This window comes from Tachypleus tridentatus, chromosome 3, assembly GCF_004210375.1.
Source record: "Tachypleus tridentatus isolate NWPU-2018 chromosome 3, ASM421037v1, whole genome shotgun sequence".
Lineage (NCBI taxonomy): Eukaryota > Metazoa > Arthropoda > Merostomata > Xiphosura > Limulidae > Tachypleus > Tachypleus tridentatus.
In genome coordinates this window covers 10,081,185-10,151,380 of record NC_134827.1, presented here as the reverse complement: position 1 = coordinate 10,151,380, position 70,196 = coordinate 10,081,185, and the positions used below count along the sequence as shown (strand labels likewise).

General features: G+C 32.5%; 1 protein-coding gene across 1 annotated transcript; it reads right to left on the bottom strand.

Annotated features, from left to right (window-relative positions):
* Positions 1-9,756: 9,756 nt before the first annotated feature.
* On the bottom strand, positions 9,757-30,909 carry LOC143246329 (RYamide receptor-like). The gene is made up of 5 exons (XM_076492868.1): positions 30,351-30,909; positions 20,387-20,579; positions 16,055-16,210; positions 15,179-15,400; positions 9,757-12,365 (listed from the first exon to the last, which is right to left on the bottom strand). Exons 1-5 carry the CDS (start codon positions 30,728-30,730, stop codon positions 12,030-12,032), a joined length of 1,287 nt encoding a protein of 428 aa, XP_076348983.1. The 5' UTR covers positions 30,731-30,909; the 3' UTR covers positions 9,757-12,029.
* Between the last annotated feature and the right edge of the window lie 39,287 nt (positions 30,910-70,196).

The window sequence follows — 70,196 nt, the reverse complement described above, 5'->3', positions numbered from 1 at the left end:
TTAGCGAATTAATTTCGAGTTGACATCAGTACTGTTCACTTAACGCGTACCTGTTTAGCTCTATATTCTTGGCTGATCTCATTTGAGTTTTTCACAGCCAAAATACAATATTGTCAAAATACTAGATCCTGAAGTTAATTCACTGAAGTTAAATGGTTCTTTTTCCTGATTCTTTTGTTTGAAATAATGTTGATTTATTAATAATAATGAAAAAGGTTTTATTAATATTGGCCTGACCTGGCATTTGTTTATTAAATTTGTTTTGGTAAATGCTGAATATATTGTGTTTTTAGTTGTTGAATTGCGATTGTAGCGACGTGTTCAATGACAACCGTTACAAACTCATGCAAAATCTCAAATATTGTATAACAAACGAAAATGTTTCCTGACAAAACTTTGTCGTTTTACTATAAATACAAATATTAGTTGGTGGTATTGCTATCTGCAACCTGTTAAGGTAGTATATATTTTTTTTACTTTTACATTTGTTTTTTAGTTTAAATTTGTTAGAATAAAATACGATATTTCTAATCATTGTAATTATCCTTACCTAACTCTGAAAAATGAAATCAAATTTTGTATTAGAAAGGAAGCCTGTAAAAGAAACTTCACATACAAATATATATACATAAATTTAAAACAGGAAGAAATAAAAGTATAACTCAACCAATGAAGTTATGTGCTTTTATTTAAAACCCTTTTATTCGCAGAATATATAAGTTTCTTAACGTTCTAAATGGAAAGTTGATAATACAGAGAGTGTTATGAGAGTTATCTTTCCAAACTAATTCTACTACCGTAACTAAAGCGAAGTCAACCTTCTTTGTTGAAGATCTTTCCCATGTAACAAATCGTATTTATTTCTTACGCGTTCTGTATTTTTTACCTTATGTGATGTGAATAATTTAATTAATGTTGTTACAAGTGAATACATTTACATGGGCTGTGTATTACTATTTCAGATTAGTTTCTTTATTAATTACTGTTTTTTCACATTCATCTTCCCTGTGTTTACTAAGGAAACAAAGAACATATAAAACAGTTTAAATGTGGCATAATATATTTATTATTTTGAACCTACTAATAAATGTGATCACTGATCTGAAAATGGTCGTAAAAGATAAGATATAATTTTAAACGTGAGGTACTTAACTGGGGTCAACGAAAAGGTTTAACGATGCAGTAGAGGATACCAACCAATTAATGAGAACTAAAGAAAGCAAGAAATACTGGTAGAGAGGCGGAGGCGTTGGAATAAAGCTACAAAAATATATATTCATCTATTAGATGACACGCACATACTGGATAAAGCTGAATATGTACGCCGTAAATGCAAAAAGAGTTTATGAATTTCTTACGTCCTTTTATAAATACTCCTTCCCAGGAAATTTAGAGCTAAATTTGAAGAATTATGAATTATGGAGTAAAAATCAAATTTCGATACCCTCAGTAAGCAGAGCGTATACTGTTTATTGTGTACTTTCATTTAAAACAAATAAATAAATATTTTCTAGATAATTTCAAACTATGAAGAAAATGCATTGATGAAAAGGCATTTATACCTATGCAAATACGATGAACTAATACAACCCTGTAAAAAAAGCAGACACAACTTATCTAACTCATATAAAAACAAAAAAGGTGTGTCACGTCACATTTGATCTCTCGAAATAGGAGGAGTGATAAAGATCAAAAATCGTTTAACCAGATATGATAATTCAATTACTGTTTCCTCATTACGATTTCAATGACGGGTTTAAGGGGGCCTTAAAACCTTATAAGTGTAGTGAATATTGGTATAATAAGCCTGAAGTAAAGAAGTAGTGTTGGATCACCTAGTCTAGAGTGAAGTGCATAAAATTTATCCTAAAGATAAAAATATCGATTCACTTTTAAACTTAAATATAAATATATATATATATATAAACGAATGGCACAAAGGAGTTACTGAATCACTCTTAAGCGCGTATTATACACATGAAGTGTGTTTCTTCTCATGTGTATCAATCTTTAGCGGACTGGAAGCTCAATAGTTGTCTTGTGCTCCTTAAGCTAGAATACAAACGACCACATAACTAGATTTTTGTTGCTTTCCAACCGATTTCTAAAAATAGTTGTTTTTGGTTTATTCAATATCTAATGCAGAGTTTTATAATTTTAAACATTATTAACTGATATTGTGTTTTGTGTTTTTCTTATAGCAAAGCTACCTTGAGCTATCTGCTGTGTCCACCTAGAGGAGCCGAATCCCTGATTTTAGCGTTGTAATTCAGTAAACTTATCGGTGTCCCACTGGGTGACTAATTGATATTATGACATTCTAATTATAATAGTTAATATTAGAAATAGCAGTTACATTTGAATTCTCGATCTAATATATATTGGATAACTTAGTGAATCTTTAGGCCAATGATCTATGTTTACAGAGTCGTTATAAGGAAAATTTAAAGACTGAAATACTATTTGCACGTTTTCAGTTTAATAATAATTACTGCAATAATGCAAATACCACCAGTAATTAAAACATCTACTTATTTGCGTGATCTAATGTAAATCAATGCCAAATTTGGGGGCAGCATTTAGGACATTTCTGTGAAAAGGTTTTTGCAAAATGTTTGGATTCCCTAAGATATTGATTGAAAAGTTTTTAACTTTTGTGCCAACCTCGCAGCCAAGACGAAGAACTTTCTATTTTGAATATCTTTGATTTAAGGTAAACAGTTAGAATTGTTTATGATTATAAAATAGAATTTCCAAGAAATTACCTTGGTTCAGGTCAAACATTGAGGTAATATAAATAGTCGAATATGTTGTGAACGCAACATAGTTCAAGTTCAGTTTTTTTCATAGCGTACAATTGATTTAGGATAAGTAACCCAATAGGCCATTTCACCGTACACCAACTGACATTTCCAACAGAGGTTTTGACTTCAACGTATATCATTGCTGCACACTATTCGCTTCTTTTGTGCCATTGCTTTAAACAATAGGTAACTTGCTTCTGTCACCAGGCCTGTCCAATCACTGCCTTGAGAATTTAAATGATGGTTTAAAATCTATTGCTGTGCACGGCTCCTCCTTGCATGCTGTTCATAGTCTGCTTACGAAAGCATTGGTTTCTTAGTTCGTGTTTGAACAATATGATCACAAAGAAATCCACTAGGACTTCTTCGGGCGGTTTGATCAATATCTCTTCACATGAAATAACATGGATACTCGTTTTTGTATGTAATGGAAGCAATTTCTAAAAATTAGCTCGTAAGCAACTTTTTGACGGGAAAAATGAGTTTATGTGACAACGTGAAATAACAAAACTGAGTCATCGCATTTCAGACTTTTTTAGTGTTTTCTTATGTTTGTTGTCTCTAGCCTTTTGTTTGTATAGCAGCCGTAAACCCTCTTTCGAAACCAAACGGCTAGCTTACTGTTTAAATAGCTCCTCTGATTGAGGTCAAACTATCGTTAATTGAGTTTGTCTTGGATCTAAGTTTGGTCTATTTTATCCAAAGGCTAATCTGCACCTGCCTGTCCAAGTAAACAAGTCTTGTTTCAAAATTAGAACGTTACTTTATTATCAGATAACATTTATTTTCGTCAACTTCTAGTCTATTCAACTATTATTCTTCCTTTTTCGTGTTTCTGTAAGTGTTCAGACCACACGGTTAAAACGAACAAGCTGATAAATGTATTTAATGTCACTTGAAACGTAAGAATTTTAGCCATATATTATATTTAAAAAGCCCATGATTCTATTATATTAACTGTCATGTAGCTGCACTGAAAAGCTCGCACCCTTCACGATCTTAATGGCAGTATAATTTAGTTTTGTTTTTATAACAACAGTTCAATATCATCATATATTTTTTATTAAGGGAACAATTTTCCAATAGAGCTGTTTATTTAAAAGAGCGAAACACAATTAAAACGTCTGGGTAACAATTGAAGCAATCAATCATTCATCGTTTTTTTAATGTAATACGTTAGAGCTATATAAAATGTTAGATTCAGCGACAAAATAAAAAAAAACAATACTGTGAATTATCGCTATATACGAAGATGTTAACAAACAAACACACTAACAGCAGAAAATTAAATATTATTTGTTTATCAACTATTAAGCACACGCTGCACAATGGGTCTTTAGGGTTATGCTAATCTTGAGTATCGAAACCTGCTGTGTATTACTATAAGCCAATGAGAAATAAATTCAATATTTGGTTACATTTTCGATCTGAAGTCGGGACCCAAATCCAGCGGTTGATAACAAAGTTGGCTTTCACATTTGATTTTTTTTATTCTCGTAGATGACCAGAAAGGTAGAACTATGAAGATACATACAAAAGCAATCTTGCAAGTGAAGAATACTCGGCTTATGTAGCTACGGTTACAAATATGGTTCAAATTTGTCTCCCATGTAAAATAAAATAATGTGAATATTATAAGGAATTATTGTGACAATTATCATGTTATTACTGGTTAAGAACTGGATCAGTCGAGTATATTTTACATTCAAGGACGTTAGATACAAGTACTAATGACGATAAAAATATAACGATTGACGTTAAAAATAAAGGTATTTTTTAAATCAGTTTTTCACCACGTTTAAGAAAAATATTAGTGATTACGAATGGCATTGAATATATATATAGAGAGGGGTTTATATTTGTTATATAGCTTTAAATAAAACCTATTCCATTATTCAGTTTGAATAGCTCGACAAAGCTCTTGTGGCTATGGGTTTTATTGGCTGGCTGTCATCCGTTTGGTTTAAAACTAGGGTCGGTTATACCTGAACACTAGAGATCTCTGATCTGGCTCTTTACTTTATACGTTAAAAACTTGATAAGAATGAACTCATTGTTAAGAAAATAAAATTTTTGAAACTCAAAACTTTTATCACCTTATACGTCATGTAAACTGACTTTCAAGGTTAACATTTCCGTTTCAAATACTGTTTTCAGTAATTTGTTTCATGAGAAAAAATTCTGATCTAATGTCCAAATACATTCGCGTTTCATAGTATGATTGAAATAATAAACTCAAAGGTGCTACCACAATCTTAGCAATCCACAACATAATTTTTAATGATAATTATACTACAAATATAATACCATAAGTGTGCTGGATTTATTTTAAATTCTAATGTAGCACATCATAAATTTGTCATATTCTCTGCCTTGTATATCAGATCATCCCATAAGTAATGTCCAAAACTTTAATACAGAAAGTGCATCATCATTTCTATCTTTGTAGAAAGCTTTGATGACTAAAATATATAGTAGGACGTGTATAAAAATGTTCAGACAAGTAAAATAAACTAACCCAACTCCACTTTTTTAGATCATTAATCAAATAAACTCTTATGAAGATGGATGTGCCTGAGGAGAACATTAGGCATATAATGCTTTGTGAGTTTAAAAAATGCAATAGTGCAGCACAAACCACATGAAACATACATGTTGCGGAGTCTCCCGATGAAAGAAAATGTCGAAGGTGATTTCAGAAGATTAGATCAGGTGACTACAGCTTAAGTGATGCACCACGTTCAGGTCGTCGTGTTGAGTTTGATGATAACTTGGTGCTGGCTGCACCTGATAAAAATTGTGCTGTAACAGACAAAAAAACTAGCATAGAAGCTTAATTCAACCTGAATTAAGCGTGATGGAATATTGTTGGTGTGATCCAATTTGAGTTGCTGCCACTCAATGTAACGATTACCTCAGACTTCTCTTGTCGACAGTTAGAGTGCTTGAATGTTGCACTGAAAGAAAAGAGGCCTGCTTTGATCAATCGTAAAAGTGTTCTGTTACACCAGGATAATGTACGGCCCCATACAGCAAGGATCACATTTACAAAGATTGAAGAGCTAGATTGGGAAAACTTCCACATTCTATTTATTCTCCAGACATTGCCTCATCTGAGCATAATCTATTCCGAAGTTTGCAGAACTATCTTGATGGAAAAGAGCTTGGAACACATGATGATGTCAAAACTACCCTCTCTACATTCTTTTCCTCCAAACCCCAAGAAATTTATAGAAGTGACATTCAGAAGCTTGTGAATCATTGGCAGGAAGTAATTAATTATAATGGAACATATATTACTGATTAAATAACATTAAAAGCATTTGAAATCATTTCTCTTATTCTGAACCTAAAATCGGATACTACTTAAGAGATGACCTGATATTTATTGAACTTTATGAAAGCTCAAACGTTTAGAAAAGTTTTTTTTTAAAAAAGTAACCGAACTTGTCGTGGAGGCATCCTATAATTAAACCTAACTAGCCCTTTAAATAAACTGCAACTCAGGTGTTAAAATGGGAATTTGCTACTTGATAAGCGCGTTCGTAGCTCTTGATGTTGAGTTGGAATATTGTTAATTACTTATCTCCCTTAGTTTGTTGTACAATACGTGTTTCATTCACATTCTGATAGAGAGCTTTCTAGGGAGCGTGTATTTATCGAGGTAAAAGCTTTATCATATTTCCTAACGTGTTATATTATGTAATGAAAATAACAATATAATACAAAAAATATTAATTAAAAACGAGAGCCCAAAGTGGGATGAATGAACTTTTATGTGTTGTTGTTTGATATTTCGATTCCAATTTCTAATAATAAAAAACAAACAACAAAAGCAGTTATAACTACCTAGCAGATATATCTAACGTAGTTAAAGGTGAATTTTCAACAAATTTAATAATTGCCTTAGAAACTGTACTTTGGTTAGATATAATTCCTGTGTGGTTGCCATATTTTTAAACACTTTAGATTTTAAGTAAAAAATGAAACAAAATATACGGGTCCTCGAATTCAAGTTCCTCTCGATTGTTCGGCTGTTACCGTGACGTTTTACAACTATGACGTAATAGTTGCCATACACGCTTCGTTGCGCGCCGACCATTGTGTTCCTTTCAGTGCTGGTGTTTTATGTAAATCTATCGGTGCTTTTCTCAGATTACATACTTTGTGAGACTATTTTTGTCTTAATATTGCTACTTTATGTTTGTTTTATGATAACATGGTTTACTGCGTTGCTAATGGTTGTAAAAACGGTTCGACATCGGGCAAAAGCTTCTTTTCTTTTCCGTGCAAGAAAAAAGAACCGACAAGGTGGCTACAGTGGGTGCGGACGGTCAATAGGAAAAACTGGGTTCCTTCACACCATGCAAAGCTTTGTCAAGATCACTTTGAACGCTCATGTTTTGTGTCGGATCCCACTGTTTTGGATTTCGTGGGTTTCAAGCCAGGCAGGTTGAGACTGAAAACACCATCGGTAGTAGACAGGATCGTCCCCACCATCTTTCCTCGTTTAGAGCTGAGGACTGATCTCAGCCTACAGCGTACACATTTTACCCCTCTGAAGCCATCCCTTGCCATCACGAAAAGAACAAACTTAGTTGTATGTGTGCAGTATAAAGCGATAAACAATAACTAGTATAATATAATAATTTAAAAAGTATAAATTTTTGAAGAATGTAACTAGACATACACATTTCACATTCATGAGCATGTTTTGCATTTGTGGCACCTGAAAGTCAGTGAAACCTTAATTACCAAATCTAGACAGTGAACAAATCTATCCCAAATAAAGTATATTCCAAGTTTAAAAGATGGTAGATCATTCTGTAGATGTTTTTGTATGATTTTTAAATATGGAAAAGGTTGAAGAATTCCATTTTTCAAATTTAACATTTTAAGATAAATTAACTATTCAAACTGCTACATCTAGTTTGATTTTATAGACAGAAATATGACGTATAATTAAAATTCATTTTGTTACGAGTCATAAATATCCGGTACAATGATTGTGGAAGGGCCGAGTATTAGTTACCATAGTCGGCAAAGTATAAACAAATAAAACCCAGTCTGTGATACCAATAATTTATAAACACCAGACAGGTTTCGAGATGCTTAAAATTGCACGTGAAATAATACAGACCATATTTGTTGTCATGACTTAGGCTTACCATTCTTCCACTGGAGGTATGACCGACTCGCAACCGGCCTGGGCGCTATCAGTATCACTCACAGTTCCGCTACTCTCGCTCGTGGAACTGTCCTCATCACTAGAACTTGTCAGATCTGTGTCAAAAGTAACTGTTCTACGTTCGTTCAGAGTAGGCTCGAATTGATATGGCGCTACTCGACTCTGTTCAGAACACAAAGTCAAAACAAACTCCGCCTCTGTTTCTCCGTATGCACTGGTCATGTTTATTTAGATTCAACGCGCTGGCGTTGGCGGTTTGTTTGGCAACTATTACGTCACAGTACTTTTCCCAGCAGCAAACGTGAAAACTAAAACGTTCGGATTGCCGCTCGGAAAGGGCTCTTTCTGCACCATGTTCTAGGTTTTATTTATTAGCATATATATTTTTTATAAAAAATGTGAACCTGCAAATTAATCAGTATGAGTAGTTTCTTTTGACTGCAAAGTTTTCTTTTTTCTGTAAAATTCACCTTTTTAACTACACTTCGTATAGTCTGAGCATTTTCAACTCACTGATATATCTCAACCGGTAAACTAAACTTCGTGTATTCGGATCATTTTCAACTCAGTTTTACGTTTAACGTAGTTAACTGCACTTCGTATAGTCTGAACGTTTTCAACTTCATTTTTTTCATAGTTTTCACAAAGCAGCGTATTTTTAGAATATTTTACAAAACGAAATTATTAAATTTCTAATGTATAACCAATAGTTTACATAAAAAAATGCCAAGTAAAGACGTAATATTTATTGATTATTCTTATATTTGTTCGTTCATTTACTTAATAATAAGTCTGTTATTAACTTGATAATAGTTTTTTATTCACCTTATTTTTGTTTCTCATCATATGAATTATATGTTTTTAGAGATAAACGAGATTGAACAAGGTGGTTTATTAGGCTTGTGTCTGAATCTGGGATTTGAGTATGTGTTTGATAACTCGAGTCGCCCAAAACAATACAAGTAATTTAAAGAATATTAATAATTATCTCCGGTTGTCACTAGATGGTATTAGAAACAATTTTGTTTTGTTTACTTTCACGCTAGACGTCTCTAAATTGGCACTGTAAGGTTAGATAGATAGTTATTATCACCACCTGCTAGCTCTTAAGTTACTCTTTCACAACCAAATAGCGGAATAGCATATTTATATTTCTCAGTAGGGGAAAACATATGTACCGTGATGGGGATTTGAACACGCGATCCTCAGAAGAGGAATCGAGTGTTCCTAATCACCTGGCGTGTTAGTTTGTTTGTTTTGAATTTCGCGCAAAGCTATTCGAGGGCTATCTGTGTTAGCTGTCCCTAATTTAGCAGTGTAAGACTAGAGGGAAGGCAGCTAGTCATCACCACCCACCGCCAACTGTTGGGCTACTCTTTTACCAACGAATAATGGGATTGACCATCACTTTATAACGCCCCCACGGCTGAAAGGGCAGGCATGTTTGGTGCGACTGGGATTCGAATCCGCGACCTTCGGATTACGAGTCGAACGCCTTAACACGCTAGGCCATGCTGGGTTCCCTGGCGTGTTAGAAGTTTGATTTCATAAACTACAAAATGTTTGTATTAGCTCTTTAACACTATTTAAAGACTTTTTCCATCTATATATAGTGCGTAAATGTGGACATGTTTCGAGTACGATTTAGTATATAATATTAACACAATATAAAAAACGTTTAGATTTTGTGGTAAGAAAGATTTTTTTATGCTAAGGACGTTTCACGTCCAAGAAAAACAAAAAAATTAAAGTCGACACAAGAAGTTAATAGGCAAACAAAGTTTATTAATATAAGTTAATCAGTAACTCATATAACAGAGTTGAAATGTTGTTACAGATCCCGTATATTATATGACACTTTAATAACATTTGCACTGTTACGAAAGGTTTAATTATTGTCAGTTTTCTAAATTAATTGTCTCTTAGTCTTCGGTACTGAAATATCGGTTATACGTTCCTGGAAAATGAATTTCATGTTCAGATGCTTCTGTTATTTCTGTAGCCGTTTAAACTGCAATGTACTAGATAGTGTGTATGTTTGTAGGTGTGTGCTTTCATTTGCTGAAGATTCAAACACATGCAGTACAATACCCCAATTGTAACTCGTATATGATACCTCATTCCTTTCATTGGTAAGTGTTAACATTGAGAGGAAAAGATACCACACGCATATATATATATGACTTTACAGTTGTCTCGAGATAGTTATTTGCAGCAGCTACGATTTACGATACTTATACTTCAATGTCAGTATCATATTCCCAGTTAGAGGTCCTATAACAATTAAAGGCATCTCTAAACCAAGGTATTTCAATACCAAGACAGGTTCATTTAACCTTAGGAAACTTTGCAAGCAACACAAATCACAAATGCACCACATTAAATTCTGAAGGAAAAACTGATTTCATTATATACTCTGTCTAATTGCTACCGATATCTGAACTATAAAGTTTCATTGGTAGACGAACACAAGAAAAAGTTCTAAGCATCAGCGCATCTACTGAGCGCGTGATGTGACTCAATAAACGCGCAACAAACAAAAGATGAAGAATGTGAAATAAAATAATCTGAGAGAGGGGTAATTTATAGGTAATTTATAACCTATAAATTACAGGTTATAGAAATTCAGACACATTATAGGAAAAATATTAAGAAAACGGAAAAGTCTAAATGTCTGTTACTGTAAAGATATCTTAAACTATTACCTTGAAAAGAAGTTTGTAACTAAAGATAAATAACTATTTCTCTTTTGCCTTAAATTAACGCTTTCAAACTATCTCCATGTTACGTAAGCAAATAATTACGTACTGAAATGACGTTTACCATCATGGACTCCGCACATATAAAAAATTCTTAAGTAAATCAACGAATATTTTTTTTATTAAATTGAGAAAATCAATTCAACTGTTTTTATAAATTAGATAACATAGATTTTTAAAAAAATGATACCAGGAAAGTATGTTTATGTCTTGTTAAATACAAAACTACACAATGGGCTATTTGTGCTTTATCCATTGCAGGTATCAGAGCCCAATATTTAGCATTATGAATCCTCAAACTTATAATTATGGGGGAATGAGTGGCATATCAGAGAAAAAAATGAGATCATTCTAACACATCATCCATTTTAACTGTTAAATTACAACTCTAAGATAAGATTGTTTGTAAATCGTAGATTTACTAAAATATTTTACTACAGACATTTAATAAAATAGTAAGTCAATTTATCCATTGCTTTAGATTAAAAGAGATCCTTAAATATATTTTGAGTTGATAATACACATAAAGATTTAATAGTTGACTTTACAGTAGCAGTTAAAATCTGTCTTGTAACATATTCATTTTAAATTTTGATCACAGTTTTATACAAACTGCTTTAAAATAATTTTATTTAAAAAACGAACTTAACTTAAACAGTTTCTTAACATAACTATGTACTTTATTTTAACGCTATTTATTGGTTTTTTTTCCATATTTATTGTAAAGTTTGTACATCTCTTAATATTTCACAGGATTTTACTAAGTTGGAAATTCACATTTCATAAAGTTCAATATTTTAATGAAAAAAAAAATTTGGCCTCGTTTCAGACTTTACCCAAGTTGATTTTCCATGATAGAAATTAATGTGAGTAGTTAAATATTTGTGTGACTTAAGCAAACAGTTTTTTGTTTGTATTTGCTGTATTTTTCGTCATAAAGAGTAAAGAGACGGTTGTAAGTCAACAGCACCAACTGTCAGTCAACTTTTGGACTACTCTAATAGAATAGTTTACTCAGTGGGTAATTTCATAATATCAATGGCCCCAAACTTCGGAGACCTGCTTGCAATGACAGGGCACGAACCAGATATTTTTTAATTTACAGCCCGTAAAGTCAACCATACTAAGTTATATCTGTGTGAACAGGTCTTGGTGTTTGTTATTTCAGGTATGGGCTAATCAGTTACAAGAAGTGCTTAGAATGTTTTGTTTGAGCTTCTTTAGAGGTTTTTAGCTTGACATACTATAAAGTCTACACAATAATCATGGTCTTTGAAATCAGACACTCGAGAAAGATCTTGAATCTAAGTGTGGAGACGATAATTCCCTGTCTAAACCAGAAAACGTCCCTGATTTCTTGATAGGAAATAACAACATTCTGGATTTTAGGTTTGGGCTCGAAAACCTGTTAGATCCAAATCTGGCAGATGAGAGCTTGTTTCCTTTCAACGTTATTATTCTTTGTGCAGTTTGGTTACTCCCGCATGTGACCAGAAGGGTGGAACTCTGCAGGTACATACAAGATCGGTCTTGCAATTGAAGAGCACTCGTCTTCTGTGTCATTTTTTCCTTAGATCCACTGCAGTTACAGAAAAGCAGCTGCTTCAAATCTGTCTGTTTAAAATATAATAATGAAGTAGTATTAGGAATAATGCCAAGTCATTAATTGCAATAGCTGTAATAATTATCTTGTAATTTTTTGTTATAACACAGCTTCTTTGTTTGTGTGTTTTTGAATATCGCACAAAGCTACACAAAGGCTATCTGTGCTAGCCGTTCCTAATTTAGCAGTGTAAGACTAGAGGGAAGGCAGCTTGTCATCACCAACCATCGCCAACTCTTGGGCTACTCTTTTACCAACGAATAGTGGGATTGACTGTAAGTTATAACGCCCACACGGTCGAAAGGCAAGTATGTTTGATGTAACGTGGATTTGAACCCAGGACCCTCAGATTACGAATCGAGTGCCTTAGATACCTGGCTATGCCGGGCCTCAGAGGTTCTTAATTAAAATATATTTGATACGAATGTGAAAATAGACAGCTGAAATAGCTGATTTAAATTGTTCATTTAACTTATATTCTTTTAGTGAGTATGAGAAAATTAAATCGTCCTGAGATGTTTTTATTGTATTGAAATTTTACATGTTCTACAGAATTTCTGAAAATGATATTCATTTTTCTCTGTCATGTACATATTTTTTCACAAAACATCATATGCATTTTTACACAAATGAATCATTTTCAGTGAAATCGGGTCATATTTTGTTATGCTTAAAATGTTTACAACCACTAACTATAGATTTCTCTATATCAACCGCGACTTGACAGTCTTATCGATTGTTCTAGAACTCAAACATAACGAACATGATAATAAAAAAGCGTTCATTGGTTAAGAAAATCAAAATTTGATCTAAAGTAAGAACTTTTTCTTACCAACTTGAAAAAAAATCATTGCATGATAGAATGAATGTATGTGTTTTTCGTATAGGAAAACCTCATCGGGTTATCTGCTGTGTCCACCGACGGGAATCGAGCCCCTGATTTTAGCTTTGTAAATGCATAGACTTACCGTTATCTCACCGGTGGATTACATGATAGAGAAAAATCGAAATCTACGTAGCTGTATTATGGAAAAATGCGTTATTAAAACCAAAATAACTTTTACGAATTTTAAATTCAAAGAGGTGTAGGCCCGGCATACCCAAAGGTGTTAAGGCGTTTCACTGGTAATCCGAGGGTCGCGGGTTCGAATCCCATTCGCATCAAACGTGGTTGCCTTTTAAGAGTTATAATGTGACGGTCAATCCCACTATTCGTCGGTAAAATAGTAACCCTAGAGTTGGCGGTGGGTGCTGATGACTAGCTGCCTTCCCTATAGTCTTACACTGGTAAATTAGGGACGGCTAGCGCAGATAGCCCTCGAGTAGCTTTGAGCGATATTCAAAAACAATCAAAGACACGTGTTATTAATGGTTATGAACAACCAAATAAAGAGATTTAGATTTGTTACGTAGGTTTGAAAAAAAATTATTTTCTCAATTAAATGAATATCATGGAATTACTCATTAATGTTCGACTAATTTGAAAAATGTATTTCAGAACGGCTAGTATGGGTATTAACACTATTACTAATAAGAAAAGAACAATGTTAACACCCATACCAGCCGTTCTGAGATACATTTTTATTTCGAGTGGGTTTCTCCCCGTCAAGAAATTTGCAAAATGTTATTTTTTTATTTTTCATTGCCAAGAAAATCGAGATTACAAAACTAAGAGGATTTTAAGTCATCTCTGTATCACTATGTTACTGTATCTCTGTATTACTGTATCACTGTATCACTATATCTCTGTATTACTGTATCACTGTTTCTCTATAGTTTAATTTCTTCGTTAAGTTCTTTCACGCCCCCCCTTTCCGTAGCACAGCGGTATGTGCAGAACACAGATACCTAATTGTGTAGCTTTAGGCTTAGCTTCAAATAAACAAACAAAAGTTATTTTATAAACCAGCTTTTTACGTATAATGATTATTTTCATACACTTGATGCTTTTCCACTGAATTTAGATTAAGTAGTTTTCGTGGACCTCAAGTTTCTATCTAGACATAGGATTTCTAGCAACGTCAATTTCAATTATTTTTCTAAAGTTCACTTAATTAAATATTTTAAATTTTAAAATCTTAGATCACATTCTAGAAGGGAAGACAATAGTTGGACCGATTTATAGATCAAGTAGTAAATACTTAATAGTAATCATTACAAAAGTTTTATTGTAATATCTATTTTAGTGTAGAACATAAACTTATTGTTATATTATAGTAATAGAAGCCTGAGAAATGGTTAAAACTGGTAGATGAGAAATGGTTAAAACTGGTAGATGAGAAATACAATTTTGGCAGTATTTGCGATAGGCGTTGTAATAACTAGATAAATAAATTATTTAGCACAAAATTAATATAATGTAAGACTAAAAAATGTTAAAGATTCACAGAAACGTCTTTCTTACGTCTATAAATTTTACTGTCTTTAAAAATATGTAGACCTACTATTGCCAATATGAATCTCTTTTTGTAGTCTTGTTTTGTGCCATACATATAAAATTGTTTCAAGATAATAAATATAATTTTTCAAGCTTAATTATTATTATTTTTAACTAACTGGAGAAACCGCTTGAATGTTAGGACAAATGCCTATAATCCATGTATGTCACATTATTAAACATAAACAGTTAAAAATTACATTCATGTTAAAAACTATAAAAGTAAACAACATGTTTGATGAATTACATTAATATTGATGCTAGTAATTTTTGATGTAATTATTAACAATTCTAAAGCAACTAGAAAATAATTTATGTCTATTCATGTACTTTCTGCAATATCTTCGGAAATCGATTTTTTTTATTAAACAAAATATAGAAACTTACCCTGAAATTGTCACTCATGAAACAGTAGATGATTGGGTTTACAAAGCTGTTAGCCATAGATATCCAATGGCAAATAAAGAAGGAAGCAACGAAAGTGTTGTATTCTTTTTCATTGGTGAAAATCAGGAAATCAGAGTCAAAATACACCAGTAAGTTGAAGCTCTGAATTGGCAGCCAACAAATAGTAAAGAGAACTACCACGAGGACTAACATCTTTATTGTCTGAAATCGAGATATATGTATATTAGCTGTTAAATGTATGGTGCCTTGATTAAAAATGTGACTTATAAACATTTTTTTATTTGTTTAAAATGCAACCGTATTCTTCAATTTCAGGGTAGTTCTCATTACACGTCTCACAACTAGTTATTAACTATTAATTCAATAGTATAACATTTTTTGTACTTACACTTAACTATAGATAACGTGTTTGTATATTTATTCTTTAATATGAATAGTTTGATAAATCTTATAGTATGTGCTTGCAGATCAAATATTATTGTTCTACGCAAGAGACCAAAGAAGTGGATAAAATAACTCTGAACTACTGTAATTTAGCTAATAGTATTTTCATTCTGAAAATCATTATGAAAGATCACTTCAATATGGATATGCTTCTTTGCTTAGTACAATATACCTAAAAAAATGAATCCTCAAGCTATTTTAAATCTAGCTCTGTCTTTCTAAGGATACCGTGTATTTATTTATATCAAAAGTTTACATAATATGAACAACTCTCTCTATTATCTAATTTGCTTGGAACAACAAAATGGCAGGTTCCATACTCGAAACATTTTCATCTAGACTAACATGCTTTTATTTTTTGTTCTGCGACTTTTTGATTTCTAATTACAAAACAAAACCGTCTAACGAAACCTTGATTTTGGTTTGTAAGTGACGCATATCTCTAGTCACATCGGCGTTGCCCGGGGCGTTGTGCTTCCACAGTTTCCAGCTGATACAGGAGTATGTGAAGGACAACATCATCAAAGGGAGTAAAAAGGTCACAATGAACACAATCACGGTGTAGAGCTTGTAATAAAAAAAATAACATAAATTAAATATGAACTTCTTTTTGTTTAAAATATATAACCATTTGTTTTAACTCTATATCATCTCTCCCAATTAATGTGTTATTATCAACTTCCGATCAAAGCGAGCATCCTACATAGCTAGAAACTAAAAATTAGCTTGGTAATAAACATAGGTAACTTATATATCTTTCATTGTTATAACCTTTAAAAGGTATTATATTTTAATTATCACACTGTTAGCGATATTTTCGGCTGTTCTCCCAGTAATATTTCACAAGGTTCGGTCAGCTTAGGAGACGTAGGTTAATTAAATCTAAACCCACATAATAAAATACGGTGCAAAATAATTCATATAATGAAGATACATGATAAGAAATATGAACAACAATAAAAAGAAATATATTATGCGTATCAAACTTACTAACCAACGAAAGTAACGAAAGGATAGAAGACAGCTCCAATACTAAACAGAACGAAAGGATAGAACACAGCTCCAATACTAAACAGAGAAAAATAATTGTTTACTTGAAGCACCACCACTAATTTCCAGTTCTTGTGTTTCTGTGATAGAAAAACTAGATCGGACTATCTACTGTGTTCACCGAGGGAAAATCGACCCCCCTAATTTTAACATTGTAAATCCGAAGACTTACCATTATTTCACCAAGGGGACACATATCTGACTGCTTAAGGATTCAAAGTATCAGATGTTTCCAGTTACAGTAAAAATACAAGACACCACTCCGTATATAATAGGCATTCTGAACTTTAGCTATTATTCATCTTTCAAACAGGTATTAACATTTCTATTTGTTCCATTGAGAATATCAAAGGTGAAAGCTTTTCTTTCATTTTTTTAAACACATAAACTTATTTGATGACAGCATACTACAACCTTCTCTATAACAAGTTTACTAATATGCGCAGTTATAAAAACTGTTATCTTCTAGTGTTTCTAGTTTAAATCTATAAATCAGTCGTCGAAAAGCCAAGATACGTTTGTTTGTAGCTCAGCACAAAGCTACAAACATGATTATCTGTACTTTCCCCACCACGAGTATCGAAACCAACTCTTAGCATTGTAAGTACGTAAACATAAAACCACTAGGGTCAAGGTTGCAAAATATTTCTCATTTGCAAATTAGAAGTCACATAAAAATATTGCTAACTCTTATTAAAAACCTAACAAAACTCTGTGTTTAATAATTATTACCGCCTATTGCTCTAACTGTGAATAATAATTATTATTCAAGAAAAACTCCATAAATGTTCCCCGTTGGTACAGCGGTAAGTCTACGGATTTACAACGCTAAAATCAGGTGTTTGATTCCTCATGGTGGACTCAGTAGATAGCCCGATGTGGCTTTGATATAAGAAAATACAAACAAAACCACACAAAACTCCAGGGTTCGAGTTCTCATCACACCAAACGTACTCGCCCTTTCAGCCATACGGAAGTTATAATATTACGGTCAGCCCCACTATTTGTTGGCAAAAGAGTAGCTCAAGAGTTGACAGTGGGTGATGATAACTAGTTGCCTTCCCTCTAGTTTTACACTGCTAAATTAGGGACGGCTAGCGCAGATAGTTTTCGTGTTGCTTTGCACGTAATTCAAAACAAACAAACAAACACAGGCTCCATAAATGTATTGAAAAAGTATGTGCCATACTGGTACTCTCACACATGTATAAGTATACCATGGATTTAGTTATTTCACGGACTTATGATAAATATCATCTATTACAATTGTGTTCACCAGTAAATTCCGTTGACACCATAAAGGTTGAAACATCCTTGTTTCAATGATACATATTGCTTTTGTTAATAAGACATTAAACTTGCATAACCCTCATGTTTTTACAACTTGCATTGTTTATGGTAGAAAGAGCTAAGCAACGGCCTCCTAAACAATAATTTCAAATTTACTCAAACTTTAATGCTAATCGTATTGCTCCACGCGCCGTGAAGAGGCGAATATTAATATTAGTTATCAAAATAATGGTGTGTGCGACATGGAAACCTGTATTGCTTTATAAAAAAACACACTTTTAGGAAATAATGTAACATCTTTTCGTTGCTGGACGCCAACATAGAAAAGAAAACTTCTTTTACATAATAAGGCTGCCTGGAATTGGTATATCTGCATTGAAATTGTTTCTATAATGTTATATCCAGTATAAGCCAGACTAATGTTAATATTCCTAGTATTAATATTTTTATCTTATTCCTTATGTATTTAGCAATGAATATATATCCACGAATCAATAAAAGTTATTAGGTTCGAAATGTTCTTGGGAAATAAAATGTTTTTACTCAATCACATAATTTATATAACACTTAAATATTCATTCAAACTTTGTAACTTCAATAAATAAGTGTATTTACTGTCAATTATCACGGTCATTAAAATTGCATTTTATTATTTAATTAGTTTGAATGAATCATTGAAATTTTATAAATTACGTGAAATGATTTCTGCAAACAAACCACTTGAACGAAGGTTTTCGAACAGGTAAAAGTCATACACGCAAAGAACTTTACAATCAATATTACTGCTTTCCATTTAGATGGAGCCATAAACACGCAGCTCACGATATTTTATTTATCTTCTCTTTTAATTTAGTTGCAAATGTCTTCGCATGCACAGACCGTTTTATGTATTAAGTACGCTTTTGTTTCTATTATTTACATTTGTCGACTGTTTTGTTGTAGAAAGTCAGGCGTTTCGTTTTATTCGAGAAGATCAGTCAGTAAGTAACCGATATATTTTGAATTCATATTACTCAATCAGAAACCATTTTATTCGCTATTCAAAAGGCCGTGGTTAAGGCGCTGGACTCGTAATCTGAGGGTACCGGGTTCGAATCCCTTTCACATCAAACATACTCGCCCCTTTTAGCCGTGGGGGCGTTATATGTAAGGGTCGGTCTTGTTGGTAAAATAGTAGCCCGCGGAGTGGGTGGTGATGACTAGCTTCTTACCTTCTAGTCTTACACTGCTAGATTAGAGACGACTAGCGCAGATAATATTCGTGTAGCTTTGCGCGAAATTCAAAAATTAATAACCCAAAAAAACTCCTACCTGTCAGCTTTAAATTAAATACATATACTTTCATGCATGTATTTTATATGCATATATACTAAGCCAGTAACAAAGTTTAACATACACACAAATTATTTTTTTACAATGTTCATAGTTGATACGTGTCACATTTATTTCTATAACTTGAAATGTTTTAAATATTCAAATAAAAGTTTGATACGAAATCAGTGTCTACTTGCTGTATGTGCTAACTTACGTACGTACTGAATAGAAATTAACCAATGACAAATTATTCTCACATATATTTTACTGTGTGTGTGTATATGTATCAACTTTTCACACGTGTCAATCCGAGTAATTTTCGTTTCGAAACGAAACAACAGTTCTCTTTACATCGAGACAGTAAAAAAATGTACCAGTTGTTGTATCTTATGTTTCGTACTAAATACTATTACAAGAGTTAAGCCAATTTGGAAAATTGTATATTTTCAACTTTAGAATACACAGATAAATCCATACCACTGCTACTTCCATTAGCTAACCCTATTTTGATTTGATAAATTAGAAAGATGGTACTTAATCAAACATATCTCATCCAAAAGTGGGATAGACTTCACTTTCATAAGCTATCACACACACGGTCAGAAAATTAGGAAAGTAATTCCTTCTTTTTTAGTAGAAGGATGAGATCTTTGCAGTCTTGGATTCGTAATCCGACACGAACCACCAGCCCACAAGAGAACTCCAAAAGTTTAATTTTTTTATTAAATGCGACAACATAAAGGAATTTAGTTAGATCTTTGCTAAAATTTGTTATTACGTTGCTTCATAAGAGTCTCTCACTTTGTAATACTACGTCATGTGTTATGCTTTGTTTTAAAGCTTCTATTTAATATTCTTAGAATTTTTTTATTTGCTTACCAAAACTTTTAAGTTGAAACTTAAGCCAAAGCAAAATTAAAACAATGAAACCATTTTAAGTATTTGCAAATTAAAGTTCCTTAAATTCCAGAAAACTCCACTCCAAATCTTTGCTCTCCATTCTAATACCTGATGTCCTTAAATTCAAGGTAAAAGCGATACTTATGGACTGGAGTTATAAAAAAACACATCATTTTCAAGACAGCTCACCTTGCCAGCTTCATCGCTCCATGCTTCTGCACATTTGTAGTATTCTTGTCCGGCCCACCAGAACTTTTCAGCACGCCCTTGGGCTAACTGGACACTGGAAATACCGATAGCTATCAACCAGATAACCATTACAATAAGCAGTCCCTTGGATCTTTTGGAACTTCTGCGCAGTGGGTACATTATAGCGTAGAACCTGTACGGACATAAGTGATATTTACTTTAATTTCTTGCTTTGGTAAGTAAATAAGATTTCCTTGATTTCTAGCACGTGTATGTGTCTTAGGTTCAATTCGATTTCCGACATTTTATACGTTCATATATTCGTGATTTTTTAATATTTTAGCACAGCACCAAAAATCAGACTGACTCAGCTCTATTCATTCGGGGGAATCGAGCCACAGATCTTGGCGTTGTGAGGGCTTAAACTTACTGTTGGGAGATTCTTTTGTTTGTGTATAAACTAAAGGTAGTTTGAATTCCTGGAGTTGATCATAGGTTAGATATAATTGGATTTCGCGCTGACAAAGGAGTAGACATTAATCCAAGCATAGGAAGTTTTAGTTTTAGCTCATAAAAAAACATAATGTATTAAAATGAAATAATCTATAAAAAATATATGCAAAATAAATAGAGTATTTCAGAACATAAAAAACCTGTTCAGTTGCCTTTGGTACCAGTTTTACTATTCAAAGCCACAAAAACTGCTCCAGCTATTTCAAAAAATGTAATCTAGCTTTAAGTCCAAAAGTTATGATAAAATGTTTTAAATAGCTTTCGCTGGAAAACTGTTTCCATTCTCACATAATGCATAGAGTAAGTTAGACGATTTTTAGTTACAAGCATAAATTTATTTTCGTTGGAGTATCAGACAAGATAAAGGAAAAGAATCAACCTGAAAAGTTATGTCATTATATATTCATACATATAGACATCATTGTCATTCATATTTAAAAAACAGCTGCAACGTAGGCGTCATCGAAAATCACAAGAAGTGTAAAATTTAAACTTGTTCGCCACCTAGAGAACACAGCTGATGTGTAAGAAAAATCTGCTATTCCAATAAGATATTTTTTCTAAGTAATTTGGTTTAGAATACATTAAGCGATATTGCATTGATTTTGTGATTTCCACTGAGTAATATCAACAAAATCTAGTGTTAAAAGTTTTTTAAACTAGAAAAAATATGAGTAGTTTTACTTAATGAAACCTTCAGGAATCTAAACTATGGTTTTTGTCATCAATTTTCATTGAGGCTAAACTAACTAATGCAATTTTTACATCTTTAGCAAGTTCAGATAAGGGGTTGTCCTTCTTCGTTAGTATGCTTCCAAAAGTCACTTTAGAAGTGTTTTTTTTTTTTAAAGCAAATCCCAAATCTACGTGATAAGGGAGTATTTTAAAAGTGCAGTAAGATGAATAGCTTTTTCTTCACTACTCCATTCATTCACCTCAGAAAGTATTTCAAACTGCACCTGATAAATATCTCATACCACTTTTCCATCATAATCTGTCCGTTTTTTTCTATTGGCTGACGCTGCTGAATTAGGCATCTGTTGAAGCACACAACTGGATGAGATAATGGTGTACGTGGAGAGGCCAAGGAGGTTTTATAGTCAACACTTAGAGGCGGCACAACAGTAGTGGCAACAGGTGTAAAAGGAATGATTTTTTTCTGTTTCATATGACATTTAAGGATGGAATAATTCTTAAGTGGGTGTGGAGAGAGGTGATGCGAGATTGATTCTTGTATATGTTAATTAAATTTATCGATCTATCGTATTGGCAGTAGTGCCATTTTGTATTTCGTTGAAGTTCTTGGGTACATTTACTATTTCTTCTTCTATATTTCTATAATTATATTTTGTGCTTCTCTGATATCCTTCAAGACTTCTTCTATTTTTATTGTAACAATGCTTCTATACATTTCCAATGGCTTTCTCAACACTGCCATAAATCACATTAACCTTTTATTATTTTGTAAAATTAAATCTTATTCCTGTAACTATTTTCTTGAATAATATCTTTCATTAATTTCTCGTCATTGTTCTTTATATATTTTTAAACCTTTCTGTATTTGTGTAACTCGTCTTCATTCCATTAAAATCCATGTTTGATTATTTGTTAAAAACTAAATCAACAGCTTTGAGGAAAATATCTTATTTTGTAGCTCACTGAATTGAGTTAGGCCTAATGGTTAGTACACGATGGACTACGGAAAAAAGGTTTCAATGGTACGAGACTTGGTACTCTGCCGAACTTTCAAGCTATTTATGAAAGTTACAGTCGTTCTCGATATTCTATTCAATGATCTGGATAAAGAAGTTGTTGCACTTGGTGCTGATAACTGGTTGTTCTTCCTAGAAGCCTTTGACTTAGTCGTTTAGGCCTTATGTTGTGTAATGTACTATTCATGTTGAAAACTTCAAAGATATTCTGACTAATAACCAAAGTGTTGCTTCAAATATAGCTTGATAGTTTATAATTAATGTTGTACGGCTATCTTTTTGTGAGTGAAAGCAATTCATAAGTTTCGCAATTTCTTTCATACATAGTGTTCAAATTGTTTGTAAAATATACATATATATAAATAGAATGTTATTATAAACATGCTAGTTTATTAATTATTAATTGAATCTCATGTGTGTTTCAACATAATTTTAAACTTAAGCTGTTTTAGAATATAAAATTCCTCAAGAACTTTTAAAACATTATCTTAGCATAATAAAACCTGCGAAACAGGTAAATATAGAGTTAATAATCCTTAGTAAATTAGTGAAATATTTACAAATGATCACGTTTAATAGACGTGAACTGGAAATGTATTCTTAAAGAATTAAATTCTAAATGCTTTCTTTCACTGACTTAGTGCCGTGGGGGAGTTATAATACGACGATCAACCCCACTATTCGTTGGTAAAAGAGTAGCCCAAGAGTTGGCGGTGGGTGGTGATGACTATTCCCTCTTGTCTTACTCTGCTAAATTAGAGACGGCTAACGCAGATAGTCCTCGTGTAGCTTTGCGCGAATTTAAAAAACACAACAAAACAAACTATTGACTTAGCAAAGCTGCTCTGAAGACATTTTAAATATACATATTGGACCGAAATATCATACAAACAACCTAATAAGAGTTAATCAGCGACGAATATTTTCATTGTTTATTTTGTTCTAGTCGTTGTTACGGTAGCTGCCTTACCATAAATCATCACAGTCAGTTTTCTTACTAAAAGAGAGCTAAGATAAACAATATAATTCAGATGATAAGCCGTTAATGTACGCATGAACAATGTGAACAGTTCAAAAAACAGTAAAATGCTATAATAAAGAGCATGATATGTAATGTGAAAAAAACAACACTTACTATACTGAATGTACTAAGCATGTAGAGTCTCTATTGACTAATGTGTAATATATCTCGAGTGTTTTAGAACTAAACTATTGTATTTTTGCATCTGTACCTGTACATAGTCAATGTTCCGCTGTATCAAGAATTTATGCTAGCAAAGAGCAACGTTGTCAGTTCTAATGTAATTTATTTGTGTATAAACTTTGGATCACGCAAAGACATTTCCGTACCATTGAATGCTACTAAAGAAACGAGTCCAGAGCCGATAATAAAGTCTGGTTAATATGTTGCCAAAGGAAAAAAAAAATGTACAAGGAGAGAATACTTTAACAGAGGAATTTATATTGTAAATCGAAAACGGGACGGGGAAATTGAATATAATTTATATTATAATTAAATTCATTGGATGTAGAAAATATGAAGAAAGAAACAAACAATATCAGAGTTATACTGTGAAATATAATAAGCGAACCATTGTATTCTTTGTCTATTCTCAAACTAAGAATTTACAAAGTTTAACAACTGTTTCAGATTCTTTAGAAAGACCAACTTCTCTCACATTTCATTGTACAAGGGGTTTTTACCAAATTAAAACCAAAACATTCTACTGAAACACCATGAACTTACATTTGCTTACTGTTTTGTATAGCAATAAAAAGGTTTCTAATCGTCTCCGAAATTTCGTTTTGAAACAATCGTAGCATATGTGTGTAAAAAGACTTGGAGATACACTGGCTATCTGTTATGTCCATCTAGAGAAACCGAGCCCCTAATTTTAGCGTTGTAAATCTGTAGATTTACTGCTGTCCCAGCGGGAGACAAGTTGACATAAAGTAACAGTGGAAAGGCATTTATTAAATACTCATTTTGACTTTGTTTAGCGTTACATGGGTAGTGTAACGTTATCAAAAATTGATAGCTTTTGGGAAGAGTATATTACAACCCTTACCGACGCAAAATATTCATAAATTCAGATAATAAAGATATGGTCATTTCAGGGATTTAAAACTTTTAAGACAAAAATATCCTTTGTCCTTAATGCTAGTGAAAGAAAAAAGAATTTATATGAACATGGGACTATGCCATTCACAAAGAGGCCTGTAACAAGTCGCTCCCTTGCCATTGTTAACAAAGTTCAATGTCTTATAAGAATCTCTGAACATCAAGGTCAATCGTAAAAGCAAGTAATGTATCAATACAACAGTATAAAACGTAATCATGAAAAATATTCATCTACATAACGAGGCCGAGAGGCTTTCAGCTATCCACACCTTCAATCTGGAGAAGCAAGATTCATGTTATTGTATGGTTTCTCTGCGAAAGGAATGTTGAAAAGTGGTAGAAACTATTCTTTTCGTACACAAGAGCATTATAGAAGACTTAATGATGAAGCTCTCTTCAATGAAAACTAAGCTACAAGGCTATTATTAATATGCACGGTCGTCAGGTAGATCATGCTCGGACTCAGCGACACTAATTGTATCAAATACGTTTTCATATAACATATTCAATTTCAGATTCACAAAACGTGTTACAATGAAATGGTTCTTTACTTATACGTACTATTTTCAATCTTTACAAAAAACTCAAAGTGTATTAATGGAAAAACTTTACAGAATACAAGAAAACTTTAAGTTTAGCACATACTTGGTCGTTTTCTATGGGCTTTTTTTTCTGTTTTAAAGTTTATTTCTCACCTTATATTTAATTGAAAATTTAGTTTTAAAAAATACAGTGTCTTTCTGTAACTTTTTACAAAACTAGTTTGTATATTAGTTAAGTGTAATTTAAATCCGTACAAAACGCACCCTTAATCAAGTTTTTAACTTGTGAATTAAATATAGTTTGTTTTCTTAATTTTTATCATTCTATGTATTCAACAAATTAAGTTCTTTTGGCTTAAATAAATTAAAGGACTTTCTTTTTAAATGTGGAAGCTGGTACTTTTAACAACGAGTTAAAAAATGAAGTTTGAAATTAATGTATTTTTTATAATTGCATTTTAAGAATAATGTCTACCTTCTAGGAAACTTTCATGTTATTAAAACCCGGTTTAAAAGATATGTACCTTCATTTAAATAATATTTTTTCATATTTATTAGACAACTTCTGAGAATGTATGGGTAAAAGTAAAAAATAATATGTAACTATAAGTCAACCACGCTATACACATGCTATAATCAGTGCCGACGAGACCTTTCGCAAAATACAAAGGTTCACCGGGTAGGCTAGGATATAACCAGTTGTTATTTATAAAAAGCGTCTCAGCCATAGCTATGTCTTTTGTATCCTATTTTGATCTTTATTTCATATGTGACTTATATATAAAAATCGGGTTTCGATATCTGTGGTGGGCTTAACACAGATATCTCATTGTTTAGATTTGTGCTTAATAATAAATATGTAATTAGGATAACGTTTAATAATATATTATTATGTATTTCTTTTAACACCAATTATTTATTATTATTATTATTAATATTTATTAGAGTTTGATCGTCACTCAAAAGAACTATCAAATAAACTAGCTAAAATCGAAAATAATATTTGTCCAGTTTAACTATAATTAAATAAACTAATGCTCAACTTAGTCTCAAAGGAATGGTTTCAAATACTTTACATTATAATAGAATTATAACTTCTTTAACAAATCAGAAAAAAGTGGTTATGTATAATTGGAGTACAATGAAACAATATTCTTGATTACATAACTTTATACGGTTTTACTTTATCACATTTTCTTATTATGATGCATAGCGAATCACGAATTTATATAAAATATGCAAAAGTTAGATAATTTCTCTGTCCACGTTCAACATTACTAATCATTATACTTTTATACACGATTGAATAATTTAACAGCAAAGATATGAAATTTATTATAAAAGACAGTGTTTTTATATCATCTTTATTTTTTTCTTGACTGTTAATGAGATTTCATTTTATGAAATGATTTAAATAAATATAAGAAGGTTCTTAACTAAAACATTATTCTTATTAAAATACTGTGAATAGCATTACTACAGTATGAAAGAATGTGGGTTACCGAAAGTTGAAATACGAACAAAAAAGGAACTAAATAATAGTCTTAATAATAATAATATGATATAACATCATACATTCGTGTTACTAGTAAATGGTGTGCTCGCCAAGTAAGGCGTTCTACAACAGTTAAGTCTTGTTAACTTATGCGAACAACTCTCTGCAAATTTATTAAAACTGTCGTAAGAAAATAGTGAATGAATATCTATGTAAGTACTTGGTATTTTCAAATAGAACATCATCCCATGTGAAAACGGGTTAAAGACCCAATTAAAGATCACATGGTTCAAACACAACTTGTATTGAGAGAAAAGGGAGGACGACATTTCATCAGCCCTGGTCGTGTGCACGGCTCCTCTTAACGAATATTGTAATTGATCGTTAATTGTGAAATGCGCTCATAGCCGAAAGTGTAGAGTAGCTTTTCACGGGCTCGAATCTTGGGCTTTCTGATCCACAGCTTGACACGATAACTGTTAGATAATACCTGGTTATCTCTGTTAGAAAAAGCCCTAAAACAAAGCGCTTTAGCAAAATTGACACTATGTGCTGAAATATTAAATGTAGGATAGAAAATAAAACTTTATAAAGTTCATATTCCTAGTTTAAATTTTCATATTTAATAACCAAACACTAAGACACTAAAGACACCTTTAGTGTTACTTCACTTCTGTCATTTATCAGGTAAAATTATGTTTATCGTAAAACTATTTTTCTTGTTGATATATATTGTTCATATATTTTACTTGAATAAGTAGCTTATGTTATTAATGACACGAAGAGTCTATGTATATGATATAAATGTTCTATTTCTCTACATTTTAATAAGTAATTGCTCTGTTGGACCAACAAAGAAAGAGCAAAATAGAAAGACAGGCAATCTGTTTTAAAATTATTAAAAGAGCAGTTGCAACATTGCTAAGTGCAAAGACTTTACTAAGCCTTATAAATGAGGTAAAAATATATCAAGAATTTACCATCTTTGCAACTTTCTTAACCATTTGAAAGCTTTTGTTGTAAATTAAAAGATGAGCTGTTATTTTGTTAGAGAATCACTGGTAATCACTTCGGTATGTTTCCATTTTCATGGATTTTATGTGTCGAAGCACTAAAACTTAATGCTATTTATATATCCTCTATGATAGGTTGTATGCGTTGAAACACTAAACTTTGACGCTATGTAACAAGTAAACTTACAGAAAGGGTTATCTGTGCTGTGCTCATCATCAGTATCGAAACCCGGCTTTTGAGCGTTAAAAGCCTTCAGACTTGCCGGGGTGGGATAAGATGTAAAAATAAATATTTAGCAATCTTACAAATATATACAAAACATATCTCGGAATAAAGTGTTGATCATTGATTAATAATGATAGGTAAATTGAAAACGTAAATGCATTTTTCTAATAAAGCTTAATATTTTGGCATTTGCTGAAACATAAGTATCTCTCTTGGTATTAACCCAATCAGATCAGTTTTACTAGAGTCGGTAACTTTATATGAGAGTGAAAATTTATTATATATGCCTAAGTGGAAAGACAAATTAAATGCATTAATAATGCTTGTGCCTGATTTCAAATACGCTCTTTACAGACAACAAAATAAATATATAACTTGTTTGAAAGCTGCTCGCCAAAATTAGCGAGGCCAACTCAGTTAAAATCACTATGAACATCTACAACAAAACGAACAACTGGTCGTATTTTGAAGAGGATATATTCATAGTACTACTATTGTACCATCACTTAAATCTTTGTGATGTTAGTATTTTTCTCATTTATGATAATCCTCGTGCTAACAATAGTAAAAAGCCATATGCACGCCCTCTTTTATATTTCATCTACGAAACAATAGATTTTGTTAAATTGTGCGCAAGTGTGCCTTGTTTTGTACTTGTAGTATGCGACAGCAAGATTTATAATGTCACAACGATAGATTGGGTGATAAGTCTCCGAAACTCTTTACGAAAATACAAAACTACACAATTAATTATTCATTATTATTACTCTAGAGGGAGTAGCGAATTAAAGAATAGATTGGGCCTTTTTTATCATGCACGAATTATTTTTCTTCTTCCCTGAAACTACATTTGTCGGCAAAAGAAACAAAAAATTTAAAGGTTTAGACCCTGTTAAGTCATTTTTTTAAATTAAGAAAACTAGAAAAATATAAACAAAAGTTGCAAAATAATATTCATTTTGAAAGAGTTTCTGAGATTAGCTTTAAGCATTGATTTATTATCTTACTATTCCTCACCACGTTGGTTGTACATGTACATATGTATAAGTTTTGTGCATACCAAAAGGTACATGTTTGATTGGAAGTGTTCTGTTTAACCTCAACTTTGAGTTAAACCAGTATGCTGCTTCAAAACGTTTGTTGGAAACGTACGATCTCATTGGCTGTCTAATGAAATACCAGCAATGAAATTTATTCAGACGAAAGCAAAATTCTTTATATCTTTCGTTAACTTTAGGTATTAAAACGGAAAGATGTAGAGAACAGCGAGAAATATGGTTAATACCTAATAGCAGGCAAGTAGGTATATGTTTAAAGAACTGTTTTTGTTTCATTTTAGTTTAGTCCATATTACTCTGGTCTATAACACTATTTACAAACAGTAAACGATGGATTTGTTTAAATTCAATCCAGTATGTGCACTCGATTGATTACGTCATGATCAACATTAAGGCGACACTTAGATTAGTTCTTGTTGTAGGAACATCGTTCAAAAAGTCGACAATAAAGCGCAACACATTTGTCAAAAACGATCACGATTTTATAAAGTAGGCTTAAGAACATAGAAACATTATAGTTTGAAAACTTTCTCTTCTGGCTCATTGATAAGCTTGAGCATTTATAACGCTAAAAATTAAGGGATCGTCCCCGCAACAGGCCATTGTGTAGCTTCGTGCTTATAATGAAAAACAACAACACATGAACAATTAGCAATTTCCATTGCAAAACTGGCAGACATTTCTATCTCTTTATCGTGCTGTCCATTCACTAACTAGTACATATAACTGCTTACAGATAATGTTTCACAAACATTAGTAATAAGAAAAAGAGAAATTAGAAGACTGACAGAAAATGAACGGATAATAAAACTATAAACATTAACAAAAGTAATGATTGAACACTGACTATAATAGTTGACAATTATCTGTTAAGACTTACTTATTAACGTATGAACGCTGGCCATAATATTCTGATATTTATCAATTACGACTCATTATTGTATGAACACTATGTATAATATTTCACAGTTATTAGTTAAGACTTATTTATTTAAAAATGCTGACTATAATATTTGATATTTATCAGTTAAGACTCACTTATTAATGTCTAAAAAAATACTATTCTGACAGATTAATATATGACTTTCAGACTATGACACATACTAAATTATTTATGAACTATGGCTCACTGATTAATATTTTAATACCACTAATGCATCTGATTCTCATAAACCATGACTAAACGATTATTGTTTGGATACTGAAGTTGATATCTAGTAAGTCAGAGTTAATAATGAACGATTTTAATGTGTTGTTATTTCTACACTACTTTTGATACTTACCGATCAAGACCAACTGCCATTAGTGTGTATACACTGACGATCACTGAACAAAGTTGTATGAACAAAACTATAGGACAAAAAGTGGGATCGAAAATCCACCGACCTAACATAAAATCTGTGTAAGTGAACGGAATAGAGAACGTTGCCATAGTAATATCTGAAACGGCTAGGTTAATCAAAAACACGCGAAGGTCTCGAGAAGACCTTTTTCCAAAGGCCAACACCCCAACAACCACGACATTTCCTCCCAGTGCCAAAAGAGTAGTCAATGAATATACAGTGATAAGAAAGGCTTGCATCTCAAAGCCAAGGGCTTCCAGGGCTGGGAAGTCGTCAAGATTGGTGAGGTTAGTTTTGTTTAGGAAATATGAAGGATCCATTAGTAAATATATTACACTTGTTTTTTAGCGACTACCTTAAGGTTTTTAGACAAAAACGAAATTTTGGATAAATGAATGAATAGAACATATAATAAGTTTAAAACTACATTATTCTTTATGAAGTAGATAGGATAAACTCGTGTCTTGTCTCCTCATCGGTCACTCTCCTCTCGCTATATATTCAATATTCAACGATAAACCAAATCCGGCTTCTATTTTGCGCAAGCGCAATAATTAGACCATCCTATTGGTTGCATAGCAGTTACGTGGGTAAAATACCCGCAAAGTAAGCACAGTGTTATCACATCAGTAAGTAGAATCAATTGTTACTTTGTGTGTGTGTGTGTGTGTGTGTGAAGCTTATTAAACAAATTTACATACAAGTTTCCTTTATTAATATCGTTATGGCTTTTGTAATCTGAATAACTAATCCTCTTTCTAACTTTTTTTGGAACGTTTTTTGCACACATGCGGAGAATATTATTCTCTTCCACAAAAGACGGTCTGGAGAAAGCCCAGAGTAGCTATTATTGCAATTACGTTAAAATTTATTTTAAAGCACGAAAAGAAAATTTATATTTAAATTAGAAGCATATAAGCAAAGGCCCATAATAAATGTATACATTTATGCTGTAAATACTTAAATATAATTAAAATCTGGATACTTATGGGAGGGATAACCGAAATTAAAAGTAACATTGGCATTTAACGCGTAATCGTTCTCCTTATAATTTTACAATCAAAATAAGTGAATGAAAGAGAACAAACTATTTCAGTAAAAAATAAATTACAAGAGAAACGTCCGAGAAGCGAAGCATTCATTTACTCTGTTTTTAGTTCCCACTTGAAAAAACAAACCTGAGAACATTTTGAAAGAATAAACATATAAAATAATGTTCTAATAATTATACAGAAATATTGCTTATTTTCAGCCTCGGCATGGCGACCCGTAGAATGACTCTGAGTTTGTTTTTTGAAGTACACACTTTTAGCTCATAGCTCTATCTTTCGACCGATTTGTAATCTAATTACTGTCACGGCTACTGAGGATTACCTTTTGGTGTTTATGTAACATATTTTGCTTCAGAGTTTTAACGCAACATTACAAGAAGGATTACTGCATTGCTAGTTCTTATTTTAAGTTGGAAGGCTACAGTTTGAGTAACATTTCATGTAGATCTAATAACGTTTAGAGTTAACTCTGATTAGCAAGTAAATACACCCTGTAGAACACTCATATAATTCTTGTTTTAATACTAAAAATTGAAGGTATAAACATGATCAAAGTTCAAATCAGCTTGTTCGTTCACAACCTGAAAATCTTTGGTGTTTTGTCACAAATATTAATGCTCTAATCTTTATTTGGATTTTAGTTTGTCAATGGAATCTTGTTTTACCTATTAATGTGTGGTTATAAGTTTTGTTGTTTTACATGTGCAATCCTGTAATTAATATTCACTTTCAGTCAGAGCAAGCTACCTAATTAGCATAAACCTAAAAATCAACTCGTTTACGAGTATAGTTAATTCAACGTACCTCAATTTCTTACTTATAAAAATTAAGATGCGTTGTTTAATCAGTTGCGTAAAAACTGTGTTAACAATATTTTCGTTTATGAATCTCACGCGCATTCCCGACGGCTTAAAATATTTACGTTAGTCCTAAATCTATAAAAAGAAGTAACAATATACAACAAACTTTATAGTTTTTCACATTAAAGTTCTTATAATAATAACATCATAATAAAACATGAACATTTGTAAGTTAGATATATTAAACCAGTTGTAGCCAATGTTGTTAATAAAAGTATCATCAAAGAAAGAATATAGTATACCTCGTTTACACTATAGCAGACAATAAAGAAACTGACTACATCGTAATAACACGAGTTTTGAGACAAGCCACGTCGCTACTGCCTGTCTCGACACGTTCGTTCATGTAATATCTGTCGACTATGCACTTGACAAATAGTTATACAACGTAATTTTCATTGCAGAAAGTCCTACTATAACACATTACTCTCCTCTGCATATTTTCAATAATCCACTTAGTGTACAAGGATGATGGTTCCAAGCACATGTTTTAATTGTCTAATTGCACAGAAAACCATAGGCGCTACGTCTAATAGCTTGACCGGTGTGTCTAGCTGGTCGGTTGAACGGATAAGTCATGGAACTAACTTATGTAAATATGACTTTTCCAAATTGATATACTTTTTTTATTATGATAAGTACTGTTGTTTGTGAAACATTCATGGCCTTTGACCTTGACCATTGTGTAATGATAATCATAATTTGTTTATAATAATTGACCATTGTGTAATGATAATCATAATTTGTTTATAATAATACAAATGATCAGTTTTGAAATAATCGACATAATAAGCTCAGAACCAGTTAAGGATGTATTACTTACATTGCAGGTAGAGGAAAAACATTTTGCTGACGAAGGTGTAAATTACACCTTTTGCTAATAATATAGGCTGGCGAATTTGAACTTCATAAAAGTTGCTTTTGTTTTAATAACGGATTTTCTATAACTCAGCCACGTAGCTTTCGAAAATAATATTTTTTTCTGTCACGTGAGGATTTTTTTTACATAATCGAGAAGATATAAAAACTCTCACTTAGATCAAATTATTGTTTCATTTACCACAATGAATATTTTTGTATTGTTGTGTTTGTTGTGTTTAGCTTCTAGAACGATTGATGAAACTCACGTCACGATTGGTCCAGAGAAATCTATAGCCAGTGGTTGTGAACATTTTAAGCATAACAAAATATGACTCTATTTCAATGAAAATTACTCATTTATGTAAAATTACATATGACGTTTCGCAAAAAAAATGTGTATTGATAGAGTAAAATGGATATTATTTTTGGATATAGTGCAGATGAATTATTGTAAAACATGTAAATATTTCAAGACAGGCTTGTGTAATTGAACTAACCTATATTCTATTTCTTAAAGTTAATGAGCTTTTTCATGTAAGATAATATTTTTATCAGATTATGTATAGTCCTCCAAAATCTCATTTGGAGAACAAATAACTTAAGTGAAGTAAAATATCTCTTTGATACCATATCTTATATAGGTGGGCTTGCAACAATCTGGGTGTTAGTCGGAATACAGAGCGGTCAATTTTGTAATTGCTTTTGGGTGGTTTGTGAAACCTTTCTTTGCGCCTGTGTTACCTAATTGTCTTGAAAATAGTTGTACAAGCCAGTCACTCAGTCTAGTTACAGTCTTTATTCATTCCAGTCACATTGAACAAAGTCTATCGTGTTCGCGCATTTATCGTTGCGTCCTGTCTCTGTAGAGCAGTGAGTAAATTGTATGTAAATCAGACAAAAAACAATAAAACATTTAGTTAGATATATGTGCATTTTTTCTCCCATAAACTACGGAGAGTGTGTTACTTTCTGATGCAAGTCAGAACTGTTCTAACACTGCTTATTAATTAAACCCTTTTTAATTTTTAGTTACTACCCAACTAATTTGTCCTTTCTCATCTCCCTAAACAAAATACCTTATTAGCTAGAACCTTCCAGTCCAATAAAAAAAGCAACAACTTTATAAAGTATGACAAACAATTATTTTATTTTGTAATATATAAGTAAATAAATAGTATTGTTTCACCGTTATGCAGGTGTTAGAAAACAGGCCGAATTCTGTCTGCAACAAAACCGATAAATGCGTTAATACCTTTTAAGCATGTGTGAAAAAATAACAGCATACCCTAATATTTAATAAAAACAAAATATCCAAGACTTGAAGTACAGCACAGGATTTCGTGTCGTCTTGTATATTGATTTTGTTGATCCAAACCGTTTTAAGCCTTGCGTGAAGAAAAATTTCAACATACATTAACACACAACTGTGAAAGTAGATCCACATTATTTGTCAGAGTGTACGTATGTTTTCTTATAGCAAAACCACATTGAGCTATCTGCTGAATCTACCAAGAGGAACCGAATCCCTGATTTTAACGTTTTAAATCCGAAGACATACCGCTGTACCAGCGGGAAACTAGTCAGAGAGAACTCTATGTACTACTGGGCGATACAGGTATGTAACCCGTGTTTATAATATACTTATAAACGTTAATGGTTTAACGTATTAGAAGATACATCCATTACAGTCATATTGCACAGAGGTGAGCAAAATAACAACAACACACGTGGGCGTTTTGAGTAAACAAGTCCTAATTTAATTAGAAAAAAAATATATAGTTTTAGGGTTAACAATTAAGGTAGTATTTAATGTTGTAAATGTTACCGGAAACGTTTCTTCATTATTTTATGGAGCTGTTAAGAATAACATATTAATAACGCGACTATAATTTTAAGCTCAGAGAAGTTTTGTGCTGAATATTAATAACCCTAAATGGTAATGCCAATAGATGCTTGACAGCTAAATCTAATGAGCTTTAAGAAAGTAAACCTAATTACACGATTATGGATACGTCATGAATCGACAGGGCATACAAGTGTTGTACATTTAATTGTGATATCTTCGGCACTTTACAATAAACAAATATGAAACTCCTATAAATACACTTTCTACACCTTTGTAGTATTTTTACAGAACATTGCATGATACGTATCTCACAAGTTTGTAAAGCTTAATGATAAAACATTGAATGGATAATACCTTTAAGCCTAATGCAGAGTACAGAGTCAGGAACTTAAATAAGTTCCTACTTTCTGATAGTCAATTAAGATGTTTCTTAAAAGTGGAGTTAAAACTTACAGTTTATCCTTAAGAGTTTTGTTGTTCTAGTAGTTTGTTGACCGAAAGCTATTCTATTGCACATATAGTATTCACTCTTCGGTGAAATTGGAGATTATCCGTGTCAACTCTGTTTTTCTTGTCCATTTTCCCACCTATAGTTAGGATTAACACTCGTGACTGGTATTTCTATAATTTAGAAACCTAAAATATAAAAAAAACAACTCAAACAGTACCTAAAACAATCGTCGATTTCGGTGTTGCCGGTTCTTTTAAGTAGAACAACTTGGATCACAGAAGTTCTATGACAAGCAAATATATGTATAAAAGTACACTGTGCTTGGAGACGCCGTACTTGTATGTAATTACGTAATCTACATGCAACACACTCACACTCATGAACAGTTTTTGTTACATTGTCGTTGTCACGTATCTTGAGAAACTCATCAACAAAACCAATAGCTTGAATACAAATCCGAGAGAAACAAAATTACAGATTTTTTAACAGATAGTGTCATTAAAATCAAAATAAGTATACATATAGAAACAAATAAACTAGTATACGAATGTTTTACATAAACATAACATGATTATAAAAATATCTATTTCATTTTGCTTCTAAATAGGTTGTTTTATTGCAATTTATTTAAAATTACATTCACTTTCTAGTTGCTTCACGACACAAATGATCAAACGTTTTATAAGTAAAAAAAATGACGCTTCTCAGTCTGTTTGACGCTCTTATGTAAAAATATCAGTATTTATTTTACAATAGCAGTAGTTATCACTTACATATGGTGATTACAAAAAAAAATAACATAGAAACCAGGCACGTTTCTTAGGCACTTCTTACACGTAGAATTTAAAACAGAACAAATTCACGTAAATGCGTTATTTATTTATTAGATGTCTCTGGAGAAGTAGATACGGTCCTGTTTGATAAATATAGAAACTAGAGACGTATGGGCCATTCTAAACTGTAGCGAAGCAAGCTATTAAGGTAGACATTTCGTATTGTGGTCTAGCTTGCTATCATTATTGAGCAAGTTCTATCTTAGACGTTAACCTACAAACAAGCAGGGCATAAGTAAAGTGCTAATGTTAATTCTTCTCATCGGATACTCACGTTGGGGCGCTTATAAGTGATGTATTTAAAACAAATGACGGTCATAGTGCGATATGCTTTCGTATCTAGTACCTAAATAAGGTGTAACTTTTCAAACTCCAAACCAGCAGGCTCGGCATGGCCAGGTGGTTGAGGCACTCGACTCGTAATCCGAGGGTCGCGGTTTCGAATCCCCGTCATACCAAACATTTTCGCCTTTTCAGCCGTGGGGTCGTTATAATGTGACGGTCAATCCCACTATTCGTTGACAAAAGAGTAGCCCAAGAGTTGGCGGTGGGTGGTGATGACTAGCTGCCGTCCCTCTAGTCTTACACTGCTAAATTAGGGACGGCTATCGCAGATAGCCCTCGAGTAGCTTTGTGCGAAATTCAAAACAAAGAAACAAAATAACTCAACCATTTATACGGACAAGTCAGGTAGGTGTTGTTGAAGATTTCACGTGAAACTTGATTTCTATTTTAACATTGTCTTTGAAGTATACAAAAATATTTGTAGATGTGGTATTTAGTAAGATTATAAGTTTTCACTCTAATATATTCTAAATTCTAAAAGAAATAAACCAAATAGGCAAAGAATAGGTGAAGTGTCATTGCAAGCTTTTCTCATTGGATGTTCCACACTGGAAGACTTGCGTGATGTGTTTAAGACTATTCAAGGTTATAGCGCGATGTCTCCCGCTGGTACAGCGCTGAGTCTACGGATTTACAACGCTAAAATCACGGGCTCGAATCCCATCGGTAGACTCAGCAGATAGCCCGATGAAGCTTTGCTATAAGATAAACACAACTCGTAGCGCGATATATTTTAATTGCTGCTTAGTCAGAAGTGACTTTTCAAGCTCTTTGTAAAGATGGGTTCTTTTTTGTTGCTGTCACTAAATATCTAAAGAAAATGTTTGTTGATATATTTTAGTTTTTATACCTACTTCTTATATCTGTGAATTTAAGTGTAGGCTAAATTTATTTCAATTAATAATACTGCGTGCTTCGAGTACTGTCAGAGATTTAACGTTGTTGAATAATATAACTTCAGCATCATTGCGTATAAGACGAACTTTCTGCAAATACTATAAAATATGCGACAGTACTTGAAGTAAAGAGCTAGTGTTTGTGTATTCCGTTAGTATGGTGTCGTCTATACGTTCATTATTGTTAGTTTAATTAACAGCGTTGATTAGAATGTTTAATAAATCTAATTTTATTGATTTGAATATTAATTTTGATTATTATACTTTTATTATAAAAGTTGTTTTACAGTACTGAATATTTATATGTATTTAGGATTAACCTACATCTCCTAAGCTAGCCGAACTACATGAGGTATTATTGGAATTATGGCCGAAAATGTAGCTAACAGCGAAAGTATCCAAATGATGAAACAATGCCTCATCCTAATTTTATAAGGAAGGAACGTAAGCAAAATATACTTAGTTAACTATACACTTTAAAAGAATGATTTATTTTTTTAGTTCTCCTTCAAATAAGTAACTTGTTCTGATAAAAACTTAATATTAAAACAGAATACATTATTCAAAGCACTTTAAAACAACAGTTTAAGCTTTAATATAATTCATAGTACATATTATTCTAGTAGTTTTAATCCTAGTGTTTTGCTTATGACAAAATAAGTTGGGATTTATAATATATGCTACCTAGGTAACTGCCTGACCCTGAGTCACGATCTTATTAAGAAAATCATTTTACGGAATAAAAGTGTCATTCAAATGATCATTGTTTTCATTCAAAATACTGACTGTTAAAATCGTCTGCCTTTATGACAAGCACTGCCTACTTTCAAATATAATTACAACATGCTGTTTTATACAGTCATTGGACAAAACCATAAGAGAAAGAAAACACCAAGAACGGAAACTTCAAACATTTTCTCCAGAAGTTGTTTCCCTTATTGAATTTATATACGTAGCTAAGCAACAAAATGTTATTCAAAGCTATACCGCCTTGGTTTAATAAGGAGAACATCGTGCTTCGAATCTCGAGAACACGAAGTTTAATATCTAGAAGTGACAAAAGAATGCCAAATAAGAATACTGTTAACAATTTCCGTGAACGTCTTGCAAATTGTTATCTCGATCAGTCTGCAATCCTTTCATTTTTGTTGCTTTCCTTTTCCCTCTTAACTTAATTTTTTACTTACATATTTCCAGCTGGTACAGTTAAAGTATGTAAACCTATAAAAAATTAAAACAAAAAATAATTAAGCTGCTGATTAGTGTAGACCAACAGATGCTTTTCAGCGTTGTTTTTAAGCGTAGCAGATGGAAAAGTTACGATAACTTATTGGTAACAAAGATGTCAGAGTAATATTTAAATGAGGATAATATAAATTCTACTTGCCTTTATCTATGAAAAATATAAAATAATAATTCTGATGGTCTGTTATTAAAATTCCTATATCTTGTGAATTCATTGAAATTTAAAATTTCACGTTTTTGTTATAATAAATCTGCAATCTATGATCCTATCGTTTTGAGTTTTTTCTTTACTTAAGTTTCAAATATTGTATATTTCTGGTTAAGAACATCGATAAACATTCCGTAGAACATATAGTGGATTTGTAAGCACTCGCATCAGTTCCTGTGCTGATATTTAAAATAATAAAAAGAAATAAACTTCAAGTAATTATATGGAAGAGATGTTTTATTGTATTAAGATATTGGTACTTCTAAATTTTGCTGGGGAGTCTCAATATTTTAGCTATTTTAACATATTATTACTACGAATATCTACACAATGTATGGCTACTCTTTTGTGAATGTTTATTGTTTCTTAAGACATGTTCATGTTTAGAATTGTGATATAGAACAGATGTGATTAATATATGTAGATTCCTGTGTGATTAGTCTAATAACGAGCAGTAAAATTATACATTAAAACCTTGCAGTTTTCACTGAATAAAATTTAAAATTGATCTATTGGAAATGTACATTTCTAATCGTACGAGTGTCGTGTCATATAAAAACGTTTCAGGTAAAACTCATTGTTACTTTTACTTTCATACGCAATATGTTTACGAAGGCAGTGCACTATGAGATTTTATTTACAAAAAAAATAACACAATTGCACAGATGACGTATTAAAGCGAAATTACTGAGATGGTACTTCGAACGTTGACAACAGAACCTTATATATTGACACAGGGTATACAACAAAATACTTTCTTATTTTTGATATAGTGCTAGAGTCAAATACTTCATCATCACAAATTCCAAGCGATTAGTTAGTCACTTTGTAATAACAAATTTATCACTCTTCGTTTTTGTTGTTTTGTTAAAGCTGCTTACTATGCTATCTATGCTTTGTTCACTATGGGGTGTTCAATCCAGGATCTTAAAATTTAAGTATGTAAACTTAGCGTTCATACTTTCCGTAGCTACATCTTGACGTAGCCTGTAACGAGTTTACTGGAACTGACACGAGGACAAAGTTTTGTTGCATCTCGTTATAGATATTAGTTGAGATATAATGTCAGGCCTAGCATGATCACATGTTTAGGGGCGATTGATTGGCACTCTGAGAGTCGCGAGTTCGAATTCTCGTCCCATCAACCATGCTCACCTTATCAGCCGTGAGAGCGTTATAAAGTCACGGTCAATCCAACTATTCGTTGATAAAAAGTAGCCCATGAGTTGACGGTGGGTGGTAATGACTAACTGCCTTCCTTCTAGTCTTTCACTGCTAAATTAGAGACGGCTAGAGTAGATAGCTCTCGTGTAACTTTGTGTGAATTTGAAACCAAACCACTATTTGAATTAGAGATGGTCCAGTTTTCATAGTATTAATTGGAAAATGTGCTAGACGAAGTGCAACAGAAATTGAAATATTTTTAAAAGGTGACAAGTAAACTGAAAGGTGTCTTAAAATGAATTGATAAATTATTAATATAGTATAATGTAAAACGTTTATCCAGTTTCTTAAATATGTAAGTAAAGACAAAATTTCTTCCTTCACTAGTATGTAAACATTATTGTAGAAAGGTATATAGCAAGTAATATTGTCATTCTATTCCACAGTAGAAACAAGTTTCTTTTATAAAATGTAATGTTACCTGCTTCTGAGAACCTTATTGTTTAAAATGAAATTAAAATAGATAACAAACTAATACAAAATTACCTTGTATTAATTTAAAAATATCAACCTCTTACGTGCAAATACAATCTTGCAGTATAAATATATTTGGCAAAATGCAAGACTGTCTGCTGATCCCGTTATCACACGTATTACACAATTGTATCAAACTAGAGTGGAAATATTACACACCTTTATATGTAAACTTTATATTCTACAATCAGAACACCAGGTACACAATATACGATTTAATGTGAAAAAAAACCTTTATCAGGTTCCTATTTCATATAGTATTCTTAGATAAACATAAACAGATGCATTAATCAAAGGAAAACCACACCTATAAAAATTACACAAATCAACACCATACTAATGACATTCTCTATTGTTATTCATTCTTATCAGATTTGATAGCAACCTATTTGATATCTAAAATAGATCATAGGTCATTATGGCACATTATCATAATTTAATCTGTGTATCTCTAAGAATAACTGTGCCATCTTATATGATTTTATCACCAACATACCCGTGCTACCTAAGGTGACACATAAATCTGCTGCTTTGTGGGTTTCACAGAATGCTGTTGTATGGATCTAGCAGATATGTAATAAAACAGATATTCTGTTGTGTGGATATAACAAAAATACAATAAAGTAGATCTGTTATTGCGTGAATCTAATATATATGCAATAAAACGCATTTGCTATTGTATGGATATAGCAGATAGACAATAAAACATATCTGCTCTTGTGTGGAAATAGCAGATATATAATAAAGTAGATCTGCTGCTGTGTGAATATAGCAGATATACAACAAAGTAGATTTGTTGCTGTGTGGATCTAGTAGATATACAATAAAACAGATCTGCTGCTCCGTGAATATAGCAGATATACAAAAGTAGATCTGTTGTTTTGTGGATATAGTGTAAATACAATAAAACAGATCTGCTGTTCTGTGCATGTAGCAGATAAACAATCAAATTCACAAAAATATATAAACATATGTAAACAACAAAATTCTGAAACATCGAAATGACTATTTTTTCGTAATTTCTGGTACGTGCCTTAGCGAGTTATCTAATAATATTTTCATGTTATATCTTTTATTCTATTCTCATCCTTTTGTAAACTATTGACATAAGTAACAGAATTCATCAAGTAAGTACATACATCTCAAATATTTGTTGAAGAATCCGCAAGCGATTGCGGCCCTGTGTTCCACGATGGAATCTAATGGTGATAACTAAGTAGATACATCGACACTAAATCAAATCTTTTTTGGGGCAGTTTCTCTGTGGAGTATCTATTGCTAAAAAACAAAACTGCGATTTATAAATATAAATATAACTTTTGGTTCAGAAAAATTAAAAACTAATAAAAAAGCACGTGAACCACGTGTCTTTTCATGCTCTATTAGTAATCGATGATTTTTCTGTAACAGGCTGTTTCGTTCTATGTTTTCAGCTGCACAGTTTTAATGACGTTTTAGCAGAGGTTCTTCAGGTGATAGTTCCGGGTCCTGATTTTATGACCTATTTTGTACCCGTTAAATTTGGTTTAAAAGGTTTTTCTTCTGTGAGTTAAACCAATCGAAATTCGAAAAAGAGCTACTGAGAGATTTTCTCATCATGAAGACTTGAGTAAGCTTTGATTTTCACAGACTTCCAGGTGTCAAGTGAAATACATGAAAATGTGTAAAATTACTTATAAATCTACAATGAATAAAATGTTTATTATCTTTAATTCAATTTCCACTGTGAATCTTACTTATTTGTTATTACAAGAACAAGCTTCAGAATCACTAGCATAATTATATTATCTGTGATGTAATAATACTTTAGAGATAACTGAATAAAGATTAAAAATTGAATCTGACCATTGTTTTGAGAGGTGGTAACTCTACTCTGTTTTGTGTTGATTCGAACTTGTTCCTTTTCAATGACAAGTCCATGTTTTTCTCCTCCATTGTAACCAGTAAAAAGACATACTGTTGATATAATTTTTGTTTACATTTTACATAATTTTCTTTTCTGTAGATATCTATTCTCATTGTTTTTGCTGCTATGATGGCAGTAGCTTACGGAGGTTACAGGGGTTATGGTGGACATGGCGGCTATTGTGGTTATGGCGGAGGCTTTGGAGGCTACGGCGGAGGTTATGGCGGGCATAGTGGCGGTTATGGAGATCATGGTGGTGGTGGTGGCTATGGATACGGTGGTTACCACTAGTGAGTTCGGTGTTAAGTATTTACGCAGATTTTTGCTTCTAATCTAAATATTAAACTCCATCATTAGTGCTAAATATCTTCGTTTGATGTTATTTAAATTAACCTGCATTTGAAAATGTCAAAACACCTCATTTTATACAATTAATTTTTTATATGTTTTGCTCTATCATAGAGTTATGTATTTATCATGTTATATTTTTAAGTAGAATGTAATATTAATGTTCGAAGTACTTGTATATTTTTTCTTTTTTTTAAAAATAATATATAGCTAGAATTGGAATTTTTCCCTCATGTTTTCATTATTATCTGTTTATTAACAAAATGACAGCTGATATTATGTGAATAAGACACGATTAATATCTGTTTGATTAATGCATTTTTAGAGCTTTATAAAAATATATGAATATACAGTAAAGTAAGAAGCAACGGAAGAGGGCCGAAGTTTCTTCATACAAGATCCAAACACTCATTAGCTTAACACTTAATAAAACTAGAACATTTGAAACACTTTGAAGAGAATAACATCTTCCTTATTTTACGAGAATATTTAAGCATTTATCATTGTGGTTGAGTGCAAGTGTGTTGAAAACAAAATATTGATTTACCAAAACTTCAAGTCCTGTCGAATTTTCTGTGTTTGATATTGACTTTAGAATAACGTGAATATTGCTTTCAACAGTGGTTTAATATGCGATACAACTTGTGAAGTTAATTGGAATAAGATGGCAAAAATATATAGATAGTATGTTCTAAAATTATTTTTCTGTTTAACTACATCTAAACTTTCCAGGTAAAAAAAAAAGCGTAAACTGAGTTTTTGTTCAAAACTGAAGAAATTAATGCTAACTTTGTTATAAAAGGCAAGTGTATGGATCCAATATTAACAATTCGCCGTACTAGTTAGTGTTACGTAATAAACATACTAACTCCTACGTAATTCAATGATAGGTTTTTTATTCGAAACAAATTAATTTTACACAGACTTCTTTCTGGAAGTTAGCTCAGTTTACCTCTTAAAATGTTAGAAACTGTTTCCATTAGTTATTTATCTTTATCTTATTATGTTGTAAATTTTCTTCACGAAAATCATTACGTTAATTTACGTGTGACCAGTGTGACGTATCGAGGAAAATATGTTTTATTTTGAGATTAAGAGTACAAAACTTAGGCGAGTATGTTAAAAATAATACAAAATTTTCATCATGGTTTTAAATTTTGAATAACACATTGGATGCTAATTACATGTGAATGTAAGGAACGTTACACATCAAATGGTCTTTCTTACGTATTATATAGAATTGTTAGCTAACTAATCAACTACTGCTGGGGAAGAATTTCACTTGTAACATAATATAAATAATAAAAGTTGCAGAGTTTGTAATTTTCTTCTAATTTAAAATATTTTCAAATATGAATATTAAAAGAATTGGAAATGGGCACAAATAATGTTTTTATCAGGAATGTTTTAGTTGTTATTTATTGATAACAAAGAGAACACTAATAATAAATAGGATTATAATGAATGTGGATGTGATAGATTAAGTAACGCGTGAAAAGTCTACTATATTCAGACATTGTATTAAATGGTACAGAGTAGGTTAGAGTCGAAGACTTTAATTAGTCATCTGGTTTAAACTTACACACAATTGTATCGATTATATCATGTGTCTTTCAAAGAAAAGTAACACGTTACTTTGTAAACTGATAATCGGAAATTGTATTTTCTTTTGTTTGCTTCTAGAAATGTTTCTATACAGCAACGTAATAATACCTGAAGCGTTCCTTGTAATGGGTTTTGAATGTACACTAGCAGGGAATAAAACAAGAGCTAAAACTGTCATATTATGTTACCGTTACCACAATTGAATGACTCTGAAGGTTTGGTTTTTAGATTTATCGTTATTGTTTAAGATAATAGTTATAAAAATAACTAAATAATTTTATAAGATACTATATATATATATACTAAGTTAATGCACTAACTAGTCAATTTCCTGATGTACTGCTGTTGGATAACAATAGTTTCTCTTAAAGACAGAAAGACTCGGATTTACAGAAGTAACTGAGTAACTAATAAATTGTTTTCTACTTGAATGGTTTTTGTTGCTGTTTTATTTTCTGTGATGATTAATTGGAAAAGTTATGATTTTTGGTCTCTTGAATTTAATTTAGTAAAACTGTATAATGTACTTGTATTTATGGTAAAGTGACAGACCTTAATTTTGAACTACTGACCAGAGCAAGAACAACCAATAAAAGCACTTTACCATCAGCTATTCACGCTAAGGAGTTGACTGTCACAGCTAAATGTGTAGAGGGAAGATTTTTTTGTGGTATATCAAGGATTTTAAAGCTGGGTCGCCTTTCCGCGGTCCAGAGCTTAATCATAGAGGCGTGTCCATTTAATGAGGCAGTTTCGAAATGTCATATTTGAAAGAGGAAAATATGCAGTTACTTCTCTGAATATACGTAGTACAAGATACTAAGTGCGTGAGATAAAATTATAAATCCTTATACTCTGTCTCTCAGAAATAAGTTTTGTAAAATAATCTAGTTTTGTAAACCTATTCCAAAGGAGGCTTTTAAACGCCTAAACATTGTAAGGAAGTGGAATAAATCAATGACTAAAATATTATGATAAAAGGAAACAAAAATTAGGTTTAAAAGCAGTTTCAAAAGATGTGATATTGAAGTTTAGAAGGATTAAGTAAAAAGAATGTAACTCTATGGGAACAAATATACGTAATTGAGAATCGAAGTTGACTGTATTACTTTAGCTGTGTATTCAACTATTGTTCAAAAATTTAGTTTTACTGAATATGCTGGTGATGTTCTTAGTTACGATAATATTTTTCTTGTCATCTTATAAAATAAACGAAAATATGTTATTATTTAGTCATGATGTCAATAACTAATGAGTAAAGTGATTTAAATACTTTATAACAACCACTTTCAGTACAACTAAGCCTTACAAATGAAAAACTATTGTTATTAATGAAAATAATCTTGAAATCAATAAACACATTCTGCTTCTGTTTGTTGTTTCACCGAAGCAGATTTCTAAATAGAAGATAGTAAAACATTGCTATCTTGTTAGTAATTTGTTGAAGAACCTCTTATATTGTATTGGATAGCAATATTGATTTGAGATAATAACAAAGTTATCACAAGATTTTGTTGTTTAAAAACGGTGTATGCGTATTAGGATAAAATAAATACACTCTAATATGTATAAGGACTAATATATAAAGTAATGTATAATAAAGTTTAGATCCACTATTATGGAACATAAAGTTCATACAAATATTAGTTGTAGATGGATATGAAATTACGATTTTAATTCTTAGAAACGGTGAATGTTTTTGCGAGTCATGAGGCACGAATATGACAGGAGAATATTAGTTTCTGTAGGTTGATTAAAAGGTCAAAATGAGTAAACTTAGCAGTGACACACACAGACGAGGTTAAAATATCACAGGTGATCACAATTATTAAATATAAATATTAAACATGTGAAATTCATGTTTCTTGTAATCAGACGAAAGTTGTAGAAGTTCCACTTTTGAATTTATCCTTCTAAATAGTTCTTTCATCTTGTAAAATGCTAATTTCATCACATTATCATGCCACAAGCATGATATATGCATGGCCAAGCGTGTGTAGGCATGCGACTCCTAATCTGAGGGTCGCGGGTTCGCATCCCGGTCGCACCAAAACCTGCTCGCCCTTTCAGCCGTGGGGCGTTATAATGTGACGGTCAATCCAACTATTCGTTGGTAAAAGAGTAGCCCAAGAGTTGGCGGTGGATGGTGATGACTAGCTGCCTTCCCTCTAGTCTTACACTGCTAAATTAGGGACGGCTAGCACAGATAGCCCTCGAGTTGCTTTTGTGCGAAATTCCAAAACAAACAAACGAAACGAATTTGTTATTACAAACGATAGACAAGAAAATAGTTTTGGTGCTATTAATTTATGAAACTAACAATTCAGAGAGGTTATTAAATAAACTTAGTAGGATTTATGCATTTTTTAACCAAGGAAATAAACATTAGATTATTTTTACTGATGTTACACAAGACTAAATATATTAGAGATGGAATATGTCTTACTGCTAGCTTTCAGGTAATGATTTAGTTGTTTGTTTTTAGAGCAAAGTCACAGTGGGCTATATATATACAGTCTATCACGAGAAATCAAAGAACGGACTTTATTTAACCTTGTAAGTCCGCCAACTTACCCCTGTCCCATCGGGGGCTCGGTGGACTCAGCAGATAGCCCGATGTGGCTTCGCTATAAGAAAAAGCAAACAAACACAAAAATAACCCACCGGGGAACAAAAGGTAATAGAAATTAACACAACAGTTTGTTTTTTTTTAATTTCACGCATACCTTCACGAGAGCTATCTGCGCTAGTCGTACCTAATTTAGTAGTGTAAGACTAGAGGGAAGACAGCTAGTCATCATCACCCACTGCCAACTCTTGAGCTACTTTTTTAACAACGAACAGTGAGATTGATCACCACTTTATAATGCTCCTACGGCTGAATGGGCAAGGATGTTTGGTGTGACGGGGATTGGAAACCGCGACCTCCACATTATGAGTCGAGCGCTCATGCCGGGTCAAACTCAACGTTAATGTTCATTTAATGTATTGAATTATACGTGCATACAATAAAACACGACCTCACAGCTATTGTTATACAATGTTTTGAATTGGAGTTATTTTTTTTCTTTTTTTGTTATGTATAAAAATATTTTCATTTCCAACCTGTATTATGTCATCCATAAATGAGTTAGTTGTAGCCTAGTAGTTAGCTTCCCAGGCTGTGAATCTAAGGAATTATGGTCCGCAAAAACATTTCTTGGGGCAGTGGGTGCGTTATAAGAGTGACGATCAAGTTCCACTGTTCCATCTAACAGTAGTAGTCCAAGAGTTGGTTGTGTGGTGTTGTTAACTAGTTACCAGCCTACTATAACAATAATAATGCCTGTCCTTAAAATGCACGCGCACCTTACTATCTAAATGCTCATATAAAGGCGGACGTATACATACTTTAGTAGACATTTTGTACAACAACCTATTAAAAAAAGTCCAAAGTGAGGTAAGAATAACGTTATAAGCTTCTTATTGATAGCATTACTTATACTAAAGTTTAAAGGGAACAAAACGCACGAAAACGCTACAATGCTAATTTATCTTTTTATCGAATATAGGTAGTAGTTAATTAATAAAGGCTTACCTACTGTTATACCTAAGACAAGTGAACATAGATTTTGGTGTATGCAATTAGAATATTTTGTATTATTCTATGATTTCTGTATTTAAAGAAGTATTGTTATAATAAAGATACTAATTTGACAGTAAATGTTTTGTGGATCTCTACTAGTATTGAATATTATTTATAAATGTAGTAGCTGCACATAACTTTTATTAAATTGAAACATCAAATCATATTTCCTATTTCTAGTTTTAAGTATTGTACAAAGTTGAATTAATGATGTACTAAACACACGATGTATGTGATGCATACTCGAATTTGACAACAGTGCATAGACGTACGAAGATACCATGCATTTATAAAAGTGGGGAAAGACTTCTATGTGGGAAATAAGTAAAAAATACTAACTCGTTCATATTCTTGAAAGTTTTTAGACTGAAACCTTAACTAACATTAATTGTTAGTTGATTAATTGTTAGTGCATTAATTGAATATTTTATTTTCTACTGACACAAAAATGTTTACATACTATACTTAATTCACAAATACTAAAATGTAGGTTTAAATGTTCTTAATAATCAAAGCTAACATAAAAAAGGAAGTACATAGTTTATCAATCACTAAGAAACATGAAACTCTTCAACGCTTTACTTTGTTTGTATCATTCAGTTTCATGTCTGCGGTTGATAGTTTTTACTATCTCATTTGGTTAACCCACGTTCTCTATAAGCGGATAACATTAAAGATGGTTGGCCAGGAGTCACGTCCCGTTACTCTCTGCCAGATACTGGAGTTATAGGTATTACTTTGTAACAGTATATTACCTCTTCAATAAGCTTGTTATTATTTCTCAGTTCAGACAATTAGATATAAAAGATAAAAGGTTCCTCTTCTGATCCCTAAAGCAGATCAACTACCAAGTTTCATAGAAAAGAATGAACAAACCTCTCAGCGGTGAAGACTTTCGTAAGAGTATATTGTTATCTCTAAACATGATTCAATAGATATGTTACCTGTTAGAAAGTATTGTAAAAATAAAGTATTCTTTTAATGACTCGACTAAACCTTGTCGCTAGGCTGTTGGTAAAAAGATAATTATTTTAAGGAACTAATTTAGAAGAGTTATTGTTTTAGTGCATAGATGGTGAAAACTTAAGGTAGAGTTGTCTATTTTAAATAGAAAATAATGTGGGAAAATAAATTTAACACAATGTGATCGGAGTAATACTGTAATTTATGCTGAAAGTTTGTTTGTAAATATGATGGCATTGTTTTCTTATATAATTATAAACAACTGTGTCGATTCAGTTACATCTATTATTCTATGTGTTTTGTTATTGTTTGTTTTTCTTCAAATTTTTTTCCCACTTAGAATAATTGAGTTTACTTTAATTAATAGCTGTCTTACGTCACCTAACAAAATATTATGGTTGTTAAACGGGTTACTTAATAAAAACATACAACATTTAATGTTAAGTCATGAGGTACTTTAGATATCATAAGATATTACGTTTATACGCATATTTTGTTTATCGTAACTGAAATATTTTAGTTACTGTAAATACGATAACATAATTTTGTACCCAAAATATAACGCTTTTAAGCCAGATAAAAGACAGTTTATACTCATGATTTTATTGTAACGTATTAAAACGGATACTTCTTTGGTTATTCTAATAAAAAAATCCTAATTAATATTAAAGACACCTAGCGTGTGGAGCGACTGTCCAACCGGCTTCTTTCAGTAATGAATGCTATTAACTGGTTGTTGAGAACGGTTTTTGAGTGGTTTCCAAACACCAATCGATTACCTTGTTGTTATACGAGTTTGTTTGTAATCCCCGTTCTCTTATTTTACTGGTATAGTTTGAATAAAGGTACAGATTTATAGATAGTCAGGCCTCTGCTACTCTCATGAAATAAATTAGCTTATGACTGTAGATCGTTACGTGAAGACTTGCATTATAAGTATATAAGCCGTAGGTAAACACACACAATAGGCATGCAAATAAATAAATATATATATGATACCGTTGAATGTTCTATATAAAGCACTTCTTAAATCTGCAGGTAAATTGAAATTGTGATCTCAGTTCTCTTAAACCCTGTATTCATGGTATTCAAAATTATAAATAACTTACAAGGTTAAAAAAGGCAAACTTAATCATTATTAAATGCTACTGATTTCTCCACTTATCAGTTATCTCCATGTTAGCTAATTCAACCTGTATTTCTTAAATTGTTTTGCCAACGTTCATAAAAATTCAAAAGTCTATACTTGAAGTATAAGAGAAACTTGGCTCCATTCTTGTTACAACTAAAAAAACTGTATTAATTATATATACTCTTCAAAACAAGAAACGCAAAAGGGATATTTTTGTTATTTTAATGAGAAATATATGTAATAACGTTACAAGCTCAGAGTATGTGATGTTACACGTGTTAAGGCACTGATTGTCAGACCAATATGACAATAAAAGTTGTGCACTTTGAAAACGGAGGAAAACATCGGATTTTTCGCCAAAACGCATGCGTGTCCAATAAATTTGTTTGAAAGATCTGTATGTTCTGCAAGAGCAACATGTGCAAAATCCCTATAAAAGTGATGGGTTCTCGGTTTCCATAGCTCAGTGTTAAGCCACCGACACGCAATACAGTTACGCCAAGACTGACTGAAGCACAACGCAACAACGCCATTGGTCGCTTGGAAGCAAACCAATCTCGATCAGAGGTTGCCAGAGCTGTGAATGTTCACACAAGCACCATCACAAGGCTATGGAATCGTCACCAACAACATGGATCAACTCGTGACCGTCTACGATCTGGCAGACCTCGTGTGACTACGCCCGCACAAGATCGCAACATCCGGTTACGTCACCTTCGGGATAGGACCACCACTGCAACCATACCAGGGCTGCGTAGGATTTCTGATCAGACCGTACGCAACCGTCTACGAGATGCAGGAATCCAACCTCGATGTCCAGTCAGAGGCGTCATCCTCACCCAGCAACATCGTCAAGCACGGCTGCAGTGGACTGGGGCACATCGGGTATGACCTCATCGATGATGGAGGCATGTTTGGTTCAGCGATGAATCACGTTTTATGCTTCGTAGGCAGGATGGAAGGACCCGTGTTTACCGTCGCCGAGGTGAACGTTTTGCAGCAAACTGTGTGCAGGATGTTGACAGATTTGGTGGTGGCAGCATCATGATGTGGGTTGCCATCGCCTACAATGCCAGAACAGACCTTTTGCACATTCGAGGGAATCTTACGGCTCAACGATACATCGACGAGATTCTTAGGCCCCATGTGCAACCCATCATGGTGAACGTCAACGACGTTTTTCAACATGACAACGCCCGTCCTCACACAGCCCGACTCACCACTGTCTTCTTGAGACACCACAACACCAACGTTTTTCCCTGGCCCTCCAGTTCACCAGATTTAAACCCCATCGAACATCTTTGGGACGAGTTGGACCGACGTCTGCGACGGCGACAACCTCAACCGCAGACTCTACCTCAGCTTGCAGCAGCTTTGCAGGCTGAGTGAACAGCCATTCCACAGGATGTGATTCGTCATCTCATCGCTTCCATGGGCAGGAGATGCCAAGCAGTTATTGATGCTCACGGGGGCATACTCGTTATTGACGTTGAGTGACGTTAAACTTCAACTAGTGAGCGTGGACTTCGCCTTTGCAGACTTTGGATGTTCAGCAGTGAATGTGCAAAGTTTCACACATGTCATACAGAACTACCCGGAATAAACTTGTTAACAATTTGTCTCATATTTTGCCTTTTGCGTTTCTTTTTTTGAAGAGTATACTTTAGATATTCTAAGTGCTAACAAACATTAGTTACATTATTTTACGTTCAGAGCAAACTACCTAATTAGTGCAAAACTTAAATCTAATCTTTTAAAGAGAAGATTAGTTCTTTTACTCGGGGAAAGAAAAACAGTGGGCGGACAAGCTTGTTAGTATCACTTACTTAATACGTTTCTGCAATATCAACGCTCTTCCCATCTAGTGGCTTTAAAGAAATTTTAATCAATTTGTTTCTATTTTATTTTTCTCAAACAAAAAAGTTGTGATACTCTCTGCTTCATTTAAATGACAGGTTCATCTAGTTCGTAAAACTAATGTTTATATTAATACGGTTCACTTTGATGCTTTTTCTAGTGCATAATACAGACAATAATAAATGCACAATACTTAATTGTAACTAGATATAAGTAACGTTGATATTACATAATCGGATTGAATGAGGCTGGTTGAATGATATATCTCATTTAACTTGGAGTATTTCAAGGCAGTTTGTTTGTTCGTTTGTTTTTGAGCTTCGCACAAAGCTACTCGAGGGCTATTTGTGCTAGTCGTCCCTAATTTAGCAGTGTAAGACTAGAGGGAAGGCACCTAGTCATCACCACCCACCACCAACTCTTGGGCTACTCTTTTACCAACGAATAGTGGGATTGACCGTCACATCATAACGCCCCCACGGCTGAAAGGGCGAGCATGTTTGGCGCGATGGGGATATTTCAAGGCAGAAAAACAACAACAAAAACATAGAAGGTCATCGTCGTAAAAACTAGTTGATGCACATAATTTGGAAGCAATAACAACACGACTAAATTTATTAAAATTCACGGCAACACATGTTTAGAACTGTGAAAACTCAGTCTAGTTATCTTAAATAATTTATACAACATATCTTTGTAAAATTTCGAGGAAATTTGTAATCGTTTCTGAAGCACTAGAGACAAGAATAATTATTCTTGAAAAAATGAATTTGAGAGAAATGATTATGTCAGAAAATTCCAGAAACATTTAAATGAAAACGTTTATTACTCTGTCGACTCATATATAAGCGTTATAATTAATTAAAACATTCGTGTAAAGCTCTTAATATTACATTTACATTAAAATAATTCTTTATTAAAGTTTGTTAGCCTTGAAAAAGGTTGAATATTTGTATATTACTGAGTGAATTACAAGTAAAGCTAACACAATTAAATATGAGGCATCTTTGATTCTCTATAAATACGTAAAACGTGACAGAAAGTAAGTGTAGAAGAATATCTCATAATTAAAACTGCAGCTATAATTACATGGTGAGTGTGGTCGAGAATATCTATATTACAAAAACCTCAAGAACAATAAATACAACAAGAATGAGATCATCCATAACAAAACTGAAACCTTTTGCAAACATAAAACAGGCCAAACGCATTTAAAGAAGAAACCGGTGAATGAAATTATTATTTTTTAACAGTGCCATAAAATCTGTACATGCGCGAAAGTATGTTAACTATTCTTTCCTTTAGTTATCCTGTTCCATTCTATTTGAGCATTTTAAAAACAATTCTGGAGAACTTATCTAGAAATGAATGTGATATGGTCCATGTTATGCGTAAGGTAAAAATTAATTCTTCCTTGTTCATCGAGTTTACTTTAGTATTTTACACATATTAAAATATTTTAGTAGAGGTGCTACGCCTGTCATATTTTTTACCTTAGTTTATTAATAACAAAATGTTTTGTATCTTCTGAACAAATATATTCTGGAATGGAGTTTAATGCATAATAATGATTTATTTAGCCAAGTAAGTGTTTCAGTTAGGTAAATTATAAATCTGTATTATATTCTGAGCTGTAATCCATAACAGTTGTTAGACGTCGCTTTCCACTTAGCAAAACAGCAAAGTATTTGGCGAAATTTTCAAATCAATTTGTGTTTGTTTGTTTTGAATTTCGCGCAAAGCTACTCGAGAGCTATCAGCTCCAGCCCTTCCTAATTTTGCAGTGTACGGCTAGAGGGAAGGCAACTATTCATCGCCATCCATCGCCAACTCTTGGGCTACTCTTGTTTAGTGCGACAGGGATCCGAACCGGCAACCCTCGGATTACGAGTCGAGTGCCTTAACCATCTGGCCATACCGGGCCATCATTTTGTGATTGTTGGGTGTGGTGTCTAATAATACGATCAAATCAGGGTAAACACGTACTCGATGTCAATCCTTAAGAATATGTGTTGCCTTGATAACTAAAAATTTAGCCATGCTGATATTATTTTTAAATTGGGTGTGATAAACATGGCTTCTTCAGAAAATGTTTTGTTTTGACATAATCTAAATGAAACGAGATGCATTACAACAGCTTTTAGTCCAACTCAATTCGTTCCGCAATATCAACTCTTTCCCCATCTAGTGGCAATTAAATAAATTAAATTACTTTTTTTTCAATCATTGTTAAAAATACAAACCAAAAACGTTTTTCTCAGAAAGAAATAAGATAATTAAATTATAACAAATAAATCGAACAAACATATAATAAAGCAGTAAAAAAGAGAAAAAATGTCAATACCATGAAAGAAGATGAGACTAAAAGTTTGTTTGTTTTTTGAATTTCCCACAAAGCTACTCAAGGGCTATCTACGCTAGTCGTTCGTAATTTAGCAGTGTAAGACTAGAGGGAAAGAAAGTAATCATCACCACCCCCCACCAACTCTTGGGCTACTCTTTTACCAACTAATATTGGGATTGACCATCACATTATAACGCCCCCACGGCTGAAAGGGCGAGTATGTTTGGTGTGACGGGGATTCGAACCCGCGTCCTTCGGATTATGAGTTGAGTGCCTTAGCCATCTAAATAAAAGCATTGAATGAAAAATTTTTTTAGATCAGCTCTGTAGAAATAAATTTAGCACAAACATTTCAAGCATAGAGCTATTATTTTTGCCCCCCACTAGTACAGCGGTATGTCTTCGGATTTACAAAGCTAAAATCCAGGGGTTCGATTCTCCTCGATGTGCTCAGCAGATAGTCCGATGTGGTTTTGCTATAAGAAAACACACAGCTATTATTTTATATAATAAATTCAATATTTGTGGTCAAACAACAATAAATACATATATAAATGTGTGTTTCAGAAATAGATTTTAAATGTCTTCGTTGAAAATATCTCCACTTCTAAAATACATTTTAATTATTAATAGCACTCTTGTCCAGCTGTATAAATAAAATAATAAAAATAAATGGATTACTTTTCAAAATAAGCATAAAACAATCTGAAGATATTAAGAAATTAAATAATAATTGCGAACTTTTTTTTTCAATGTACATTCTTAAAGTTTGGTTTCTCTAAATTTCGCGCAAAGCTACTATACGAGGGCTATGTGCACTAGCTGTCCCTAACTTAGTAGTTGGACAGCTAAAGAGAAGGCAGTTAGTAATCACTACTCACCGCCAACTATTGGGCTACTCTTTTACCATCGAACAGTGGAATTGACCGTCACTTTATAGCGCTCCCATGATTTTGGTGGGACGAGAATTCTAACTTGCGATCTTAAAATTGCTAGTGGAGTAATCTAACCACCTGGCCATGCCGGGACCCATTCTTTTAAAGAACACCAACTGTATGCAGTTTCATGCTTTACATGAACGAACATGAAAAAGTGGAATATTTTAGGTTATGAAGTATCTTCTTCTTAGCTAATATAAAATAACAACATAATTGTTACTAATAGCAAATGTGTGCCAAACAAAAACATTGATCATTACTTAATATGGTTGTTACATGATTATGATGAGGATAAAGATATTGTCTGGAGGATCTGGCCCACACAACATCTTTTATACTTTATTTATGTTTGCAAAATAATGTAAAATAATATTTTTAATAGTAGAACATGTTAATGTTTCATTTACTGATTGTTACTAAAATCAATACTTTGTTATTCTACTTGTAATACAGAGTGAGCTACTTTTGATTGACTGTATCACAGTTATTTAGGGTTTTTAAACAACGAAGTAGTAATACGACGTATTTTTAGTTAACATTATTTAAGAGTTAATTGGACAATTATAATAAGAAGCTTTAAATTCGAATGTTTATTATGTAAGAAATAAACTTTATGAGACCAAATTTAATATCTGTTAGAATCTAGAAATTAAAGCATATTTATTAAGCAGAATAATTAAAATGTGACCTGCATCTAAATTATTATCAATAGGTTCTTCACATGTAAGACTTCTCATTCGAAAAATTGTTTACAGCACTAATGATTATGATGGTTGAACTGACTTGTATTGGATATGGTAGTTGCAACAATAAAGATAAAAGCTAAGATGGTTACAACAGTTATGGACTTCGTGATGGTAGATACAGTAGTCATGACGATAACTACAGAGGAGGTTATGAAGATAGTTACGGTAGTCATGGCGATGGCTACAGTGAAGATAGATACAGTGGTTATTATTAAGTATTCTGTATGGTATTATATATTATTCCTTTTGTGTTTATACTTCTATAGAAACAGTACAATTTAGTTTCACGAGCGTCTCTAATTGAATTGTGTTTTGCTCATCTCTAAGAACAGTGTTCTTATGGAAAGAATTTCATTTTAATTATTGTTCATTACCACTAAATATATCTCATGTTATTTGATGTTAAGTAATATCAAGGTCATAATGTAATTTCACAAACTATCAGACAGAATAGATATGGATAGAATATAATAGCTGCGAAGTAAAAGACATACGCTTTAAGACCCTATGTACCGACAGGGCTCGAGAACCATCAAGCAATATACAACTAAGTATTGTCAGATCACGGAATCAAATCCGATTTAGTCTCAGTTTCTTCTCCTAAATATGATGCGTTAAGCTCCAAGGCATTTCCTAAATATTTCCGCCTGCTTAACGATAACCTTATAACAATAAGTTCGATCCCTGACAGACACAGCATATATTTCTAGACTCACCTGGAGGAATGACAGAGAAGTGGTCAGCTTTTCGAAGTCCTCATATATTCACTGTGCATTGAACTGACACATAATTTCTAAAGAGATAAAAGTATATTTTGTTGAAGTAATAGATTAGTAGAACTTACAACGCTAGAAACCAGATTTCGATACCCTTGTTGGGCAGAGCACAGATAATCCATCGTACAGCTTTATGTTTAAGTTTAAACAATCGAACAAATGCATGCCCTAGATTTACATCTATCTTTTTCACTATTATTCATGAGATCCACTAACATTTATATTTATCTCTTGTTTTTGATCCTAACCTAACGAAGCGTTTTTGCGTTTCTGGAGGGGGAGGGGGTTACTTGTAAGGTTTGATTATTTCATTAGTTTTCTTGAAAATACATAAAACTATTATAATAAAATAAAGTTTACTTTATAATATCCGGATGAAACGATATCAACTGCAATTGTACATCTAATGTAACGGGTTTTCTATTATATATTTATTTTAATATCTATGTTTGTCTCAGTTTAATATATATTTACAAATACGTATAACTTATATTATTAAATTTGTATCGTGAAAGTTCACCCTATTCTCTAAATTAGTAGAAGATTTTCGATTGTATAAAAAAACAATATCTGTTTTACGAAAGTACTGGAGTATCTTCTAATACTGTTGCCAACTGAATTTTTGAAAATCTCACCTTAAATGTTTTTAAATCGACACGATGAGAGACAGTTTAATATTGTTGGTTTGTTATAGTCAGACATTTGATCATGAAAGTTTATAGTTTTCGAACGTTACAAACCATTTAACTGCAGCGAATTAACTTAGATTATTAATATTTCCACGAATATATTGAATAACATCAAAGGAAAAAAAATCACTTGTGAAGGAATAGCAAGCTTCCCTTTAAGTGATGTGTACGTGTGCACCAACGCAGAATTAATTCGCTCATCGTAAACTGTCGATAACATATTCATTGTCAGACCAAATAGAAGACTCAGTATCGTTTGTAAATTTGTAAAACTTTAGTGTATAAATCATTATTTGTAATAACTGTTATTATAAATTATATTTTTATTTATATAATTTTCGCAGTCGATAGGATGGGAAGTTCTCATTTCATATATTGTTGTGTGTATAGTAGAATATATTTGTATTAAGAAAGAAAATTGTGTTTATCAGTCTTATCGACAAATATCATATTTTTGATGCATATCGACATTTACTTAAAATCTTAATACGTTAATATACGTAACATAATAGATCGGATACTCGTCCGAGATAGATTTTAATACGTAATAATGACCATATCTTTGTTTGTTATCATGATAGTATTCATTTCATAGGAAAGAAAATTGTTAAAGAATAGAATGTAGAAATTAAATGCTATTATAAAATTTAGTAACGAACAGTTTTTTACAAGTTTGACACAGTGTCTAATGTCCAACGTTTGGATGAGGTTTTGTCATCATCGTCAGGTTAGTATCATAATGGGTTCCTCCTCATCACATGTTCTTATATTTCAAAATAATATCTAAGTAATCAGTAGTATATTTGTTGTGTAATTTATTTATTAGAGATAGAAAGTAAGAGAATATCTTTTCTTTAAAAAGTAATGTTTATTTTTAAGTGCAAAGCTACACAACAGAGTAACTGCGCTGTACCCATTGCGCTTAATGAATCCATTTTTTTTTTATTTTTTTTTTTTTGCACAGTAAGCCGTACAGCTTATGGTTAAGCCACCGTCAAATTTGAGTAATAATATAAAATACTGTTAATTAAATTCATGAATTCAAGTTAATTATTATATTGTTAAATTATTTACACTAAGAGTAGTTTGATTTGTTTTCAATATCGCGCTAAGTTACACGAGGGCTATCTGCGTTAGCTGTCCCTATTTTAACAGTGTAAGACGAGAGTATTTCTTGTTTTGCTAATTCCATTTGATATTATAATGTAACAAAAAGAAAATAACTTAGAAATAATTTTGTGCCTCTTTTGTTTAGTCTTGTTTTAAGAAATATTGAAATGAGTTAAAATTTTCAAATCAAACATATTTAAAGAGAAGCTCTTCTTTTATCAAAAGTTTGATCAGTATGCAAGTTGAATGTACATGGTGGTATATTTGCATTTATTTTCAAGGAGATGTCAACAAACTTTAGCGAATGTTCATAACGAAATGATTACATAATGAAAGTCTTTTCCAACAAATTAACAAATTTGCGTTTTATTTTGTGTGTATGGTCAAGATAAAGAGAGTATATCGTAAATACCTGTTTCACGTTTTTCCCAGGTGATTCAGTAGTAGGTCTAATAGCTTATAACATGAAAAATTGTGTTTCGATACTCACGGTGGATGAAGCACAAATATCCCTTTGTGTAACTTTATGATTGTATTTTGTTTATTTATCTTAAATTATTATGTTAATTATACCATTAATTCAAATTATATAAAACATTATTACTTTCTTCTGTTATTTAGGATTTATGTTTTCTGTTAATACATTCTAATTAATCTTTATGTTTTCATAGTTATAGAAAATGTTGAAATGTTTTTTTTTTCACTGAGAAATTAAATATTGATAAACAAAATTAACAACTAAAGAAAAGGTTATGTTTCCTATAACTCCACACGCATTGGCAAACTCATAGAGACATACAATATCAGTACATATATTCCTTTCATATTTTTAAAATATATGCTTTACACATTTTGTTTGTGCATATTTTACTACAAGATGTAAGTACGGTTTACTCGCATATTACTCTTTGAGCAGTATCACAGTTTCTTCAAACTAAAATATATGAGATCATTGAAAAATACTTAGAAAACACCTACTTGCTAATTGCTGTAATACTTTTCAATAAAAGTGAAAATTTTCATTTACTACTTAATATTTTATAAAAGTCACACAAATATTATTTGTAATAATGGACTATTAGTGTATTAGTTTTATGTTAAAAGCTATCTGATATGTAGAGAGAAAGGAACATGTGTACCATTAATAGATTCGTAATTAAAGACTATATCTCACCATTGCATTTCTTAACGAAAATAAATGTTACACAAAAATTAATTGATGTTTATATTTGCCGAAAGATGGCAAACCTATTGCCACATTTAAAATATCTCATTTTTTTGTGAAAACAATTCTTTATAATAAAGGGTACAGCAACTTATTAATTAAAAAATCCCGAACTTTTCATCATTGTAAATTTATTTCTATTTGACTCAATACTTCAAAGTAACGTTTGATCAATTTAGGCTAAATAATTAGTTTGTTTGTTTTTTGAATTTCGCGCAAAGCTATTTGCGCCAGCCGTCCCTAATTTAGTAGTGGTGGCAACTTTACACAATTTCAAACTATATAATCTCAGTTCATGCAACATAGATATAAAATGAAATGTATTTTTGTTATTTAATTTAAGAGCTAAAACTATAAAAACTGCGACTAGAGTTAAAAAAAACAAAAATGTTCATTTTTTCCCCCATAATTTACAAATGTGTTACCTATAAAACCCCAATTATAGATTCTAAACGCCAGAATGACGTTTACGAGACATTTTCACAAATACTATAGTGACTTTATAAATCTTTGTTACTTTCGTAGCCATTGACCAGTAATAACAAGAACTTTTTATATTTCAACTTACTTAAATTACAATTAGAATTTATGTTGCAAAATTTTAACACAAGTAAAATTGAAATACCACAAAATATATAACTTATGCTACACTCCATTTTCTATACTGCTCTAATTATTTTGTCGCCCGGCTTGGCCAGGTGGGTTAAGTCGTTCGACTCGTAATTTGCAGGTTCGAATCTCAGTCGCACCAAACATGCTCGCCCATTCAGCCATGAGGACGTTATATTGTGACAGTGAATCCCACTATTTCTTGGTAAAAGAGTAGCCCAAGAGGTGGCGGTGAGTGGTGATGACTAGCTACCTTCCCAGTTGTCTTACACTGCTAAATTAGGGACGGCTAGCGCAGATAGCCCTTGAGAAACTTTGCGCGAAATTCAAAACAAATAAACAATAAAGCTCATAACCACTTATACAAACTGGTCAGGTGTTGTTGAAGATTCCACGTAAAACTTGATTTCTATTTTAACATTGTCTTTGAAGTATACAAAAAATATTATTTTTAGATATGGTACTTAGTAAGATTATAAGCTTTTACTTTAAACATATTTTCTAATATATTCTAAGGAACATCACAGTAGTAATTCGAATATATTTATAAAACCATTTATTTACATACTTTTACACAAATCAGTCAGCAATGACAATTATGAACTTTATTTTAAGTTTGATGTATTTAAATCCAATGAGTCAGATGAAGTTCACATAAGAGCCCATCGAATGTTACATAAGGTTTCGCCATGTTTGAGAAACAGGCCGTTAGAGCTAGTGGAAGTATCTAGATGAAAAGAAAATTTCAGAAAGTATATTACTTCAAAAATTTACACAAGTTAAAACTACATCGGATACTGTATTTATTATATATAATATTATTACACTGGAGAATACAGTCAATGACGTTTTGTAGGATCCAATGTAAAAAAGAACAACAACAATTCAACAATATCTATACTTTGAGGACATATCATTGTTGTATTTTACCAAAGCAAATATTGATTTTAAACTTCACATTTCGGTTAAATTAAATTCTCAGTATTTTTTTCTTCAAAACATTTTACTTATTTTTTAAAGTTATATATACAACTTCGTTCTTCCCAACTTTAGTACGCTTTAGGACATAAAGTTATAATTATGTTTATACGTGAAATTTTCTTTAACTTTAACAAACCAACGAAAAACATTAAAACGGATTCTCTTTTTCAATAACGATATTCGTGTATTTAGTTAATTCAAATGGAAACGTAAAATATAAATAATTTTATTAATTATTTCAATTCTGAACATTCAATAGCATTTTATTTTAACATCAGATTTTATCTATTACCTCAAATTATGTTTTAATGCTAGTAACCATGACCACCGCCGCCTCCCCCGCGACCTAAACCACGTCCAATGCCTCTACCACCGAATCCACCAGCGCCAAATCCTCCATGTCCACCAAAGCCACCACCGCCAAATCCACCGTATCCTCTATACCCACCGAAACCTCCACCTCTTCCAAATCCGCCGAACCCACCGCCATAAGTCAAGGCTACCATGATAGCCAAGGCGATGAAAACAAAAGCCTGTAAGAAAGAAAGACGATTTATAGAAAGTATTTCATAAAAATAGTGTTGTTAAATATACATAAATATGTTTGTGTCAGATCCATAGTAATAAAGGTGCTTGACTTTAATCCATAATCGATGAGAACAAGATCAATATAAAACTTAGAAGCCTGTTGGCTAACCGATCTAGAAAATATTTATTGCTGGTGGAACTACACAGGAACATATTTAACAGATGTTCTGTTCAATGAGTTTCAGTAAACGTACGTGCACCGAAGCGAAAGTCATTCTTTCGGTATTATATTATTATTAAAGCAAATAATTTTATATCTATCTTATAGAAAACATTTATTTCAAAACTAACATTTTCTAATTTCTTTATGCCCTTTTATTAGCATTATGTGAACGTTAGAATTATAACTTACCCAAATCTTCATAATGTTTCTGTCTATCTCTGTCTTTCCAGATAACTTAGGAATGAGAGTGATTTATTACTCAGACGAAGGACCTTTTATACCAATCTGACGAGCAAGAAGCTGCGTAGATAGAATTTGTTCACTGAGGTGTGAAATGTATAGCTGTATTTTACCAAGGTAATCCTGGTGCGTCTCTCACTTAGTAAAATTAAATAAAAAGTTGAAGCGATGTACTTTGTTCGATTATATAACAAGGTTATATATAGATTGAGATATATGTGCGTTTGGAATTTTAAAAATATAGTGAAGTATTCTGTTTGTGTTTTGCGTGTACGACTACAGAGTTATAATATATATATGTATATATATACATATATATACACTGGTGACCAAGCTCTTAAGACTAATGAATATGAAGAAAAAATGTGCATTTTGCGTTGTCAGACTCAACCACTTATTTGAGTAGAGCTTCGAAAGATAAAATTAAGAAAATAAAAAAGAAAAAACTTTTTTCGCATTTAATAGAGAAAATGTGAACACTGTGAAATTAGCCTAAATACTAGCTGGTCAAACGTTTAAGACCATACGAAACAAAAGTCCTAAACAGGATAGGAAACACCCAACAAGATGTCTCAGTAGTGAGTTGCACGGCCGTCATTGCGAATAACTTCAAATATTCGCTTTGGCATGGTCAATATAAACGTTTGCAGAAGGCTGGCTGGAATGTTATTTCAAGTGATGAAGATGGCTTCACGAAGATCATGCACTGTTTGGAATTGACGTCCATTTCTATGGACTTCCCTTGCCATCCACCCCCCAGCCATTTTCAATGGGGTTCAGTTCGGGCGAACACGCTGTATGGTCCAAAAGAATCACGTTATTCGTCATGAAAAAGTCTTTTGTCCTGCGGGCATTATGGATTGCAGTTTTGTCGTGCTGAAAGATCTAGTCATTTCCACACAAGCGAGGGCTTTCTCCAACATGCCAATGTAGCTAGCTGCTGTTTGACGCTCCTGTATAACCTGAAGCTCCATTGTTTTATGGAAGGAGAAAGCACCCCATATCATGATGGAACCTCCTCCACTGTGTAGTGTAGAAAATGTCTCCGGTGGAATATCTTTATGGTGCCAGTAACGTTGGAATCCATCTAGACTATCCAGGTTAAATTGTTTCTCATTAGAGAACAAAACCTTCATCCACTTTTCTACGCCCCATGTTTGGTGCTTCTCAGCAAAGTGTAACCGAGCTTGTTATATATATACTTGAAATATACTTGTGTTATATATATACTTGAAATATACTTGTGTTATATATACTTGAAATATACTTGTGTATATATATACTTGAAATATACTTGTGTTATATATATACTTGAAATATACTTGTGTTATATATATACTTGAAATATACTTGTGTTATATATACTTGAAATATACTTGTGTTATATATACTTGAAATATACTTGTGTTATATATACTTGAAATATACTTGTGTTATATATATACTTGAAATATACTTGTGTATATATATACTTGAAATATACTTAGGTGTGAAAAAAGGACTGAGTGTGAAACTGAAAGAAATGAAATACAAAATGGAGAGTTTGGTTCGTTTTGAATTTTGCACAAAGCTACACGAGAGCTATCTGCACTAGCCGTCCCTAATTTAGTAGTGTAGGACTAGCGGGAAGACAGTTAGTCAGACAGTTAACCTACCGTTAACTCTTGGGCTACTCTTTTACCAACGAATAGTGGGATTGACCGTCACATTTTAATGTCCCCACGACTGAAAGATCGAGGAAGTTTATGGTGATGGAGACTAGAATCCGCGACCCTTCGATGAGAAGTCGATGCCTTAACCCACCTGGCCATGCCGGTGCCGTTTGTCAACAAAGAAAAATACAATACGTAGTAGATAAAATACTTAATTTATATAGCAAAACTAATATTTTTAATCAAACTTTCACCAGTAAATAACTGAGCAGCGCGGTTTTTGAAAGGTTCCTTTAAAGTGTTCTCATAGTTTTCAGTGACTCTTTAACGCCTACTTTCGAAAATAGGAATATCATTCAAGATCCCAATTTCATTTTTTGATTAAGAATATAATACTACTTACTTATTATTTATTTTCATTTCTAACTCTAATATAAACATTTTGTTTCTTTATATGCTCATTAATTTTGTTCGAGTGTGATTTATTGTCGTTTATTATTTTTGCAAATGATAATGATAAATCGAAACATTTTTATCCTAAATAGCTCTTCTTGTAATCAGTTTGGTATTAACATTCCGTACTTAAGCACACATTCACAATTGTTTTTGTTATATTCAATACATATATTAAAAAATGAATAGTCATTAATTATGAAAACATTTAAAAGTCAGAAAGCAGTTGTTGTTTTTTTCAATACCATATTAATTCGTCATTTCTTTTAGTTCCATCAAGTTTCGCCCACGTGCCATCATCAAACCTGGAAGGAAACCAGAATATTTAACTGAAAGCTTAATTTAATAAAAATAAATACCCATCTCGTGAAAAAAAACACTGTGCGTTTTAGAAACAAAAACCTGAATAAAGTTAGAAAGGTTCTAAACATTAAAAAAGAACATTTTATTCGTTATTCAATGTGGAGAATCACATTCAGAAGAGTATTTAAACAAATAATGTACGAAATACTTAAAGCTATTTTTTGAAGAGTAATCGCTAAAGGAAGCTCAGATTAAACTTCCAGGTTCGGTTAAGGCGTTCGACTCGTAATCGTCTTCCCTCTAGTCCTACACTGCTAAATTAGGGACGGCTAGCGCAGATAGCCCTCGAGTAGCTTTGCTCGAAATTCAGAAAAAACAAACAAAATCAAAATAAACACTGTCAGTAGAAATATAAAAATATTCAATTCTTTTATCACAAATAAAGTCTTCTCCGAAAATGAGAAATTTTAAACAATCTACACCATAGACTAACAGGTGTTTAGATTAGCGTGATCTTAGACCTTCCAGCCCAAATTTTAAAAAAATTACGCTTGTTTGTTTATTGAATTTCGTGCAAAGCTACACGAGGGTTATCTGCGCTAGCCGTTCCTAATTTAGCAGTGTATGTCAAGAGGGAAGGCAGCTAATCATCACCACCCCCCACCAATTCTTGGGCTACTCTTTTACCAACTAATATTGGGATTGACCATCACATTATAACACTCCTATGGCTGGAAGGGCGAAAATGTTTGTTGACGGGGATTCAAACCCGCGACCGTCAGCGCCTTGATCACCTGGCTATGCCTGGCCCGAAGTTATGCTAAACATCAAAAACCTAAAGTGTGTGTTGTGAAGGGTAAACGTTATCATGCACATCTTTGTCAATTTTAATGAAATTAAACACGTCCAAAAATTGGCGAGCAAACACTGTTGTTAAAAGAAGGTGATTCAGGTTTTCCAGTGTTTTACTTTCTGGAGTTGTAACTATAACATAATTAACCATTTAAGCCTATTATAAAACTACAATTAAATATATATTACTTTGTTATAACTTCAAAAGCAAGCCGAAACAAAAATCAATTAAACAAAAAACGCTGCAATAATTGAAAAGACACCAGGATAGAGCCTGTAATGTGGGATTATAAAATGTTCCTTTGGTTGTGGAGGCTGCTACAAAAGTAGAACCTACATTGCGATGGGAATAAATTGTCTATCAGACTTAACAACCATTCGCTAGTCTTACATACGAAATACAAGAGTTGCAATAGATACAGATATAGATATTAGGAGAGAGAGATGTGATTCATCAATCCAACAACGTCCCAAATCCATATCACCCTTCACTAAAATATATATACACTGCTGGCCAAAGTCTTAAGGCAAATGAACATAAAGAAAAAATATATGCATTTTGCGTTGTTAGACTCAACTACTTATTTGAGTAGAGCTTCGAAAGATGAAAATATGAAAAGAGAAAAGAGCATTTAATAGGGAAAATGTGAACACTATGAAATTAGCTTAAATACTTGCTTGTCAAAAGTTTAAGACCATACTGAAACGAAGTGTTAATCGGTAAACACGTAACGATATTTAGTCATTTGTGGTCAAGAATTAGCGTTGTCAACATCTCCCACTGACATCTCCTGCGTTACATTGGGTAAAATCATGGTAAAGGCTAAAAAGTTGACAGAGTTTGAACGTGGCAGAATTGTCAAGCTGCAAAAGCAAGGTCTCTCTCAACTTGCCATCACTGGTGAGATTGAGCGTACTAAAACTGCTGTTGCAAATTTCTTAAAAGACCCTGAGGGATACGGAACGAGAATTTCAAGTGGTCGGCTCAAGAAAATTTCGCCAGCGTTGAGCAGGAGAATTCGACGAATTATCTGGCAAGACACTAGCCGATCGTCGAACCAGATTAAGGCCCTTACGGATGCAGAATGCAGCCTCAGAAGAATAAGACGGCATCTACAAGAGAAAGGCTTTAAGAACCGTAAACGTCTTCAAAGGCCACGCCTCCTTTCACACCACGAAACAGCTCGGTTAAACTTTGCTGAGAAGTACCAAACATGGGACGTAGAAAAGTGGACGAAGTTTTTGTTTTCTGATGAGAAAAAATTTAACATGGATAGTTCAGATGGCTTTCAACGTTACTGGCAGTATAAAGATATTCCACCGGAAACATTTTCTACATGACACAGTGGAGGAGGTTCCATCATGATATGGGGTGCTTTCTCCTTCCATGGAACAATGGAGCTTCAGGTTATACAGGGGCGTCAAACAGCAGCTGGCTACATTGGCATGTTGGAGAGAGCCCTCGCTTGTGTGGAAATGACTAGATCTTTCAGCACGACAAAACTGCAATCCATAATGCCCGCAGGACAAAAGACTTTTTCATGGCGAATAACGTGATTCTTTTGGACCATACAGCGTGTTCGCCCGAACTGAACCCCATTGAAAATGGCTGGGGGTGGATGGCAAGGGAAGTCCATAGAAATGGACGTCAATTCCAAACAGTGCATGATCTTCGTGAAGCCATCTTCACCACTTGAAATAACATTCCAGCCAGCCTTCTGCAAACGTTTATATTGACCATGCCAAAGCGAATATTTGAAGTTATTCGCAATGACGGCCGTGCAACTCAGTACTGAGACATCTTGTTGGGTATTTCCTGTGCTGTTTAGAAGTTCTTTTTGGTATGGTCTTAAACGTTTGACCAGCTAGTTATTTAGGCTAATTTCATAGTGTTCACATTTTCCCTATAAATGCTAAAAAAGTTTTTTATTTTTATTCTTTCTTTTCTTATTTTTATCTTTCGAAGCTCTACTCAAATAACTGGTTGAGTCTAACAACGCAAGATGCATATTTTTTCTTTATGTTCATTGGCCTTAAGAGTTTGGTCAGCAGTGTATGTATACATATATATAACAATTCTGAAGTAGTACAAGCAAACAACAAACAGAATAATTCACTATGTTTTTAAAATTTCAATCGCACATATATCTCAATCTATAGATATCTATGTTAGAGCACTTGGAGGGTGATAGTATTTATTTCAGAAGAACAAAAACTTATGTACATTTTGTAATGAAAAACTAAACACAAAGTATATTTTTATTATCCAAAAGATACAGAGGTAGAAATGGGATCAGACAAGAAAGAAGTACGTCTAAACACACGTTCGAAAACTTAAAAATATAAATCAAAGAGTTCCTTACAAACAAACAACGTCTTGTAATCTACAGTAAGTTTTACCCCATGTCTTTTATATCCTTCCTTTGTAAACACGTGTTTACTTCATTATTACTGTTTTATTGTTTATAATGCATGCAAGCTAAGATATTTTATGAAAGTCAAATATTTATTAGTTATACATATAACAAGCGTTAACAATATGTTTAAGAGCGTTATTTGATAGATATATCATCGTAAATGAACTTCCAATTTCGTGAGATGAAAATGGAACGATAAAAGTGTTTCACGACATTGCCATGAAATACGCGTATGAAACAACTGCCTCAGGCACAGCAAGATTCAATTCTACTCATTTTCTCAGATGACAAAATCCCAAACAAATATTCCGTTCGTGAAAGAGGATGTTTTTACAAGTTTACATTTCATAAAATCGAACAAAGTACATCGCGTGAACGTTTTTATTTAATATTACTAAGTGAGAGACGTACCAGGATTACCACGGTAAATTACAGCTATACATTTCACACCTCAGTGAGCAAATTCTATCTACGCAGCTTCTTGCTCGTCAGATTGGTATAAAAGGTCTTTTGTCTGAGTAATAAATCACTCTCATTCCTAAGTTATCTGAAAAGATAGAAATAGACAGAAACATTATGAAGATTTGGGTAAGTTATAATTCTAACGTTCATATCATGCTAATAAAGGAGCATAAAGTAATTAGAAAATGTTAGTTTTGAAATAAATGTTTTCTATTAAATAGATATAAAATTATTTGCTTTAAACTATCATACTAATATAACACCAAAAGAATGCCAAACACAAAAGCTTTCTTTAAGTGTCTTTATAGTTATAAAGCAGATGAATATCGACTATAACTAAAGTTTCGCTTAGGTGTACGTACGTTTACTGAAACATCTGTTAAATATGTTCCTGTGTAGTTCCACCAGCAATAAATATTTTCTAGATCGGTTAGCCAACAGGCTTCTTAGTTTTATATTGATCTTTTTTATCATCAGTTATGGATTAAAGTCAAGCACCTTTATTACTATGGATCTGACACAAACATATTTATGTATATTTAACAAAACTATTTTTATGAGATACTTTCTATAAATCGTCTTTCTTTCTTACAGGCTTTTGTTTTCATCGTCTTGGCTATCATGGTAGCCTTGACTTATGGCGGTGGGATCGGCGGATTTGGAAGTGGTGGAGGTTTCGGTGGGTATAGAGGATACGGTGGATTTGGTGGTGGTGGCTTTGGTGGACGTGGAGGATTTGGCGCTGGTGGATTCGGTGGTAGAGGCATTGGACGTGGTTTAGGTCGCGGGGGAGGCGGCGGTGGTCATGGTTACTGGCATTAAAACATAATTTGAGGTAATAGATAAAATCTGATGTTAAAATAAAATGCTATTGAATGTTCAGAATTAAAATAATTAATAAAATTATTTATATTTTACGTTTCCAGCTGAATTAACTAAATACACGAATATCGTTATTGAAAAAGAGAATCCGTTTTAATGTTTTTCGTTGGTTTGTTAAAGTTAAAGAAAATTTCATGTATAAACATAATTATAACTTTATGTCCTAAAGCGTACTAAAGTTGGGAAGAACGAAGTTGTATATATAACTTTAAAAATAAGTAAAATGTTTTGAAGAAAAAAATACTGAGAATTTAATTTAACCCAAATGTGAAGTTTAAAAATCAATATTTGCTTTGGTAAAATACGACAATCATATGTCCTCAAAGTATAGATATTGTTGAATTGTTGTTGTTTTTTACATTGGATCTTACAAAACGTCATTGACTGTATTCTCCAGTGTAATAATATTATATATAATAAATACAGTATCCGATGTAGTTTTAACTTGTGTAAATTTTTGAAGTAATATACTTTCTGAAATTTTCTTTTCATCTAGATACTTCCACTAGCTCTAACGGCCTGTTTCTCAAACATGGCGAAACCTTATGTAACATTCGATGGGCTCTTATGTGAACTTCATCTGACTCATTGGATTTAAATACTTCAAACTTAAAATAAATTTTAA

Excerpts from the sequence above, each read along its gene's own strand:
- LOC143246329 (XM_076492868.1), bottom strand. The coding sequence starts at position 30,730 with ATGGATCCTTCATATTTCCTAAACAAAACTAACCTCACCAATCTTGAC. Across the intron at positions 20,580-30,350 it reads ATGGCAGTTGGTCTTGATCG|GTTCTACGCTATAATGTACC; the intron begins GTAAGTATCAAA and ends ATGTCCGTACAG. Across the intron at positions 15,401-16,054 it reads ACTTACAAACCAAAATCAAG|ACAATAAAGATGTTAGTCCT; the intron begins GTTTCGTTAGAC and ends TCTCGATTTCAG.